The sequence below is a fragment of the Vigna angularis genome, chromosome 8, assembly GCF_016808095.1.
Source record: "Vigna angularis cultivar LongXiaoDou No.4 chromosome 8, ASM1680809v1, whole genome shotgun sequence".
NCBI classification, from domain to species: Eukaryota; Viridiplantae; Streptophyta; class Magnoliopsida; order Fabales; family Fabaceae; genus Vigna; species Vigna angularis.
In genome coordinates, this window is record NC_068977.1 from 29221014 (window position 1) to 29293102 (window position 72089).

The following is a 72089-nucleotide window of genomic DNA, read 5'->3' on the forward strand; positions in this document are numbered from 1 at the left end:
GGTCCAATTGACTCAAATTAACATTTTTAGGATAAAATTGGGGATTCTAATAAAACGAGGATCAAATTGGGAAAAACCTACAAAAATAGGGACAACTAAAGGGGTTGAGCCAATCATCTATATATAAGTTCAACCATGAAGTTGAACCCACACACAATAACCTCCTTCAACTCTCACTTTAAGTATTTTTCTCTATATGAGTCAAACACTTAGTTGAGTCAAGATGGTCTCTATTGAAAAATATAATGTGTGAGGTAACTTAGAGAGAAGTAGGAGAAGATTAAGATTAGATATTTTTAAAAATAAACATAATTTCTTTCTGAAATTTATTTAATGAAACATATTTATAATTTACCTATGATATATGATATTTTACATGTATTTGATATGCCGATTCGTTTATTTTGAAAATAATAAAATACAAATATATATATATATATATATATATATATATATATATATATATATATATATATATATATATGAATATGAATATGAATATGAGTTTGGTAATTTATATAATTTTGTATTTTTTTTATTTTAAATTAAAAATAAAAATTATTAAAATATTTTGTATTTGAAATATGTTTTTTCATGACTAGGAAATTTTTAAAAAAACTAAAATTTGGTATAAAGTTAGTATATATATATATATATATATATATATATATATATATATATATATATATATAATTTTATAAAAATAATATTAAAAAATTATTTAACCATTGTTTTTAAAATAAAAATTGTCTAATTACTTGAAAAGAAGAGAAGTTATTTTATTAAATATATAAATAATTACTTTTAAGTAATTTAAAAAAAATGTATATAGTCGTTATCTTTAAAAGAGTAACATTTAATTATTTTAAAATTAAAAAGTTATTCAATTATTTATTTTTATAAAATAAAGAATAAATAAATTGTTTTTATTTCTTAAAAGATAAAAAAATTCAATTAAAAAATACAATAAAATAGTGTTTATTTGTGTTTAATAGTATAAATAAAAATTATAATTATTTAAATTATATTTTCCCTTAAACTAATCTTTATTTTGAACAAGAAATTTAAAACGAATTAATATTTTTGTTGAAAATAAGAAATATTTATATTGCATGATTAAAAATATATTTAAGCATTTTAAAAGTTATTATGTAGGTATGACGTTTACTATAATTTCAATTTTTATTCTTATATATTTTGAAATATGCTTCTTACTTTATGCTTTAGCAAACGAGCTCTTATTCTTATTTTCTCAACTAATGTCTAAAATATATCATTTAAATATTAAAAATAATATACTACAATATTATTGATTCTACCTTCTCTGTTACATTCTAGAATTTTAAGATATAATATTAAATATATATTTTCATTTATCTCCAAAATATCTTCTTTCACTCTCATTAGGGTCAGAGATATTTTGTAACTTCTGCACCTTTCAAAACCTACCCACTCGAGTCGGTGTGTCCAATTGCTACTCGCGCTTCTATTGACTGTCACTTACCATTCATTAATGCAAATAAAGTTACAAAAATTTTAATTAACTAAAGTTGATGAATAATAATCTATATTTATTTATATTTGTATGGAGGATGAAATAAGATTTTTTTTTTGTAGTTAGGGAAATATCCATTCATCAAGAGAATGCTTTGATTACATTATTACACGTATACAAAAATTTACAATATTATTTCTTCTTGAAATTCTTTGGTTTAATTGCTTTAATAGACTTATAAATTAAAAAAAATAATAGATTTGTATAACTCTATCCTTCATCCCATGTTTATTTTTACGGTTTTTACAGACTAAGAAGCTTATTTTAATTAACTTTATTTAACCAATATGTTTTTTCTTTTCTCTTTGAGTGATACCGAACTCATCCAGTTTAAGTTTTCTTAATGAAAACAATTGATTGAAAATTATATTAATTCAAGATGGTTTAATCAGGTTTAAGATTAAAATTATTCAACAATAAAATTAGTGACATTCCAAAGCAATAATATAAATATTCAAAAAGACTATTTTAAATTAATTAGTAATTAAACTGATTCACTTTTACACGAAAATAATATGTTATTTGTATCTTTTTGAATGTTATATTCTGAAATTTTACTTAATAACAACATTGACACTTATATTATTACATACCTTCTATTGCAAAGGCGAAATATTAAAATCTATCAGATATAATGATTTTTTTCGTAAAACAAGGACAACTTAGAACTAGTTCGGTCGGTATATATATGTTTTTCTTTTTCTGTTTTTTATTATTAGAACTAAAGTTTTAACTCCATAATATGTGAATTTGCATCATCATTAGCAATGTCATCTTGTCTTTTTAACATTTTTATATTTTCTTTTAATTACATTTTTTACATACAAAAATTAATGAATTTCACTTCACTTGTATTCATTAAAAAATAAACAACAATACTTACTTACACTTGTGATGTATAATAAATTAACCAATACTAAAAAAGAATATTTAAAAAAATATATACACTAAGAATAATAGTTTTCTATAATAATATATTAATAATGCATCCTACCTACATTTGATTCTATGTATTTATCTCTCCATATTAGCTAAGTTCATTTTTGTCATATTAAAAAACTAATTTGATCTCAGCTATTTCTGTTTTCTCACTCTCATTAACCCACCAAACAACCTCTTCACAAGCTCTCTCAATAAAACCCCAACCCCTCCTCCTAGGAATCTCCGAACAAACTGCCACCACCGCCGCCGCAATGAACTCCACCTCGCACGTGCCGCCGGCGACCGAAACGCCGTCGTTCTGGACGGAGGAGAAGCACGTGCACTTCCTCAACACCATGGAAGCCGCCTTCGTTCGTGCAATGCTTGAAAACCAAGGCGCCGCAACTCTCACGCGCCACTCCCTGCGCCTCGATCGCGACCTCCCTGACACCTCCGATTCCACGTTGGATTTGAAACCGCATCTCCGACGCCGCACCAGAAAACTCCATGCACCCGCAGGTACGTGATCGCACCCCTCACAAGTTTAACTACCGGCGCCTTTTAGCTTCCACCGGTTTGTTATTACCGTTGCTTTGGATTCGGTGGATTGGGTTTGTTTGAGCTGAGGAGAGTTCTGATAATCATAAGACAGCGTTTGGCTGCATGTTATTATTTCTTTTATTACTTTGATGAAAACGGTGGTGGCGGTGGACCGGTGGTTGACGATGTAAAGCCCCAAACCAAACAGCACGTAACCGGTGTCAAAAACAACGAATATGCTTCTTAGATATTTGTAGACATTGAATGATTTTTTCTCTTTCCATCTGGCCCCACCATCGAATGCCATTTTTATTTTTATTTTTATTTTTATTTTTACATTAAAGATAAAAAGTTATACACAGTAAAAGAAAATAGGAAAAAATAACAAATAATTAGCACAATCATAACAGCTTATACATACCATATTTTATTAAACAACATTTTCTCTCTTCCTTCTATCATTTTTTATATAAATATAATTTTTGAGGATTTAACAAGTTTTTTTTATCTATATAAAGAAAAGATTTTCTAATTTATCGGTATAACTTATGCATTAAACATTAAATGTTTGCAGTTAACACTAAGAATAATACATTATAGCATATAATTTTGTTCATATATATATATATATATATATATTATAATGTTATTGAACACAAACTATACTTACTGAAATAGTTAATCTTAATTTTATGGCAGACTTATTTTGGATTAATTCTGGATTTTGTAGGCAGATTTAGTAAGAGTGGATATTTATTTTTTATGAATTTAATTAAAGCAAACAAAATGTTGGTAGTTTATTTGTGTCAATTAATTAAAAGCTTTTTTTTTTCTAGAAAAGTTCTTTTAAGCTTTACAGCGATGTTTTTCAATGTATTTATTTGATGAAAATGATCTGACGATCCACTTATTTTTGTGTCCCTGTTTTAATTTGTTAAGACGGTTCACTTTTTTGACCACCTTTTTTTTTCTATTCTTTATTATAATTTAAATCGGGTGTTGGTTCTTACAGTAGATTCAATGGGTCCAACAATGAGAAGACCGAGGAGAAGATCATCTCAGCCGTACAACTCATCACAGGATCAGGTGTAATAAATTTGCCTTTGTGAAGATGAAAACTGTTTCCAGCCACTGGATCATGATCCAACTGTTAAAATATGAAATAATATATATTTATTTATATATTAATCGGTTCACATGATTTTCTGAATGGTCTTGTGCATGCATAGTTTAAATTATTAAGATAAGGATATTTTGTCGAAGAGATATATATGGATGAGGAAAAAGACTAACGTGTGATTTTCACGTGGACACAGGTGGTCCCACATGCAGAAAACCAAAGAGAAGGTGCAGCAGCATGTAACGGTGACGACGATGATAAAAGAGCACAAAATTAAGAATATTGATGTTTAGTGTACCTTTTCTACCAACTCTACTTTTATTTACAATTTATTTACAATATATTCGTCTTTGATTTATTATTATTATAAATAGAAATAAAGAAAACAATGTTTTGAAAGAATAGAATATTATAAATTTAGTTATTTAAAGTAGTGAATCCATAATAGATCGGACGGTCTGTTTTGATAAATATTAATTGAAATATCATTTAACAATAAAATATCGGTTAACATATAAAAAAGATTAATATGATTTAATTAAAATAATTATATTTATTTGTTTTCAAAATTTAAAGAATAATATTATTATTATTTTCTTTTTCAAATTTGTCTTATTTTTCTCTAATTTATGACATGTAAGTTTTCTTGAAGAGTTTGTAACTAAATTTTTGTATCATGTGTGAGAAGATATTAAGAAAGTATGCATGTGTGCCGGTTATTATCAATGAAGGAAGGCAGCACATGCAATGAGCTAAGATGTTTCTTATTTTTTCCATTTCTTTGCAGCAGAGTTATTGCTTCCCTTTTTCATATGATGGGAAAAGAAAGCAAGGTTTGAGATGTGCATGTTATGGGTGAGAGATATTTTATGAAAGTTCTAGGAGTATCATATCATATCAACATTATTTGATAGTGCAGTGGGAAAAATAGTAAGAGTTTTATAATATATATAAATAAATAGATATATAATAATTTTTACTATTGGACGATAATGTAAGAAAATACGATGTTATTGAATTAGGGCACGTGAAGGTGTGGATTGTGATTAGATTGAAGGAAAGGGACATGAGAGGAGTTTGGTACCTTATCTGTATGATGTTGGAGGCAGTGGTGGTTTTTTGGTAAATGTCTTGAAATCGAAATTCTGTGTTATGCTTTTTTTCTTCTTTTAGAACACTCTCATCTTATTGCCAATTTTCCATCATTGCTTCTCATGTGAAGTCCTATTCCACCATTCAATCCACTTTTTAGTATCTCTCTTCTTCTATTGCTTTATACTTTCTATTTATGTTAAACTACAAGTACTACCTTAATTTCAGTTTTTGTTTGCTTTCTAAATTGTTTGATATGATTACGATATGTGTTTCAACTAATCTAAATTCCATTTTCTAAAAACAAAGTAATTAATTAGGGAGTGGGTTTTTAATTTTGAAAATTGCAAAACTGGGTGTCTATCTCAATTTTTGTTTTGTCCATGTAAATTAAAGATGGTTTGTGTTATAAATATTCTTTAGATTTCTCGACTTGACCAATAGTTATAGATAACTTTAACTCATTTTTGAAAAAATTTCTTCTTAAAGTGTGGTCTTTAAAATCTATCTTGAGTGGATTAGAATCAAGATTAAAGTGTGTTTGATTTTACCATACAAGACTTTATACAAAATTTTAATTAATTTTTAGAAACAATATCATTTATATACAAATATAAAATTATATATTTTATTAGATAGTTTAATATATTATAATTTTATTATATTTAAATTAATATTTTTATATTATATTTAATATAACTATTGATTATAATTTTTTTATTATTTTTTTAGAGAAGAAAACTTGTAACACTAATAAAACAAATAAAATTCCAAACACAATAAAAGAAATATAAAATCTAACAAAAATGTAATAATATTATAATATTAGATTAATTTAATAAAATTCACACAAAAGTTATTTTTATAATTAATATATATATATATATATATATATATATATATATATATATATATATATATATATATATATATATATATATATATATATATTAAACCTTTAAATTGAGATTTTTATTTAGTTTTATTCTATAAGGGTATATTCACTTTAAAATATTGATTTGGAGAGAGTGGGTGGATGAATTTGAGGAAATTATAGAGTGAATTAATTGTTATTTGTTTAAAGGGATTTGAAAGTGAGTGAAAATAAATTTAGAAGTAAAGTTTCTGAAAATTAGTGTAGAATTTGATTGATGTGCCAAATAAATAAAATTGTTTAATTGATAACATTTAAGATTATCAAAATACCTTTAGTAATAAAAATAAATATAAAATTATAATTATCAATATTATATATAATTGTAAAAATTATTATAAGAAAAAAAAATTAATTTTTAACATGAAAACAAAAATGTATTATTATAATTATTATTGTTATTTATTATTATTATTTATTATTATAATTTATTTATTATTATCATTATTTTTTATTATTTATTTATTTATTTATTATTATTATTAAGGATTATTTTGTAATTTTATTTCTCATCCCTCAAATCCTCTCAGAAATGATTGATTTTAACCCTCATCCCTCGTATCCTCACTCACAAATCCACACAAATTGCATTAAGTGAACATCCTCTGTCTCTTTTTTTTCTCACATAGTAAATCTACCACACAATATAAATGAATTTTTTACACAACAAAATTAAATTATTATTATATATTTCAAAAATATGTTTTACCAGTCAAAGATTTGAACGTCTTATGTTGTTGTATAATTTTCCAATATATTAAATAAACAACCAAGTTTATTAAAATCTCTTATTAAAATCTCTTACAAAGATCTGATTAAAATGTTTGTTTATAATTATTTGACAAATTAAAAATACTTATATTTACGATATATTATAAAACAATATATATATATATATATATATATATATATATATATATATATATATATATATATATATATATATATATATATATATATATATATATATATATATATATATATATATATATATATATATATATATATATGATTCACTTTTGTAACCGATATTTTTAGTACATAATTTTTGGATAATGTTATCTTTTATTAGTATATTTCATTTTACTATTTTTTTTAAGTTTTTTAAATATTTTTTGAACTTGATTAATTATTAAAATTATGTGATAATTTTTTATTTGATCACAAAAACAAATTAAATACACATGTGCGCATGTGTTTGATGCCCGAAGGTGTTTTATCTCTTATACATTATTTATGAGAACTCTATAGTGAAGAATCATCTATATGATTGATGTTTCAAGTAAGGTCTTTGCTTCATGTTCCTTGCATCATATTTGATTATTATTGTTGAGAGCTTCCATGTTCAACTATCTTCACCATGTTGTAGTTTGTTCTATATGAAGAATATTTTTTTTTCCACATTTCGCGTGCTCCTCTTATTTCTTGCATATGTAATTAAATTATAACCAAATCACTTTCAACCAAATATTTAATGACATCTCAATGAAAATGTGTAGTTTGTCACATTTGACAATTTCCTTAAAACTCCATTAAGCACATATATAATATCATAAATTAATACTTGTTCCATAAAAACATCATTAATAAAAAAATCAACATTGGTTTCTTGTGTTTGTATCGGTGTATTTGTATTGGTGTGGTTACTTGTAATTATTATAAAAAGTGGTGATAGAACAAACTTCTTTCAACTTCTTACCATTTAAATTCTTATACGTATATGTGTACGTATGATTAAACCATTTGTGAAATATAAGATATCTTATTTTCTTAATGAATTTCGTAATTAATATTACCATTTTTGAAGTCAAATACCATATTTAGTATTCTCAGAATTCTCAGATACGCCTACATGAATAACATACTCTTAAAGGTTATATAATATATATGTTATATCAATATCACAATATTATGTCACCACATATATATATATTATGGCCGGACGATAAAGAGCATGCATTGATAAGAGTTCAAATTTGTAATTACATCAGCAATGAACGGCCATCGGCCGGCAAGCAAAACAATATAACCCCTCCGGATAACCATTACCCCCACAAAAAGCAAAAAATACCCCCTGTAAGCTCAATCACTCATCATCGTCCGGACGTTCCTCTTCTTCAGCTGCCACATTCTCATCGACATCATCTTCCTATCGTAAACATCTTAACAAATGTCAAAATCGACAGCCAAAGGATCCGCCCCTAACAGAAAAGCGGTTTGACGGAGCGCCTTATTAAAGTCCTCTTCATGCTCAATTTGAACATTCGTGTTCAAAACGACAATAGTCTCGTTGGTCCTCTCCACATGACTCTGCAGCTCTTTCTCACTTTCGGTCAGCCCCTTTGCCTCCAGCTTTAGCCGCTCGGCCTCCTCGACAATCCAATCACTCCTAGCACGAGTTTCCTTCAGCTGTTGGACGGTCGTACTCAGCTCCTAGAGCACCTCATCCATTTTCTCTTCCAGTTCGGACCACTGATAAAAAGATTGTGCTGAGAGAGTTTTCCCCAGGGCAGCAAGTTCTATTGTATAATTCCAGACTTAAATTGTTTTCTGGAAAACTCAAGTCTAGGTGGTCAGGTCCTTTTGTGGTTAAAAAAGTTTTTCCTTTTGGAACAATTGAAATCTCTGACCTTAATGATGAAAGAAGTTTCAAAGTAAATGGTCAAAGATTAAAGTTGTATTTGGGAGGGGATGTTGAAAAAAATAGGACCAGTGTCTCATTCATGGCATCATAGTGTGCTGGTGAAACTGAATTTCCTTGATTTATTCATAAAAAAAAAATAAAAAAAAATAAAAAAAATGAAATGCTGGTAAAAAGGGAAGATCATTATTGCTTAGTCATGAGTGTTATCACGGGCTTGCAACCTCAACCTCTTCCAAATCAAGAGTTCACTACAGTGCGGGGTAAAGATAGGTGGACCTTCTCTGCTTCTTAATGTCAAAGTACCCCTCATCATGATCCTGATCCGTCCTCTCACATACCTCCCATTCCTCGACCTTCTGCGGTTGACACTCTTGCTCATCTCCAGCAGTCAGTTACAGAACTCCAAGCCCAACAACTCAAGCATTATCAAGAGTTCATCCAATTTAGGGACAATCAAATTCTTCATCAGGAGACGGTGGAACAACTCTTACAAGAAGTTCTCACCAAGATCAACTCTAGTCATCACTAATCTTGTGAGTTCTAACCCCCTGTACTTTTTTTTACTTTCCCTACATTGGGGACTTTGTAAATATGTAGGCTTAGGGTGTTTGTATGTATGACATCTTACATTTTGCATTTGCATGTGCATTTAACGTTTTATATGGAAATGTATCATTTTAGCTTTGAGTTCTATGTTTTGAACAATGATATTTTCTAAGCACATTGTGAATAGATTTCTGATTGCTTGTTGGGAAACTTCACACACTACACAGTGAGATTTGACACTAAGATACTAATGGAAGATAATATTTGGGGAAAAGATAGAAAATATTTTCTGTTAGGTTTCTATGGTGACACTCACTGCACTTGGTTACTGGAGAATTGTCTGTCAAAGTTTATATATATATATATATATATATATATATATATATATATATATAAAAAAAACAAAACAATAAATTGAGGGAATAAATTGACACCCCTTTGAGACTATATGTTACTGGGGAAGAGACACTCCTTTGAGACTGAGTGTTGCAAGTGGAAGACCCATGCTTAGTTGGCAGGTAAGTGTTTTCTAAGTGAGGAACCTAATAGACAATTTTTTTCAGGACACTTCAATGTCAAATATTATCTGCCTTAATGTCTTGTGTCATACCTCAATTCAGTAATTGCACTTAGGGTCTCAATAAGTTAGTCATTATGCTTGAAATTTTGTGAAGTATGGGCTTGAGGAATATCATTGTTTGAACTGAACTTGAAATGAGATGGTATGTTTCCATTTAGGTTTTATATCATTCTGTTTGCATAATCATTTTGTGTTAGTTGAATTCTCTTTGCTTGAGGACATGAAAACGTCTAAGCATGAGGTATTTTGATGTGTGAGTAAATGTAATTGCATTCATGTCTTAGTTTAGGTCATTTGCATGCATAATTGCATTCATTGAAGGATTTAGTCATGGATTATCTTTGTTTCGGATCATACATTGGCATTTTGTGTTTTTATTGTAGATTGATGATTCTAAGTGCCAAAATCACAATTTGGGAAGAATTGATATACAAGATACCAAGATGAAACTAGAGAGTTCAACAACCAAGCTGTGAACAGTCTCACAACCTGTGGAGTTACATGTGGATGTTGCTTCTAAATGGAGTTGCAAAACAGAAAGTTCAACAACTGTGCTGTGAAAGTTCCCACAACCTGTGGAGTAATCTGTGGATTCACGTAAGAAAACAGAATTAAAGCAGAGAAGAACACAGGCAGAGTGGGGAGTTTTCCATGGGCTGTGAAAGTTTCCAGGAGCAGTTATTGAGCAGTTATTGATCTCTTTTATGACTGATTTAAAGAGATTAAATTAAAGGAAAATTGGAGGAAGTTAGGAAAAAGGAAAACCACTCTCCTAAAAAGGAGGAATTTGTGGAAATGATGGGGGAGGAATGAAAACACGTGGAAGGGGGAGACAAAAAGGGTATTCACGCACAACAAACTTCTTCTTCTTCTTCGTCTTCTTCTTGGAGCTTTTGGCTGCAACTTTTTGCTTTTTGATTTTTCTTTTCCATTATGCAGAACTAAATTTCCTTTTGTTAGTGGATTGATGTAGTGCTTTGGATTATATTTTCTGAACCTTTTTCAATTGATGTTAAGTTCATTTTAATTATCCCAGTGTTCTATTTATGTTTTAATGTCTATTCTATGAGCAGTTTCACAGTTGGGAGATTGGGAATTGCTTGCGTTTATAAATAGAACAGATTAGATGCTGTCACAATTGGGAAATTGGGCAGGACTAGTTAGTTTGAATTGAGATATGATTGTTCTTCATGATCTTGTTGAATTTGTAATTGGCCTAAGGGATTGGGGATTCAAATTCAAGGGATACGTTTGCCTACTAAGGGATTAGGGGTAAACAAGCTCTAAATAAACTCAAGTGGATAATTATAATTTACAAATCGATTGAAAAGGGGAGGAAATTATATGAAAAGGTATGAAATCAATTCTCTAACATTGCTTATATCATTTGAATTTCCATCACTTGTTTATGTTCATCATTTCACTGGATAAATTTCATCACTCAAAATTAAGTAAGTTAGTAAACTAGTACTCAACTCATTCAATCCCAGAGGACGATATTTTGTTACTACAATTACGATTGGTACACTTGCCAAACGTACATCACCTGGCTATGAACGATCGCTCTGCCCATGACCGTAGTTCCTCCTGGGTAGAAAACTCGGACTCATAGGATCCCACTTCGTGAGAAGCCCAGTCATAACCCCCGATTACGGGCCACCCGCTGGCCGGTTCCGCTCGTTCAGCGTCTATGACGATACCCACTTGGAGAAGGAAGAGTGATATCCCATTTATGACCCGCTCGCCACCACCAACGGGGGATCTCGGCCCCGATCCCCCCTCTGGCTCGGGCCTTTCCAGATAGGACGAAGACACCAAGCTGGGAGACGATGACCTACTCCCGTCAGATGAATCCCCGCCTTCCCTACCCGTTGACCCGTTGGAAGAAGAAACGCGAACAGTAGCCATTTATTAATTACCTTGGAAAAAGAATTTTAAACCGAACGACAACAACAAAAGAGAAAGAAAGTGTGTGAAAATGACTGAGCCCCGCGCTCTTATTTGTAGCAAAATTTTTGAAACCGCTGATTCATATCCACCGTCCAAATCTGGCACGATCAACGGCTCAGATCAAGAGACGATCCCACTACTCGAGGCAGATGACCTATGATAACACGACACGTGTTTTCCCGCCCAAACTCAATTCAAATAAGCGCCCAACGATAATTAGTTGTCTAAGGCTTGGGGGGCTTGATGTACCAGATGACCCCGAAGGGCCTTAGACAAAACGAATAGGACGGACGGTAGGTCTCGATCACCCAGACCGGACGGTCATGACAAGTAGGTCTCCAGCTGTGATTAAGGTAAAACATCGATTAGAGGATTGAGCTCTGGATTGGGTCGTGATTAAGGCTTTGTTAATCCTAGGCCCATGACCAAAACTATAAATACAGGTCAAAGGTAAGAGGTAGGCAGACTCATTAATTACGCATTTATTATAGTACCTAAACAATCGATCGAATCTTTACTGACTTAAGCTTCGGAGCACCTTTAACAGGTACCCTCCCAGGCGTACAGGACGGACAGACTTTTACCATCGAAAGACTGGATCACGGGAAGACCGGACGGAAGCAGCGAAAAGCACACAGAGTTAGGTGACTCAACCCCATACAGGAACACTATGCTTCTTTGTATCAACTATTTAATCATTCATTTCATTAAAATAAATTAAATTTAAAGAACTTTTCTCTACATCCATATATCAAAACCTAACATTACTAACTTATTTTGTTTTAACTTCTAAAATTCATCAACAATATTATTTAAAAGGCTTTTTGGCGACTTCAGTTTTAAAGTTGAGTTTATTTGATAAATAATATAATGATAACAATTCCACAATGTTTCCAAAATTTTCTAGATTTTTATAATTGCACATCGCATAGACTAACCTAGATCATATTTCTCAAAATATAAAATCATAGTATCCAATCTTTTTGAATGTGTTTCGAAAGGAGATTTTGTGTGTTAAAATTACAAAACTTGATTTAAAAGAAAATGTGATTCCCAAATGTTAAACATCCATCCAACGATCCAAATACATGCGTTAGAATTGTCACAATTTTACAAAGATGCCTAATCATATCACTTTATTTCCATTAGAGAAATCTTATAATTCAATTATGGAAACTAAATCAGAATCACAATTCTTAATTATTGTGAATTCAAGTCAATGCATTGATTGATTTAGGTGATCACGATTTAGGCTTGTGGGCCAAATAGTTTCTTTGGACCCAAAGGCCCACAAAATAAAAGTTTTAATCTAATTACAAATGAAAGTACAAAAGTTGTGTTAAAGTCTGGAACTTAAATCAAAAGCTCTAGCACAAATAATATCTTAAAACTAAAATTAGGATTGAAAGAGGTAAAAATTGACATATAATTTTTTTATTGTGAATAATTCTAAACTTATACGAAAAGTCACAAAAGGTAAGAGTGAAAAAACATAACATAATTCATCAATTATTTTAAATTTAACATATATGTATAGAACAATAATTTCCTAAAAAGTGGTTCCAATTGTTAGAAAAATCTCAATTTGTGAAAAACAAAGGTATCTTATTAATATAATAGTCCAATGTAAAAGGTTATTAATAAGAAAAAATTATATGTAATAAGAAGATAGTTCACAAAATAAGCTTCATGATTAAAAATGAAAATCTTCCTATGTCTTTTTATGAGATATATTTAACTTACATATAAATTAATTTTATCCTTTAAATTATTTTATTATTTAAATTTAATTACTTATTTAATAAGTACAGTTGTACAAATTTATCTTTTGGTTCATATTATTTAAAAATGATTTATTTCAGTCTTTACAGATATCATTGTTATCTCTTTTAGTTTTGTATACATATAATCTTGATTTGTTTTGGTCTCTGTCATCTAAATATTTAAAGACTAAATTAAAAAATACTATATATTCTAATTTCTTATATTTTTTAGTTTTAAGTTTATGACGTCATCTTCAATGAGAAAGGCCCAGTTGCTGTTCAAGCCAAAAACGTGCTTTCACCAACCAAATTTGCGATAATACGTATTTTCATTCCCAAACATAGATAATATGCATGCCTGGATTTAAATTTAAAAATATATTTTTACGAATTTAAGATTATAATAGTAACAAATTTTAATGAATTATATAATAAAGATGAAAGATATTGTCTATATAATGAAAGTATTTTTATTCAATTTTGTGGACACGGACCAAATTCAATCATTCATATAAATATTTTTTAGTCAGACTTAGGTATACTTAACTTTCATTCATATATGTATTAAATCAAGCATAGTATCTGACATCAAAGTTTGAATAATAATTTCTTGGTTGACATTCAAGAAACCTTCAAGTAAGAGTGTTGAAAAGTATTTGTGCTTTGAATTGGCTAAGATAATTTTATGAACTCATTGAAATGTGCATGCTAAAATATTTGTTACATTTTATCTTTGTAGAATCAAACGTTATCTTCGTTAATGCTACAAGACTATATATTTTTATTTTTTTCAAACATATAGAAATTCCAGCTAATATCATTACTTATCAAACTTAATTCAAAATTTATTCAATTTAAAAGTTAAATAAAATATTATGTTGAATATAGCTCTAATTATAATGCTAGAAAATGGTCACTTAACGACAGATGAAATTTGTCACTATATTTCGTAAATCAGTCACTAATTCATGAAAATTTAAGAACAAAAATTTATGATTTGTAATTCATTTACATTTAAAATAATGGCAAAATTAATTTGATATATATCATAGAAATAAAATAATTATAAAAAAAGTAAATAAAAGTAAATATATGTATTTATAAAAAAAAATATAGAAATAGTATAAAATGAATGTAATTAATTTATATATGTTTTAAGTTGAATAAAATTTAATGTTACTAAGTTATGAACATATAAATATATAAAAAAAAAAACTAAATTATAGTTTCAAGAAATAAATAAGTTATGTCACTGTAGCCACTAAAAAGTTATTGTTAATTCAACAGTGATGGGAATTTTATGTTACTAAAATAAATTTAGTTCTCTAATTTTGTTTTCTGTAATTAAGACTTTGGCATTTTCAAGTAAACAAACAAAACATATAAAATTTGTTTATAAACTTGATTACATGTAAAGATAAAAAAACAGAATATATGACAAAAATGAATAGTAGTAAAGTACGAATAAAAATAGCAATGTGACAAATTAAAAGTTTCAACGCATATCCATAATTGATAAATAAGTATTCATATAAAAAAAACACAATACATCGACATAAACATGCAAGAAAATATGTGCTTAGGATCTCATGAATTTAATCAGTTCTAATATCATCATCATCATGAGATTATAACATCATCGTGATGATTAGTACAGTCTATAATTGGAATTCATAATACAAACTTTTATATTAAAATATAGGTTTAATATCCAATTTTGTCCTTTTATATTAAAATATAGGTTTAATATCCAATTTTGTCCTCAGTTTGGTTGACAAATATCAATTTAGTCCCTCGTTACAAAAGTGTTTGAAATGAGTTCTTACTTTTAAATTTTTGAGTCAAATTAGTCACTTCCGTTAAATATAACCAAACGGAGTTAATGGGATGATGATGTGGCAGAATGCAATGATAACGTGTTATTCTTATATTATATGCACATTGACGTGTTAGAAGTTAAACTGGATATTAAAGATTAAGTATTTGAAATGAGAGAAAAATCGATTTAGGACCTTTTCTTTTCTGCTAATAACATATGTCTCTCCCACCTCCACAAATTCCAGCACTCATTCATTATTCCACATACAAATACTTCATCACCTCCATTCACCCAAACCCCAAACTCATAGAGCACCTCCACAGCCACCAAGCAAAGCTGCAGACTGCCCAATTCCACACACAAAACTCTTCACCTCTCTTCTTGAACCATCCACGATCATCAATAGCACACACATTTCATGGAGAATCACTAGAGAGAGGAAGTAGAAGCATAGGAAGGGAGGAAGAGGAAACAATGCGCACCTTAGCATGGATTCCTCTCCATCGTTTTCTCTCTCCTCGCTCGCTTCGACCCCACGGCATCATCCACTCTCCAATTGAGAAAGACATTGATTCTCATTCCCATCCCCACTCTGCCTCACATAAACCCAACCCTAACTTCTATCTTTTCCCTTCACACCCAAGGAGATGTTGTGGCTCCTCCCACCTCGACGTCGTCCTCCGCCTCCCGCTCCAATCATCACCACTCTCCTTTTGTCGCGTCGCCCCATTCTACATTGCCGACAAATGTGCCTCTAATCGAACCTCCATTCCCGAGAATACCTTGATTCTCGAGAGCTACGAGGGGGTTATATATATAAATTCAGATCTAGTTGTTGTAGACCACATTGCGAAACACGAGTGTGATGGTGATAGATCTTGTGTGGTAACGGAAACTCGTTTACAGTAGAAGGATAGAGAACTGGATGAAGATCCAGAAGAGCGACCGATCAAAGAATTGAGTTCTCTACCGCCATTTCTGCTGGTGTTCGCGGGACACATGTGGCCCATTGAGTACAAGTGGAATCAACACCTGTCTAGGTTGAAAGTTGAAATGGAAAGTTGGAAGGGAAAGTTGAAAGAGAAGGTTCAGAATTTTTCTAGGTTTGGATTTGGAAGGGGAAGCTGAAAGAGAGGTTCCCAAATTGGGAAGTGAATCAAAGACAAAATTTAGCTGCCCCACCTTCCCGGGACAAATTTAGTGAACATCATGTAAGCGGGGGCGAACGGAGGCAGAGGCGAAACGGTAGTGGGTGGTGGCTGCAGTGTGATGAAAGCGGGGCGAACGATGTCGTATTTGGAAGGGTGAGTAACAGAAAATATAATTTTTGACAATTTAAAAATGACAATATCTAGCTCAACCTTTGACAACTTAACATGTCACCACATACAATATAAAAATAATATAAAAATGACACGTTATCACTGCATTCTGCCAGATAATCAATCTCTTAACTCCGTTTGGTTATATTTAACGAAATGGACTAATTTGACTCAAAAATTTAAAAGTAAGAACCCATTTCAAACACTTTTGTAACGATGGACTAAATTGAGATTTGTCAACCAAATTGGAGACAAAATTGGATATTAAACCTAAAATATAATAAAACAAGTCGTATAGGCTCATTTGCTGTTGAATTTGTTTATTTTTTTTATGATTAGATATTAATTATACATTTATTTGTTAATCATATGTTTGAAATTATTTATTAATTAAAAATAAATATCAAATTTCAATAAATAATTGGAAATAATTTTGACATTATATATTAAATTTATAAAAATGAATTAGACTTAAATTCACTTCTATTATAACTTATCATAATAAGATATATTAAATTTATTATATTATTCATTATTATGTTGTTAATGGACCACCACAAATATATAGTTCTATAATGAAGTATGAATGTATTTTGTATAGATGTGTGTTTGAGATATTATATCGACTAAAGATAAACGAGAACAATTTTAAATTTATCTTTAATATTCATTTACTAATAGTTCATAATTCAACTATTTGAATTTGTTTAATACATTTTTCTTATTCATTACTTGAGACTGAATACTTGTAAATTAACTCACTTTTCACCAACTAAACATTTTATTATTTGTGAATACACGTTCTCTTTCTCATTTATACTTCCAACCTAGGATGGCAATTTTACCCGTGGGTACGGATATCCGCGGGTAAAATCTGCGACGAGTAGTAACTATCCGCGGATATTTACTATCCGCGAGTAACGGGTATTTTAATACCCGCTTCTAAACGGATCGGGCACGGGTAGTATACTACCTGCCCCGCGGGTACCTGTTATCCGCAAAAAATTAAAAAGAAATAATTTATATATTTTTTAATTAAATTTAATTAAAAATAAAATAAAATTATATTTTATTAGTTTAAATTTAATTAAAATTAAATTTTAATTTACATTTAATTTAATTTATATTATATATATATATATATATTTGTATTTTTATTTAAATTTTATTTTAAAAAATATACTAAATTTTTTTTTTATTTTTTGCAGATATCCGCGGGTTTTAAAATATTCACAGATATTTTTTAAACGGGTACCCAACGGGTAGCGGGTCAGGTAACGGGTACGATTTTATCCGACGAGTTGGGTTGCGGGTAGACACTATCAGTACCCGATCCGATCCGTTGTCATCCCTACTCCAACCAATAAATAGATGTCATCATCAATCATACAGATATAATAAAACATTTTTTCTTTTGTTGATGCTATTTTCTTTATAAAATAAAGTCAAATAAATGAAATACTTTTTTTATCACCAAATAAATGAAATATTGATTTTAACTTCTAATTTTTATGCTTGACCTTATTGTGAAATAATTACACAAATAATTAAATATAGGTACTAGTTTTCTATCACCACGGAATTAGATTTGGAATTCTGATTCTAATGAATAGAATGTCAAATAAAATGTCTCCAAACAATTGTATGGCTAAACTAAAACTAATTTCTTACAAATGACACGATTTGGACGTAATTTGATAATATTTATATTTTAAATAATTCCACATTCAAGGAATAATATATAGCTAAAGAAAAAAAATAACTAAATCTAATTTAAAATATGTTAAAGAAGTCACAAGGCAAAAAAAAATTGTTATTTTCTACAATAAGAAAACAAGTCACTATATTTTAACACCAACCAAATCAAACTTGGTCGTTGAATGAAAAATACTATTCAATAGGAAATTCGGTCACTAAAATTTATGAAAAAGTGTATTAAAAAGTAATCTTATGTAATCGTGATTGATTTCGCTACCAAATATATATTTGATGAATATTGATATCCGTGACAAATTCAATCGCAATTTTTCCACCGACAAAAAAATTTCCGTTACTTTTGGTTGTTAATCTGCGTTTTTTCTAATAATGTCACAATCCATAGCACATTAAGTCATCAATCACTCAAAGATTTATTAAGACAAAAACTATTAATAAATCTTACCGACTAAATTAAATTATTATAATTTTTAGAAATAAGATATCGAGTGAAACAACAAAATCACATGAAACTCGTAAGTTTGATAATAAATTTTTTGTTTATATAAAATAGCATTTAATTAAAAGAAATTACGGCGAGTGAATTCAATCCATCTTAGTTGGGTTGGTGGATTAGTGAGTAATAACATGAAGAACTTTAGAAAAAATGCAACATATTTCTCATTCATCATTGGAAAATTTAAAAGTTAACTCAAAAAGTCTTGAAATTTATTTTTCTTAGTACATGTGAAGTTAGTTTTTTTATTATTATTTATAGTGATAACGAAAGCAGAATTTTTTTTCACTGACAAAAAATGAAGGTATTATGAAGCTTCTCATAACATTCAAACATTCATGTCCCCACAAAAAATCAGCATTCTATGTTTTACTTTTTCCACATTGGCATGTTAATTTGTTATTTCAAGAGGTGACGAACAAGAGAAGTCACTTTCTTTCGGTGGATAATTATCCATCATTTAATAAGAAGATAATAAAAGTTGTGGCTATATACAAAAATTGGTGGTGCAGCATCGTTGGAATTAATGCAGGGGACCAGACAAGGAAAAAAATAAGCAAGATTTCGCAGTTTGGTAAAAACAATAGGAAAATCATCACACGATACAATTTTTAAGGCTGCAAAAATTTGGTCTGATTGAGAGAAACTGTCTCTGCATGCATGCAACTTTTTATATCTTTTGTCTTCAATTGCTGCGGCATGCATGTGTTAGTGTTAACGATATTACAACATTGATTTGGGGAGTGTTAGTTTTTTTTTTTTTTAAATATCATTAATTAGTATTCCTTTCAAATATCATGCCTTGAAAATCTAATCGTATTTAGAAAAGTTAAAAATAAAGTTTTAAATTTGTTTTTAATTTCTTGAACTTGATTAAGTTAATTTGCTGTTTTTTTAACATAAATTTATATATAAAATAATGTTAGGTATCACAGTATATTATGATATCTAATATATTATATCTAACCTAGTTTGACATATCCAAATACGTCAATCACTTGTAATTATATTCCAAATATTATTAAAAGATAAAATAATAACAAAACATGAAGATGAAAACAAATTTATGTACAAAAAATACGCAACAAACTTTTCTTAAAATAAACTCAATAATTAGCGAAGATGGTTTCATTTATGAAAGTAATATACAAATATGAGTTGTCATGATTTTGTTTTATGTGTTAGTATTTTTAGAAGAAGTTGGATGAATATATGGATAGCTTTTAAGCTTTAGCTTACAAAATTCTATATGTTAAATTTATGAGGGCAATTTATGCATTGGAGCGTGCTTGGATGAAAAATTTTCAAAAGCTTTGATTGGAAAGTGATTCTTCTTTAGTGTGTCATGATTTTTAGATTAACGAATAGTTTCTTGAAGTCTTAAAGGGAGATGCCAGCAATGCTTGCATTTTTATAAGAATATGCAATTCTAAGTTTTTCATGTTTTTCGTGAAGAAAATAATTGTGTCGATAAGTTAGCTAATTTAGCTTTGATTCATATAAACAATATACACTAGTGCAATCAAGATAAACGACCTCGGTTATTTTCACGTGTAGACATCGGTTCCGCGACCGAGGCATATACGGACGAGGTAAAAAAGGTAGACTTTTTGCCTCGGTTCTGAACCGAATCAAAAGGGTTCAGATTCTGTCTCCGTTCACAGACAACCGAGGCAGTAGAGTTTTTTTAATTTTTTTATTTTCAACCGAGATTAGTGTTGGTTTCTCGTTCTGTTTTCTTATTCTCTTTGTACCTTAAACTTCTTTGTCTTTTTTAATCTCAAGCTTATCTGCAATTTTTTTCATCCATGTTTTTGGGGGCAAAATTACTTTGACAAACTCAGATGATTGCTCCAATCTAAGAAGCGTGAAATAGCAAGCGGGGGGAGAGAGCAGACGGAGGAGATGACAATGGAGGTGGAAGAGAGGAGGAGGAGACTTTATTCCCTGACGGAGCAAGCAATCAAAAGCTTTAGAGAAACACTATCCAAACCAAAACCTAAAAATAAGAGAAATAGTATCTAAACCAGAAACCAAAATCAGAGATCCAAACCAAAAACCAAAATCAGAGATTCATTTGCCATCCACCTGCAGAGAAACAGAACTAAAAAACAAAAACCAAAAACGCAGATCCAGCGCCTAACCGCCACCATGCCGCCGCCGCATCCTCGCTACCGCCATCGCGGGCTCTCATCGCACCGTCACGGGCTCTCACCGCACCATCACAGGCTCTCGCCGCACTATCGCGGACTCTCTCGCCGCACCGTCGCGAGCTGTCTCGCCTCGTCGCACCGTCGTGAGCTGTCTCGCCTCGCCGCACCGTCGTGAGCTGAGGGAGAAGAGGTTGGTGAGGGAATGGTGGAGTTGAGGGAGAGGGGAGTGGAGAATGGGAGGGGTTGTAGGAGAGGAGGGAGGGGATGAGGGAAGAGTGAAACGTACTGGAATAGGGGAAATGAAATGTGTAGGAAATTGTTTTTGTATACTACCTCGGTTCTACTCTCCACCGAGGCCTATAGTCCTCAGAAAAAAATTAAAAAAAAAAATAAAATGGCTATACGCCTCGGTTCCCTCCTAAACCGAGGTATAAACATGGTTTCGCACCGGTTCTGAATGAACCGAAGCCATAGGCTCTGTGCAGACTTCAAATTTCAGACCTGTCAGACGGAAAGGTAGACTTTTAGGCATCGGTTTTGCTATCAACCGAGGTAATATTACTTATATGTTTCGGGTCCTCTTGAACCGAGACATATAAGTTCGCCTAAACTACAAAAATGCCACCGCATTTTGATAGACTTCGATTTTTCCTAAACCGAAGCCTATAGGGCGAGTTAAAAATCAATTTTTTTACTAGTGATAAGTAGTTAATGCTTTACCACCATGTATTTATTTAGATTTTTTCATAATAGGTATAGTTTATCTATGTTTTCGTGAAGTTTAATTTTATCATGGGTTTGGTGTGGTCCCATGTGCTTTATATTCCTTTTCTTTTTAATAATTTTTTATGTAATGACAAATGATTGATGAGATTTTGAGTGACATCATAGTTGACATATCAAAGTTCATAATAATGCCTAATATGACCTTATTTGAAAAAAAATAATAAACTTATACTCATGAACATAAGCTTAAAGATCAAAGATACAAAGTTTATTGTCATGAGATAATTTCTTGCATATATCCTTCCAAAGACATATTGAAGAATAAAGTGTGTTATAAGTTGAATCAAGACATGATGGTTTGTTGCAAGGCTATCATGGATTGTGAAGAAGAGATTTGGGAGTCGAAGGAAAAAGAAGTAAATCATCGACTAACCATTCATTGTTTTTCTATTCTAAATGCGGTAAGAATATTCTGTATGACTAGATGTGAAAATTTTGTTATGTTAAAAGAAGAGTAATAAGATGAGAGTGTGATTCTCCTTAGAATGAAGAAACAAAGAATTTGATGGATTCACAAGATGATTAACCAGTGCAAGTCGAATTGAAATTTTAAGTGGCCATGGTGTAACACATTGAAAAACAGTAAGGGATTTATCTCTGAGAGAATTATTTTCTCCATACTCACTGCACCATGTAAGGAGATAAAAACCCCAAGCAAAAAAAAAAGGAGAGAGTCAACAAATGAAGAAAGAAGATTTGATCTTTAGTCCAAATATGTGAAAAAGATTGTAACTACCTAACTAAGACTAGAAAACAAACTAAGATTCTTATAAGTAATTGCATGCTCAATTTCACATCAAAGATATCAACTATCTCAATTTTTTTTAGGTCTTGAAATTGTTCAGTTTCAATATAGTCTTATCATTTAAATGGAGTTTCTCTCTGAACATGGATTAACATATTATAAACCTATCAGCATTTCTATTGATGTCTATGTTAAGTTTTATGCTTTTAAATTTCTTTATTTGGAATATCTTACTATTTTTCATATGCTTATATATTAAATTACCTTTGTCATCCAACAACTAAGTTTGTTTGTTGAGTTTCCATAGTCATTTATTTCAAAGTTGTTTTTTTAATCATGAAATATTTAAGTCTTCCCCGACATTTTTCTTTTTATCCTTCTCATACTTAACACCACATTCAACCATTCAAGTCTTTTCTTATTTTGACTATAATTTTGTCCTAATAGCAGACCATTTATTGGTTTTGTATCCTTTTTGGTTTAGCGTTTTTCTTTTGAGGTTAAGTACAGAGCCTTGACCCCTACTTGTGAGCTCCAATAACTACAATTTTTGTATTGTGACTTATCTCTCAACATTCTTACTCCTTTGTCTATTTTTTATGATAATGAATATAAGGAATTTGCATAGCAAGGATCTCCTTTTTCATAAACCAACAAAACATATTAACATGGACTATTATCTCACATGATTGAATATTTAGTAAGATTTGTTGTTTGTTTCAATGGTTATTCAATTCTCAATTAGTAATATATCTCATTCGTCTCATTATGTACAATCCAACTTGAAAAGGAAAATTAGTAAAAATTAAGTCTTTTGATACGTGTCTAACCTTAGTTAGGTACTTATAGTTGTTATCCATAATAGTTATCTATTCTTTGTAAAAATAAAATGTTATTTGTACCTTTTTTTTTTCTTTACTAATTTGAACAAAAGATTATTTTATTTATTTATGAGGTTTGTTTTCTTTCTTGTTTGGGTTTATCTCCTTTTTATTACTCAAAACCTCAAAATACACTTTAAAGTTATTGAAAAACACAACTTATCCTCTATTATGCAAATCCAAACCATATACATGTTCACTCATCATTCAAACTAGTGCCAAATGACACTACCAAAGATCTTAAACTCTCATTTCGTCCATTTTACCATTTCTTGTGAAAGTTAACTACTAACACTCCCACTTTGACCAAAATGATCTAAAATTCTACAACTTCAATTTTATTCAACAATCCAACCAATAATAACACCATCATTTCACTAAAATACCATTAACAAGGTTATTTCAATCAAACACATACTCATACAAGTCATCAAGCATCATACAACCAATTTCACTCAAATCAAAACAACATTTTCACCAAGTCATTCATCTTTAGCATCACTAAATCATATTTTCATTTCAAAATTTCATCAAGCATACTAGAAATTAAATACTCAAAACATAAAACTAGTTTTTGTTACCTTTTTAGAAGACCAACCTCTTTAGAGACCCTATTCCTCTCACATAGCTAAAAGAGCTCTACCTGTACCTATAAACCACAAAATCACGATCTGGATATAACGTTAGTACCATTGATCAACAGAGAGTCTTATAGAAGACTCAGACATTACATGCAAAATGAGCGAGACCCACATGCAACAAAAGAAAGAAAAGACCAGAGAAAAATGGTCGAAACTTAATTTACTCAAATGGAGAGACTGACCGGTCTGAATTGAAGAGCTCGTCGTCAGGATCACTCTTGCAGTCTCAGTTCTTCAATCAGATGAACAAAGAACTATAGAAAGAAGTTAGAGAACTCTAGAAAAGTGATTTTTAGAGAGATAGCTTGTTTTAAAATAATAAAACTCGTGTATAACAAAACAATTTATATTAAAACCATTTAATATTAAAATAATTGAGTCTCACTATTTTTACATCACCACTTCTAAAATGTCAGAATATTACATTTTTTCCTACCACTAAACAAAGAGTTAGGTTGAGATACGAATATAAATTCTACCACATAACTTAAATTTTTGTGGTGTTATTACATATATAAACAAATAATATGAGCATTAAATTATGATAACATATCTCATAAAAGTTATATATCACACTTATTCATAATAATATGTGAACTTAATTTCAATACATTGTCCTCACCATTAACAATAACTTTGAACATTGAACTTAATTTAATTATTAAAAATATTAATATTTTTGAATTATATAAATGAAGAGGATCACACTTATTCAAACTAAATTCATAATATTAAAAAATTATCCTATTGTAAATAATTAATTTCTTCATTTTCACTGATCAAGAACCGTAGTTCTTATTTCAATATAAGATAGGTACATTATGTATTTCAAACTTCGTTATTTTATAGCTGTGTCGGTTAGGGTTTTATCTCTCTTGCTGGACAATGTTACAACTTACGAAGTACCAAAATATCTGTTTCAGAAGTTTCACGAGACTAAGTAACAGATGATGCTTAGTTGCATCGCATGTCCAAACATGACGTACTTGGTCCCTTTGCTCCGTTTTCAGTGAGTTGTCCAAATCTATGTGTATCTTCTTGTGTTTGTTTCTTATATAAATGTGAGTTCTGAAATATGTCATTATTTAATAAAGTCCAATTTCAGAATATTATAGTTCACATTTTGTGAAATGATTGATTTTGAATAGGTCATTTGTGTCATAATTCATTAAGAGATTAACTTTTTTACTAATTTATTTAATAATTCCTAAACTATTTTTGTTATTATTGTCCGTATTTTTTCAATAAAGGTTCTTGAATTACCTATTATAACGTGCAATAACTTTAGCTCATTGTCTTAAAGGACAAAGCCTATGGCTTTTCACTTTTCTGTCCTATAGTTTAAAGTAAAATAAAAACAAAGTCATTTTTCTCCACTTGTTTGAAATGGTTAGAATGGCTAGAATCAAAGTTTGTTCTAAAAAAATGTACTTTAGGTTAAAAAATTGGAAGCTTTTTATTATATATATATATATATATATATATATATATATATATATATATATATATATATATATATATATATATATACACACACACACACCAATTTTCCTAATGTACATTGAACAGTTTTTATGTTAGAAAAAGACTGGCTTGATTTTTATTTTTTTTAATTCTTCATTTCTTCTTCACTAACCCAAAATAGTAGAAATATGGTATCTCTCTTTTATTTACTTTTCATTGGTGTCATTTTCCTTGTTTCATGTATGGAACATTTCCTCCTGTTTTTTCACCCATTAAAATGTAGGTGGAAGTCAAATTTATCCTTTGGTTAGATAGTGATAATTTAAATATTAAACAAAAAATAAATCATATTTTACAATAATTTCTACAAATACTTTAAGATAAATATAATTTTTGTACAAAATATTATGTTTTGTAATTTTTATTTTAGTGTAATAAAAAAAAGAATAATAGGCTTACAGTATCTATTTTAATTTGTGTTTTAACTATCATAGACGGTCGAAGTAAACATGATTTATTGACTTGCTTTCATTTTTCAGCAACTTTTGTTTTTAGTATAAAAAATTATTATTGTTATTATTATTATAATACATTACCTAAAATTTGTGGTCTTGATACATTATGTTTTCTTGGCCCTTTTACGATTAATGCATTATTTCAATTATCACCTTAGGTGATGATATATAATTTCATAATATTTTATTAGGTCTAGTGACAATTACTTTCTTTCAATTTTTTTATCTTCCAACATTATAAAAGTTTCTATTAAAATTAAGACCACTCTTAATAACTAAAATTTGACAGAAATTACCATACTTTATACTTAGAAATAAAAAAAGTAAATAATATATATAATAGATCAATAACAAAGACAATGAATTAAGGGCATTGCACACTAATAAAGGAGGTTAGCATTTCCAGTTTTTTTTATTAGCTATAACATATACTAATTTGTGGGATAAACTTTATACAATTATTTTTAATAATTTGATTTGATTTTTATCTATAATATCTTTAATTAGTAATTTGAAAGTGAAACAAAAGAAGAAGAATTTGAATTAATAATGAGAAGCTGTGTATGTCATAATTTGAATAAATCCAGACATTGCAAAAGTAGTGAAAAAGTTAGTATATCATGTCAAATTAGGTGGAGAGTACTAAAAGGTTAACAGAATTCTTAGACACATCAGGAGAACTTCAAGTGTTGGATCATGTTGTAAAGGATCAAAATGTGTTGTTATGATTGGTTACTACGTGTCTGCACTTGTAAGATAGCACTAAGTTTATTAAAAGGCTTAATACATTGGTTTCTAGTTCGGAGCGATGTGTTTAGAGTGATTTTATTTTTTTGAAAATTTATTATTATCTCATAACGGTGTAATGATGTGTTAACTGTAATCTGTTTAATTTTTTTATGTACGCTAAATTACATTAAATTTTTGTAAATTTTATGATGTTTCAAATTGTAAATAAAACAATGAGAGAGTTACGTGGTAGTTAGGAATTAGAGTTGATATGGAAGGAGAATCATATTAGTTTGAGAAACTACTTAAAAACAAAAATTTAACTAACTCAAGGTAACTCTTTAGTAGAGAAAGCAAGGACATGAATTTTGAAAAATCAAGACAAACGAGTATTTACGATTAAGTTTGCGTACAACACACTACAATATAATATACATAGGGAAAACACTATTATGTTTAAGTCCTTTTGTAGTTCGAAGACTCCTGATGGTCGAAGCGGACTACTAAATGAGGTATCAACAAAGGAAAACTTGGCCCATAGGATTAGATAACTTATGAACAAATTATGCAGGCTATGGAAAGAAAAATATAAGAATATTAGACACTTAGTTTTCTGTTACAAAATAACTCGAAAAAAAGTGAGAATTGTGTGATAGGTGGGTAAGAATAAATTGTATTTACCATAATCAACCTATAACCCACTCCCACGAGTTCCATGTAAATTTGTGGATAGTAATTATTTGAGAAACTTGGTGCATAGAAATAAGGTAATAAGGGTACCTAAAATCTTTCGGCTATAAGGGCTATACATTTTAATGGAATATTAACTTTTACCTATATAGTATCTCAAAGTCTCATAATCATTAAAAACGTACCCAAAAACCCTCTGAACGGACGTCAGGTGTCAAGCGGAGGGGATTCGGAAATCAGATAGTGGAATGCAGGTGTCAGCAGATGAGCGAACATTCGTTTTAAGCAAAACTGAGTTTTTGGAAAGTTTACGTCACACTCTCTGCATGCATCTTCTTCTCCAAAACTCTGAAATTCTCATTTCTCCTCCTTCTCTCTAAAAGCTCTCCCTTCTTTCTACCAAAACTCACCCTTTCTTTTCTCCGATCACCGTTCAGGCACCGTAGAAGCTTTTCCGGCGTCCAGAGCTTTAGTTTGAACCGAACGATTTCGAGTTATGAACTGGTAAGTTCTTCTTGTCCTTAGCCGTTCGTTATCTGGTACATGCAAACCAAGTTCTGGTTGCATGATTTCATCTTGTCTGAGCCATTGTTGGTATTCTGTTATTTGGTGTAGTTTGAAGAATTTTTGAACGTAAGAGTAGAAGGAATTGTAGTCAGGCGAGCCTTAATTCTGCCTCTAGGAACGTACGTTCACGCTCAGAGGTAAGGGAAACTTATTAATTTAATTTCTATGATTATGTGTGTTGCATGAACGTTCGTTGACTTGAATGAATTAATATATGATGGTTGATATGTTTGGATTGTATGAAGTATGAAATTGATTATGATATGAATGTATAAAGTTATGAGACTATATGTTAAGAAAATGAGTTGAATAAATGAATTCTGAATATGAAATTTCCCTATGATAGTGTACGTTCGTCACTGAACGGTCACTGACCGTTCGGTACTGCTAATAAACTTGGTTAGAATTGGATTCTTTCATTTGGGAAGAATCCTAGTTGAGGACGAGCGTCTTCCCTTGAAATATTGTACTCAGTTTCTTTCTCAACCCGATAATAATCCTCTCGGTCTTAATCTATTCTAGAACTGGAGATCTCTCGATCTCGTTCCAAGCATTCGTTCTTGTTTTGAGTTAAAGCTTAACGTTCGGTATTTGGTACCATTAATGATCCTTGAACGAATGGTTTAATTGAGATAATTTATAATGAAAGATGAAGAAAATGTGATATGGATTGAAATGTTGTGGATTATGGACGAGCGTTCCGGGGAGGAATGACTCATGAATGAATATTGGAATTGGTAAAGTATGGACGTGGGCATGCTAAGCTGGCAGTTCATCTTGATGTTCCGTGAGTACTCGTCCTCATGTAGAGGAGGGTATGTCATGTGTGGGAACGACAGGAGGTTCTAGTCCTTAGGGTTACTTTGGACAGATAGGACTAACCTCGGGTGACAGCTGTTGAGGGTATCCCAGTTACTACATCACCCGGGTGCACGAACGCCTGTAGTTACACAGATTTCATACAGTCAGTCTAGTATTAAGCTTTGTATGAAAGTATGATGAAATATATCTTTGTGTTTGATTGTGTGAAAATGTATGTTTATACATGAATTAAATTACATAAGCTTACCATGTGTTTTCCTGTCTTGTCTTGTTTTGTACGCTCGTCTTGTCATTGCAATGATCGTCCGTGTGGATGTGAGCAGAAGGAGACGAGCTGCTGGAAGAGATGTTGGAAGAAGAAAACCTGGTCGAGATAGAAGTGAAGACCGAACAGTAGGACGTTCGGTTAGTAGTTTAGTTTTTTTTGTAAGGTGGTCGTTCGATCACATTTCCTTTTGCTAAGTATGACCGTTCGGTAGTTTTCTTTTATAAACCGTTCGGTTAAAAGTGTACCTTTGTACAGTGTTACTTTCTTGTTTTGTTTTGTAAGACCGTTCGGTCATAAGAATACACTTTTCTTAGTGTAAGACAGATCTGAATTATTATTAAATGTTAATATTTTATTATATAGTTTTTACTGTATTTTGAGAGATGTTACATGATATTAAAACAAGAAAATATGCATGAGAAAGTATACTGTAGGGCATTTGTAAAAACATATACTTTTTTTAGAAATATCGAGATGCGTTCATCAATTTATGCCCAAGTTAGTAGCAGTAGAAGTTTGTAGGGGCTAAGTAGAAGTTGACCAATGAACTACACTGGAAAATAGAAATTACTTTGGATAGAATTGTTTTCTTTTTAGTTTTCTGCAGGTGTCAGGAATTGTACAATTAAACTATCAAACTCAAGCATTTCAAGAACCAAGCAATTTGCCACCACTGGAACAACGAGGAGAGGAAGATGGAGCTCTACAACATTCTTTGTTAATTAAAAAAAAAACTATTTTTTAGTCTTAAAAAGTTATCCTAGTCGTGCTTGGGATATTAAATTCTCTTAATGAATATTGAACTTGTTTTAGACTTTAACTTTGATGTTTAAAAACAAAATTATTGTCATTAGATGATAACTTTCTCTCACTAACAAAATGTGATCTATTAATTTATAAAATTATGTGGATGTCCTAACTCACATATAAAACAAGACAGAAGTAAGACATACAAAGTTGTTACACTTTGGATCTGTGTTTAGATGTCCCAAATACATGACAACCATAACTTTTTTATGAAAAAACAAAGACACAGTTCAAACCAGATGTAATAGTTAACCAACCAAATCAGATTATAAGATCCTCCATTTACAATATCAATATTCTTAGATCTGTTCTGTACTTTCGTGCACATAATTAAGAGAGAAAATAAAACATATACATGTTATTTTACAGGTGTGTTTAAGTGTCACAAATACTTGATAATCATAGCTTTACAACAGAAAGAGAATCTCAAACTTTGTCCCAAGATTCGCAGTCAACTTTAAGTCCGTAAACTAAAATAGATTTTACATTGCATTAGAAACTACTGCCTACAATACTATATATAAACAACACTCAAACTTAATTAGAAACCTTTTATTTTTCTTTTAAATGTCAATAATAACTACAAAACCTCAATACAACACCAAGTTTGGGAAACAATAATCTATCTTTATTGTTGTTCCCTTACAACCCATCAAACATTTTATGTTTAAAAAAAAACTCTGTACAGCTCCTACAATTTTTTTTTTCTAGAAACAGTTATTAAGCTTGGTTTCCAATAATCCACTATTTTTTTCATTATTCCACATGGAAACCAATTACTCCTTTATGATAATTGGCTGAGCTATTTTAATAAAAGAGAAAAAGATTTGAAAATAAAAAACTAATAAGTGGGTGATATGATTTATTTTGGAAAAAAAAAATTGTAAAAGACAATGAATGTATTTGTTTTAGAAAAGGTGTAGAAGTTTCTTGAATTAAGAAGAGGCGTGGAAGCTATGTTTAGTTGGATGCTGGGAGAATTCCACACCCATCAACATGCAACAAATGCGGTTATTAATAAACAAAAGAGAACAAATCCCTTATTCACACGGAACTTTCTCGACATAAGATGTAACGCAGTACCTTCTCGCCCTTTCCTTTCTATTCTCTCCTAACTTTCTTTCTTTCCTTTCTCTCTCCTTCATCCTTATATTTCCAACGGAACCTTCTAGAACCACCATAACCCCAATCTCTCCCCCCTCTCTCTCATCAACACCATTCATTTGCGCTCTTCCTCCATGGCTCCGCCGCCTCCGGTGGAACATAACAACGCCGACTCCTCCACAATCGCCTCTGTCGCCGCAGACTCTCAGAGATCCATTCCCACGCCGTTTCTCACCAAAACCTTTCAACTTGTCGACGACCAATCCATCGATGATGTTATCTCCTGGAACGACGACGGATCAACGTTCATCGTGTGGAACCCTACCGTCTTCGCCAGAGACTTGCTTCCTAAATATTTTAAACACAACAATTTCTCCAGCTTCGTTCGCCAGCTCAACACTTACGTAATTCATTTTAACTCAATCACTCAACACAGCGCTATATTTTCCAATTTCTTGTTCCTGCTTTTCCTAATTTTCTTATTCGTTTTTGCCTGATTTGCAGGGATTCAGGAAGGTTGTACCTGATCGGTGGGAATTCTCGAACGAGTGTTTCCGTCGAGGCGAGAAGCAGCTTCTGAGCGAAATTCAACGGCGGAAGATCTCGTTGCCGGTGACTTCGACGTCGCCGTCTACGACGGCTCCGGCGACGGTTTCTGTTCCGTCGTCGATGCCGTTGACTGCGATTCCGATCATATCGCCGTCGAACTCCGGCGAGGAGCAGGTGTTATCGTCGAACTCGTCACCGTCGCTCGCGCCGGCGGAGCTCGTCGACGAGAACGAGAGGCTTAGAAAAGAGAACGTTCAGTTGACGAAAGAGCTCGCGGAGATGAGATCCCTCTGCAATAACATCTATGCTCTCATGTCGAATTACGCGAACACCAACGGTAACACCAACGGTAACGGTAACGTAAGTTACCAAACGGACGGCGGTGCTGGTGGCGCGCAGGGAAGTAGGGAGTCAGGCATGACGGCGGTGAAGCCGCTGGATTTGATGCCGACGAACCGGATCTCCGGTGAGGAAGCGGCGGAGTTGAATCCGAAGCTGTTCGGTGTGGCGATTGGAGCGAAGCGCGCGAGGGAGGGAGGAGGAAGCGGTGGAGAAGAAGGAGGTGGAGCAAAGAAAGATACAGTGCTGCGTCTGCACCACCAGGGTCCTGGGGACGTGAAAGCTGAACCGTTGGATTGCCAAAACCACCGCGAGAATCAGGAAGCGCCGTGGTTGAGTCAGTGTCATATAGCAAATCAGAGGGTTTGTAATTGACACGCGGCGTCAGATAAGTGAAGGAACATTTTAGATTAGATACGCAATGGCGTAGGGAATGCGAGACCCGGCACGCGGAGACGCACGTGATAGTGTCACGTGCATCGTTTAACCGTTTGGGACTGATTCCCAGAAGGTTCTCAGAAGTCAGAGGAAAACGATACTTTGTAGTCTTCTTTCTTATCTCTCTTTCTTTCCTTTTTTTCATTAATTGGATTTGGCCTGTAGATTTGCCTTTTCAGGGTAGTGTTGAAATTTTATTTAGCCCTATTAATTATTTTACTTCCCACTCAAAACTCAAAATTCTTATGTGAATATATTAATTAATACCATGCTGGAAATTAGTGCTTGCTTTTGTATTTTTCTCCTCTCACCTTTCAATCTTTAACTTAATTTTTTATGGATATTATTATTACGACCTTAAAAAAGTTTTCGTAAAATAAATCTGAAATTATCTCTTAACATTTTGTGAAAGCTATTTCGCATGAACATTGAAAGGGTTTTTGTTCTTAAATTTTTTGTCTCAGAACTATTATTATTAGTTAATACAAATCTGATAATAAATAATATTTATTTATTTTATTGGTAGTTTTATAATTGAAAAATAATTAAATTTAAAAGACAATTACTTAAAAAATAAAATTAATAAAAAATTATTATAGAGAATAAATTTAAAAAATAAATATGAAAATAAGAATCTTTTACTATTGTATATATAAATTTAGATATATAAATATTATTGTGTTATGAAATTTTAAAAATTTATAAAATTATCACTATTTAATTAATATTTGTTGAACCGGTTTAATTAGTGGCCTTAACTAGTATTTTTTTGATGTTCGGTTTTCATAAAATAGATTTATTCACATTAATAAATATTAAACTGAAATTGAGTTTTGGGAGTGATATGCTGAAGAATGAGATTCTAGAATAGTTAAAAATAGGTTGGAAAAGGTGCCGAACCAATACGCCTTTGGAAAAAAAATCGAAACACGTTGAATGAGATAGCTTCCATTTTAGTCGAATTAGAAATGAATTAGAGAGAAGAAAAAACAGAAAAGATATTTAAGAGGAGAATTTTGAAGTGAATGTTTGTGTTCTGTAGCAGCATGAGAAAAAAGAAATCTAATAAACTGATTTGTTTTGCTTTGATTAGTAAAAGAGTGAAGGGCAAACAGGGAAAATCATTAGGAGAGATAATTTAATTTAAAATTAAAACATGATTTTAATTTAATCATCTAAGAGATATGCACCATAGTTACATATTTTGTGTGTGTATATATACACGTCAGTTATATTTAATTAGGTTTTAACTATTAGGCACACTTTTAACATTTTCTTGCTTCTTTATAAGATCTTGCTTTTAGTTGTCTACTGCCTTAATTATTTTTAATAATTTTAATTGATAAATAATGCATATTTATTTCATATTGGTAATTTTCCTTCCCAACATATATTTGCTTACGAAAAAGGTTAATTGTTTAAAATAAATTTTAACAACAAATTTTGCTAAGCGATCCTATTTATTTTGGAATTCAACTTTGTAAGTAATTGTACTAAAATTGCAAGTTGAATGTCCTTATGCTAATTTTACAATAAATTAGTATTAAATGTGTCTAAAATGTTTGTTTATGATGTAAAAATCTATAAATTTGTGTTCTAGAATTAATAATATATTTAAAATAGTTTGATTATTTTAATATTAAAAATTTAAAATATAAGTAGAGTTTTTATAAGTGAGTTTTATTAAATACATATTATTTTTAAAATTGTTTTTTAGAACTTTATTTTTCTATTTTTTTAATTTTTTTTTACTTTTTGTTTATTTGTTTGATCATTATAGTCATTTTTAGGTGAAATTTTCATTTTTAACTGATTAGTTTTTTTTAATAAAATAAATTGATTTTTTGCTCTTTTCTTATCTATATGTTTTCTCTATATATGTATGTTAATCATTTTTGTTTGCATTTAGTATTTGATTCTTCTATAATAAATTTTACTGACAAGTAGTTTTAGTAATGTATCTTGATTGTGTTTTTGTTGTTCTTAGGGATAGATAGGATTTTCTATACATATGAAAGTGTTTTAAGGATTCTTGGACAATTTAGTTTGTCTCTTAGGTTAGGGAAGTTAATTGTATAATTTTTATGTGATTGATATATTAAAATTATTAATTATATAATTTTAGTATGAAATGTTTGGTTTTTTGAGTTATATGATGAAATTGATCTATTGAATTTGGTTTGTTGGATATTTGTCATGTTGAATTGTCTTAATTGAGCTTAGATTAAATGTGAAACTTAGGATATGATCAATTAAACTAATTGGTATTGCCCTAACACTAAAAATTATTATTTACCAAAGTAATAAGAAGAGGATACAAATTTAACTATTTGAATAGGTTCCATTTTCCCTAAGTCATAGAATTTCATCTGTTGTTTTCTGATATAGTATTGAGCAGTGGTAGGCTGGCACTGAGTGTAAGTTCATTTGGGAGGTTTGTGCACATTTTAGCTCCAGGTCATTGAGCTCCAGTGTTGAACAGTTGAGCATCGTAAATTGTGAATGCATTGGCGCTAAGTAGTAGTAACACATTATTGAGCACCATCTTGCACTACAGGTTTGGAGAAATTTAATTCCAAGATGTTGAGCTGTAGAAGTGTGTCGTTGAGCGTGAATTTTTTTTAAAAGAACAACGTTACTACCATGGCTAGCGATGGGTACCATCTTTCGCAACAAGTTTAGTGCTAGGTGCTACCTCTGAGCACCAGTGTGTATGTTTGAAATTTTGTTCTTCTTTGGTTGTTTGAGATAGAAGGCAATGTACCTTATGCATAAGAGTATTATCGTGTTTATTCATGTATGATATTGTGATGAAGATGAGTATTGTATATGTTTTTGGCGTAATTCCATAGATCTCATGTGGAGATTCTATGGTGATGTTTCATTAGTTTATGTATTGATATATATGGGTTAAATATTGGAAGTTAACTTTTCGCTCTAATAACCATCCAATCTCAAGTAGAGAAGGGTGAGGTATGTGGTGAGAGGTACAAGAGATCCTAGTTTATGGACTTTACCTTGGCCAAAAATGGTTGATGGACTACCCTTGCGTGTGGTGGCTTGGATGGATGGATATTTAGGTGGCTGAAAGATGATTTCGTTTTTCCACGCCATTCATGCTAGGTGAACTCGACATGGGGTATTGTGGAACGATTCCAAATTTCTTTAGCTACTTGGCAAAAGGCCATAGACATTGTGTCAAATTTGCGCTTAATACCACAATGCTCCTGAATTCGTATTGTCGAATTTGCGCTTAATACCACACAATTCTGTATTAAATGATTCACTATAGGAAGCCATTGTATCAAGCATATATAGGTAGCCAAAAGTGAATCAGTACCAACAACATTTGAATTTAAACACAATTTGAATTCATTATTTCCAAATGAACACAAATATCCTAATTTGTCCAAATAGAAAATTCAGACCTAATTTTGTCTAAATAACGACACAGCTAAAGTGTCTTTCAAATAGAAACCAGTGCACAACAACCTAAAGTATCTTATAGCTTTCACCTCCATTGATTTGTCATCTTCAACATATACCACCAAGTGTTTATAAGTATGGAAGCTAAATTGATCTTCGAACAGACCAAACCAAGACCGCACTTAAGACTCATGTAATTTGAATACTCTTTTGTGTCCTTAAAATTTGTTCCATTGAGGATCGAAACTTAATTCATATTAACAGATATTAAAGCAATTGTAGTTGTATTTAAAATAAGAGAAATATAATTAAGCTCACATCATAAAAGTAAATAAATTCAAATAATGGTCTATCACATCTCAAGATACCTAATGCACCATCAATATCAAGTATTTGAACAGTAATACTAATTTCTAAGAGTATCTTGATGTAATAATCAAACATTGATAACAAAGCATGTCCATCAACAAACTTATATTTAGATTGCTTTATCATTAACAAGAAAAACCTTTAAATTATCACACATTTACCATTATAGTGTATGTAATTGACCAAATATTAACCTTCCTTTGGATTAATCAATACTCACATGGATATACATAAACATAAAAAAAAAAAAATCTTATGAATTACCAAGACATAGAAGATTTACTTTGACAATTTCTTAATTCATACAACAAAAATATAGGATTTTACCAGTTTTTTTTTCATTACCTACGGTTTTAACCCTTAGTAAACACATTTCTCGTGATTGGGAAAATTGTTAGAAAAAACCTCATCGACAAATAATTTCCAACACATTTGTGTGTAACTACCGCTACTATGAGGGTTCTTGAAAACCACCACTACTTGTAGTCGTTCTTCAAAATCGCCGCAACTTGCGGAAGTTCTTTATGAAAACTCCCAATTGCTAAGATTCGACAAAACTACTGGGACTTGCTAGGGTTCAGCAAAATCGTAAAATGCACGACCTCTCTTTTATTCTATTTTCAACTGCAAAAACACCAATATAGATAGATATTAATATTGATTGTTTTTGTTTGCCAGCAATCTAGTTGAAGATAAAAGAGAAATTATAAATTAAAGCTGAGTAAATGTACTTGGTCATTCTCCAATAGTGCTCTCTAGTTTTACATCTCAACAAGAGCCTTAACCTAACGGTAAGAGAGGACAATTTGATAGTTCAGGTCTCCAAGCCATATAATTCGACTAAGGAAATGAATCCAAAGTTAAAACATGATGAAAAATAGGCAAATTAAAGAAGGGCATCAAATTACTTAAGCATGATAATATTATCAGTCATACTAGTGAGTTGGATATGACCAAGTTCTTACTCATGCTCGAGGATTATCTCTGGAGACTTTTCATTGTCAAGATCATGGACACGAGAAAACCTTGTCTTCTTAAGAATCTCTATCACATTAGAATTTCTTCTCAGTTCATCGCACTTTTTCTAATCCTGAGGTTAAGTGGTTACAAATGAAGCAACATATTTCTTCAACAGTTAATATCAAAAGTGAAAATATATCATTTTTATATTTTGTAAGAACAACATATTTCTTCAGAAATAACAGGTAATATAACAAAGGAAAACAACACATGTTAATATGATATATATATAACCCTTGAAAGAAAAACATAAAAACTTGTTGTGGCAATGAGAAATTTGTAGGGTCACTAGGTCCTGACATAATATTCAAAGGCAAACCAGTAGCTATCTGAAAAGCAAGTAAAAGTTAAGCATATTTTTAAGAAAAACAAGGAGTACAATTTAAGAATGACTGTAATGAAACGAACTTGACTCAACAGGATGTTTAGTTCTCTTCTTCACGATTTCCATCACAATGCACCGCTCATCTATCTCACTATGTTCGTTTGATTCCAAATCACGTTTTGTAGGGATAATCCTATAAAACCCCAAATGAATTACCAAAAAGTTAAGAGTAAAACCGTAAATTCTTTCTTACTTTTTTGAACAATGAAATCCTAAATGTATTCTCGTTCCTCGTCGTTCTATTGTAAAATAAAAAAGGAATGATGAAAATTACCTGCAATGTAAGGACAAAAGATAGGAAGGCGCAATGTACGACCAAACTTTGCAGATGAACATATAAGCTGAATGAAAGTGTCAGATATAAACATGTTCGGATTCTCCCTTCGTTACATTCAGCTAAGTCTCCATCTCCCCTTTCGTGAACTTCTTAGGTCTGATACTCTTGTCTAGAGAAGCTTCATCGGGGCTAGAAATGAAACATTCCACACGAGCTTCTACGACGTGGTGGCAAGTGTTAAGATATGCCAAATATTCTATTAAAGGATATTAGGCAATCAAATATTGTGTTAGTTATAATTTAGATATTATTATAATTTGTGCACCTGTCATTCCTTTAATAGATGAAGAATTATAGGATCCTTGAATGTATATATATGGTACTCTACTCTTTGAAATATACATCAGAATTATTCTTTAAATATTTTATTATGGTATCAGAGTCATGGTTAGAGCCTATCCTAGCGAGTTCTATGTGGGGATTCTATTCTTTTATTTCACCCACTATCGAGCCGTTATCGGACCACCCAATTTCTACTATCACGCACGAGATGTCTATACCTCGGCGTGAAGGGGGTGTGTTGGAAGTCTCACAACGACTAGAGATAAGGCCAACATATAATATATAAGTGAGGTGCAAACCTCACCTTACAAGCCGGTTTTGTGGGGTTGAGTTAGGCTTAAACCCACCTTTTAATATGGTATCAGAGCCAACACTGATATCCTCTACGATATAGGAATCAGTGCTTTTCTTCATTGAATATTTCTGATGGCTTTTTCTGATGACAATCAATCGGAGAAACATGATTTTGGATCTTTCGCTGCTTCCAAGAGTTATATTTCTACTGCTGCCGGATTTGTGACCAAGTCAGGTATATCTAACTCTGCCCTTAATCTTTCTGTTTTTACCAAGGATAGGGATTGGATAATTGATTCGGGTGCTACTAATCATATGACTTGTGATCCTCATATATTTACTAATTTTTCCTCTAATTGTTCTAAAATTGTTATTATTAATGCCAATGGGGTCTCATCTCCTATTGAAGGTATAAGTACTATATCCCTCTCACCCTCCTTATCGATTCCTGATGTTTTATTTGTTCCTACATTAAACTGAAATCTTATCTCCGTCAGCAAGTTAACCAAATCACATTCTTGTGCTGCCTTGTTTTACCCAACCCATTGTCTTTTTAAGAACATCCATTCCAAGGAGAAGATTGCTAGTGGTAGAGAGAGTGAAGGACTGTATTATCTTGAAAATGTCTCACAATCAAACCATAAAAAAGGATTGGCTTGTCTTGCGAACGATCACATACAAGATAAAAACAAAAAAGAAATTTGGTTGTGGCATAGACTGTTGGGACATCCCTCTTTTGGTTATTTAAAAAAATTATTTCCATCACTATTTCATAAATGGAATATTTCTGATTTTTTTTGTGAAACATGTGTTTTGGCAAAAAATCATCGTGTTGTGTTTCCTTTAAGCAATAACAAAACTGATTTTCCTTTTTCATTAATTCACACAGATGTTTGGGGCCCTGCCCCACAATCTACACATAATGGAAAAAAATGGTTTATCAGTTTTGTTGATGATTGTATTCGGGTAACCTGGGTATATTTGCTTAAATATAAAAGTGATGTGTGTGATGTGGTTTGTTCCTTCTATCATTTGATTGTTACACAATTTAACACATCTATTAAGGTCATTCAATCAGACAATGGAGGGGAATATTTTAAGACTGAATTAATAGAGTTCATGAACTCTAAAGGCATCTTGCATCAAACTACATGTCCTTATTCACCACAACAAAATGGAGTGGCTGAGAGGAAAAATAGACATATATTAGAGGTGACAAGATCACTTTTGATAGATGGTAATGTTCCATCTCATTTATGGGGTGAGGCTGTGAGCTCTACCGATTATTTAATTAATCGAACCCCTTCTAGTGTACTTAACTTTCGAAGGCTTTTTCATGTGTTGTCTGATCATTGTATCCTTCCTCCCATAGTTTATTTACCACCTCATATTTTTGGATGTGTTATATATGTTCACTTACACCCACATCAACGTACAAAGCTTGAAGAACGAGCGATCAAATGTGTTTTTGTTGGGTATGGATCAACTCAAAAAGGTTATTGTGCTTACCATCCACCATCAAGGAAATTTTATATTTCTATGGATGTGACATTTAATGAGCATGAATTTTTTTATGTTGATTCTCCACTTCAGGGAGACAATGAAAGTGAAGTGCATAATCATGATGTTGGTATGTTTGATTGTGAAGATAAATTATTGTGTGAGGATCATTCTGCAGGAAGCGAGCCAATCCTAAATATGGACCCTTCTTTTCTGGATAATACAGTGTCTTCTGATCATAACCAATTGGCTCAATCTTCTCCACAGGTTCAACTTGACTCTTCAGAGGTACCTTCTGATCCTATCTTTGATAATACTAATTTAGATAAAATTGATCGTGGAATTGATTCTTGTCTGCGTGAGACCACCAGCACACCAAACACTGAGTCTACTACTGTTCAATATATTCTTCCACCTCGTTCTAACCGTGGTCAACCTCCAGTTAAATATGAACCAGACCTCCAAGCCAAAGTTAAATATCCCATTAGTAAATATGTGTCATCTTATAAGTTATCTCAGTCATATGCATCATTTGTATCTCAATTATCTTCAATTTCTATTCCTAGTAATGTACAGGAAGCTTTGGCAGATCCTAGATGGACCGAAGCAATGGTTGAGGAGATGGCAACTTTAGAAAAAAACAACACTTGGGATCTTGTGTCCTTACCAAGAGGGAAGAAAACTGTGGGCTGCAAATGGGTCTTTACAATTAAGCATAAAGTTGATGGAACTATTGAGAGGTATAAAGCACGACTTGTGGCTAAAGGTTAAACTCAGTCTTATGGTGTAGATTACCAAGAGACGTTCGCACCAGTAGCCAAGCTCAATACTGTGAAAATACTTTTGTCGCTAGCTGCAAACCAAGATTGGCCTCTTCTACAATTTGATGTGAAAAATGTTTTCCTACATGGAGATGATAGAAGATTTACCTCTGGATACTTTACTTTTGTAGGAGGGAATCTTGTAACTTGGAGGAGTGAAAAACAACCTGTAGTAGCAAGATCTAGTGCTGAAGCAGAATTCAGAGGCATGGCACTAGGTGTATGTGAACTTTTGTGGGTTAAAAATGTGCTATCAAATTTGGGCTTTAAACAAAATGAAGCTATGAGTTTGTACTGTGACAATACTTCGGCTATAGCAATTGCTCACAATCCTGTTCAACATGATAGAACAAAGCATGTGGAGATTGATAGACATTTCATCAAAGAGAAACTTGAAATTGGAATAATTTCATTTCCTTTTGTAAGATCAGAATTGCAGTTGGCTGATGTTCTCACCAAAGGAGTGTCAAGAAGATTGTTTAATGAGTCTCTATTCAAGTTGGGAATGTGTGATATCCATGCACCAACTTGAGTGGGGGTGTTAAGATATGTCAAAATAATATCTAAATTTTCGAACAAAACTGAGGATAACAAATTATAATAATATCTAAAATATAACTAACACAAATTATAATAATATCTAAATATCCATGCGTCAATTATTTAATATCACAGTGTCAGAAAAAAAACAACGCTGCCATTTAGTTATGATTTCAATATGAGATCAATTGCAGCGGAAGAAAAAGAAAAGTAAACCCTAAATTTAATAATTAGGGTTAATCATAAAATTTTCGGCAAAAATTTACGATGCGTTTCAATCGAGAAAAAAACTTAATCATAATTATGTATGAAGAAATTTTTATATAATTTATGCAGGTTATTATTTTTTTAAAAATCAATATTTCCAATTTGATCTCCATCAAATTAAAATATTAAATATAATATTTAATTACTAATATTTTATACAAACATAAATATAATTAGTTATATATCATCCCAAAATGTAAGAACCTGAAAATAATTAGAAATTTAATGGGTAATTAGTTTAATGAAACCAGAACCTTGCATTTAAAAAATTCATTTTCAGATATCCTGATTCATTAACCTAACTTCATTCTCTTTCTAAGAACTCGATTCTTCTTTTTTTCTGTCTTCTCTCTATCCCACCTCTGTCTTCTCTCTTCCATTTCTCCTCTCTGAGCCACTGGTTTTGCGTTTAGGTGACGCCAAAACGTTCGTGACGTAGAGAGCTTCAAAATCATCCGATCAGTTTCGGGTTTTAAGTTGGTAAGTCCCTCCATGCAACCCCTTCTCTGTCCTTGAACTAGCACATGCAATCTCTGTAGTTGCATGTGACTTGTGCTTTCATTTTCTTCAGTTTTTCCCACTCTATTTTGGCTCTAAGAGCTGTTTCTGTCACCAATATGGTGTCCTGTAGGGTTTGTTGAGTTCTCACAACTCAAGGTACGGTGGAAGTGTTCCAGTGAGCTTTACTGTTCAACTCCAAGGTAAGGGGAGCTAGGGTATTTTTATATTGATTTGCATGTGATGTATGTATACTGATTTTTGTATTGATGTGCTGATTTGGTATTGTGTTTTGATTTGGAAATATTTGGGTGCATTTGAGTTGGACTGTATGATAGTGGAACTGGAGTGTAATGTTTGTAAATTGTTATGGATGTGTCTAATTGCTGTAATTACTATGTAGAAATGCTTAGGGTAAGAGATCTATTGTGACATTGAATAGAAAGAAAATTTGGGTTCTGTTAGGGTTTTAGGCCACTTTGAGAGGAAGTGAGGTAGTGACTTTGAGTATTGGAGGTTTTGGGTGTGTTTGGGCTGTTTGGGTAGCTTAGATAGGTCAATTTGGACTTGTTAGGAATCTCAAAATGGTCTAAAACGAGTTACAACTATTACAATCGAATTTGGGCCCTAAGTTGTTGATTTTGGTGTTCTAGAAAATTGAGTCTAAATCACTTTAGAGTTGTAATAGGAACGTTTATAATCATCTAGAAAAGTTTAATTAGGTGTAATACAGGAATTAGGAGTGTTAGAAGTTGGAGGAAATGACTAGAAATGGAAAAGGGTGTGTGAGTTGCATAATTCTGCAGAATTTGCGTTCTGCAGATTATGCAGACTCGCTATGCAAGCTGTCTCGCATAGCGAGACCCTGTAGAGAGTGCTCACTGTTTGAGTCATTCATTGTGCGAGTTGGTGCGCTGTGCGAATGACCAGAGGGTGCTGCTCTCTGTTTGTGGATTCGCCAGGCGAATCCTGTCCCTATGCGACTGGTGGTGGTCTGGAACCATTGCCCTTTTAATTCGAAAGGCGAGTGGGGCGCATAGCGAGAGTTTTAGGAGGGTTGGTCTCTGTCTAGGCTCTCGCATAGCGACCTGGGTGCGTTATGTGAGAGGTTGAAAGTCTGATACATGTTGCGAGTTAATTCGCATGGCGAATTAGGGAGTGCGCTGTGCGAGACCGTCCTGTCTCGCCTTGCGAATAGGGTGCGCTGTGCGAACCCTTTGGGTCCAGTTTTATCTTTTGCTCTTGTTTTAGATGAATTAAGTGTGTGGAATGATTGAGATGCATATGATGATGATAGTAATATTATTGAACTGATGGTATGTGGATGTATGAGACATGTTTGGTGATTGAAAGTATGTGGTTTTAAAAGTAGGGTTAATGGACGTAATTCCATGGATCTCAAAGGGAGGTTACATGGTAGGGCCCTATAGTGTTGGACGTAATTCCATGATCTTCAAGGAGAAGATTCATGGTGGTGCCCTTAGTGTTTAGAATGATTTGCATTGTAGCTCAGTCTTGGGGGTTTTCCTAACGCTCCAATGGTCTTTCATTCTCAAGTAGAGATGATTGATCCATGTGGTGAGGAGTAGCAGGAGGTCCTAGTCTTGGGTGCTTCCAGTATGGCCCAGGGTGAGTGATAACGGACTAACCTCGTGAGTGTGGTAGGGTGAAACCCATTGGCAATGGCTTTGCAAAGCAGTAGAGGCTACCACCAGTGCATGACCCGCCACAGCTCGGCAATCATTCTAAGTCCGGACGAGTCAAGTTTAAGTGCAACAAGTCATGTGTGTGTAGTGTAATGTATCTGTCTTTACTTGCATGTTGCCTGTGACTACTATAACATGATTTTTATATCTAGCTCACCATTGCTTGTGTGTTTGTGTTTTGCTTGGGTATGCTTTTCTTTTGTAATGATCATCCACTTGGATGTGAGCAGAGGCGGATGAGGTGCCTCTGGAGCAAGCTTTGGAGGAAGACGATGTTGCTACTTAGTCTCCTTAGGATTCTTAGTATTTCTTGTATTTTGAATTACTATTTAGTACTTAAAGTTTTAAATTATGGCTATATTTGGGATGACTGTAAGCTTGACAACTTTATTTACAGTCTACTCTAACTGTTCTCTTTTATTAAAATGTGGAGTTACTATATTATATGCTTCTATATAATCTGGAATGTTACACAAAATATAATATAAATACTATATAGCTATCACAATTTTAATAAAATAAAATAGTCGACAAAACATAAATATAAAATTATTTACACAAGAAACTTTATATATAAACTTACTAAATAAATCTATATACATGACAACTAGTTTAAGATAAATTAAACATCTTTAGATCCTCCTTCCAAAGCATACTCTACCGTGATCTCATTATCATTTGTTCACATCCACAGGATGATTGTATCCAAGAGACACTATGTACAAGAATATACTACAAAACACAAAGAAAGGGTAAGCTAATATTACAAGAGAAATCATTTTATAGTTAAACATTTCATATATGAATCATATTTCACATAAATCAAACCAAACATCTTAAACATGCAAGGACCTAGACCAAACTATCCAGATTTAGTATTGATAGTGGCATATTTTACTATGAATTCAGTATTGAATTAGAGAAAATATCAACTCTTTCTCATCCTTTTTACCTTGTAAATCCTAGTTTTCATTTAGTTTAAGAAGTGGTTTCATCTTAAGCTTTAATTAGATAAATTGATCATTAACCCCTTTATTTATACAAGTTTATTAGTTGGAAGAAGTCTCTGCATCAAATGAAGAGTGCTGGAACCAGAGAAAACAAGAAAACAGCAAAAACAGCAAAAATATGAAGAACCAGAATCTGGAAAAAGTTAGCTGGAGCGCCCTTTTTCCATGGGCGCTGGAGCGGGCTCTGCACCAGGACTGGAGTTAGCTGGAGCGCCCCCTACAAAAGGGCGCTGGAGCGCCCTTTTTCCTGTTTTCGCGCGCTGGAGCGCGGTCTCAAGCGCACCTGCTGCTGATTTGGCAGATTGGGTTTATTTAACCCCAAATTAGAAGGGCTTTGATATCTTTGGCATCCCAGACACAAATTCTCTCAATTGGAGCGTCCAGAGGCGAGCTAGGAGCTGTGGGAACAGCCCTTCTTCATCCTTGGGTCCTCCTCCTTCTTCCATTTCCACCTTTGTTGTAAGATCAAGCTCTCCATTCATGGAGAGCTAGTTTCATTATTGTTGGGGATTGATGTAATCACGGATCTTTTGTGCTAATTACAGTTGAATTGATTGATTATATGTCTATTCCATTGATTTCTAGTGTTTAATTCCTTCTCTTAAAGCTTGTGATGTTGTGTTCCACCATTGCATGATTCTAGGGTTTGCTTGATATTGGGAAATGTTGTGTAAATCTGGAATTGGATTAAATACCTAAGGGAAATTGTATCTAGGGATAGAACTTGGACCTTTGGTTGTCTTAAATCTCAACTCTTAAAGCGGATGAACTTGTTAAAGTTTCTAAGGAATTAGAGTTTAAGAAGTAAGTCTAGGCTCTTTCTACCAAGGGATTGGGTTGGAGTAATTTAGTTGATTGACTTTGGTTAATTAATGGAAAGAAAGTGAATTGTTGCACAAAAGTGAAGTAGATGAGATCATATCCCCAATAATACCATTTCATACCATTTCTAATCACTCGCATTTCTAGCGTTTAAGTTATCAAAGATCAACTTTTATCATTCTTGCATTATCTTTACTTTAATCGTTTTAAAACCACAAAAACATGGAATCATTCTTTAGTCTAAATTAGTTAGATATTATACGATTGTCTAGGACACGAGTCTCTTGGGAAACGATATCCGGTCTTACCGGTTTTATTACTTGAACGATTTGGTACACTTGCCAAAGTCTCAACAAGTTTTTGGCGCCGCTGCCGGGGACCCGTGTTAAAACTAGACTTTTGTGTGATTTTTAACCGGTTTAGACTTTATCTTTTTGTGTATAATTTCCTATCTTTTTGTAATTATTATCTTTATTTTTGGGCTCACTTGTGGCACGAGTTTGGTTGTTTTCTAGTGTATGCAGGGAAACATCCGTACAAGGAGGACTGTGTCATCTGAACCACTCCTTGTGGATCCTGAGATCGAGAAAACAGCTCGTAGAAACAATAGTGACACCAGGAGACAGCGAGCTCTAAGTCAACAAGCTGCCCCGCAATCTTCATCTTCTTTCAACAATCAAGACATAGAGTCTTTTGATTCTTCTTCTGTGAACAGGATGGCTGGCGCAGGACCACCTCCAAGGAGAACCATAGGGGACTCAATAACCTACACAAGCCCGAGGAATTTCTCAAGCATTGTGAGGCCCACTATGAGTGACAAGCTGGCAGAAATGAAGCCTGCTTTACTCCAGCTCATCAGTTCAAACCAATTTTCTGGCCTGGACAATGAAGACCCCCATGCTCATTTGGTCACTTTCTATGAGCTATGTGGTACTATGGGTGTACAAGGGGAGGATGAAGAAGCATTGTACATGAGACTCTTCCCATTTTCTCTGAATGGCAAAGCAAAGGCTTGGCTCCAGTCACAGCCTAACCAAAGTCTTACGAGCTGGGAGGATGTGGAATACAAATTTCTAGCACGCTTCTTTCCACCATCAAAGAGCACAGAGGTGAAGGTTGCCATTGCTACCTTCGTACAAGGAGTAGAGGAACCACTATGTGAAGCCTGGGAAAGATTCAAGTCTTTATTGAGAAAGTGTCCCAGCCATGGATTCAGTCTAGAAATGCAAGTGCAAACTTTCTGTAATGGTTTGCAACCTCATACTAAGATGATACTAGACGCATCTTTTGGTGGTTCAGTACTTTTCAAGACTGCTGATGAAGCCATTGCTGTCATAGAAAATATGGCTTCTACCGACATGAGAAGCCAACATGGGAGGATTCCAGCACAGAGGAGAGGGGTGTATGAACTTAGTGCTCAAGATGCACTACTTGCTCAAAACAAGCTTCTTTCTCAACAAATGGAGCTGTTAACTCAAAGCATGGCTAAGTTACCTCAGCAGTTACAAGCACTGCAAGCTCAGTCACAACCACATCATCAGGTCATGAGATGTGATTTCTGTGGAGATGATCATCCTAATGGTCATTGTCAAGTTCCTGGTAGTTCCCAATCTGAAGAAGTCAACTATATGGGGAACCAAGGACGTCAAAATTTCTTCAACAATTCTTTTCCTAATCCTGCAAATCAAGGATGGAGACAAGCACAGGGAGCTTCAGGTAGTAGAAATTCTTATCAACCTGGGCAACAGTATGCATCTCAAAATGACCGAACAGCAAAATTAGAGGATGCTTTGCAGATGTTTATACAACAATCCATCCAAAATCAGAAAAACACTGACGCTTCAATCAAAAATTTAGAAGTGCAAGTAGGTCAGTTGGCCAAGCAATTGGCAAATCAACAAGGTGGTCAATTCTCTGCTAATACTCAAACAAATCCAAAGGAAGAATGCAAAGCTATAACCACCAGAAGCGGGAAGGAAATAAGAATAACTGAGAAAGAAAGTACAAGAAGAGAAGAAAGGAACCAGATAGAAGAAGAAAATCAAAAAGAAAGAGAAAGTGAAGAAGAGGATGTTAGAAAAGAAGAAGAGACTAATAAAAGACAAGAAAAAGAAATACCTCAAAAAGAAAAAGAAATAGTGAAACACCTGCCATATCCAAAGGTGTATACAAGAAAAGAGAAGGAGAAGCAATTTGAGCGATTCTTAGATATATTCAAGAAGCTGGAAATAAAGATCCCCTTCTCTGAAGCTCTTCAACAGATTCCAGCTTATTCTCGCTTCATGAAGGATTTACTCACGAAGAAGAAAAAGTATATTGAAGCAGAGACCATTGAAGTACAAGGCAACTGTAGTGCTATCATCCAAAAGCTTCTCCCACCAAAATTCAAAGATCCGGGCAGTTTTACTATCCCTTGCACTATAGGGAATCTAGCTATTGGGAAAGCTCTGATTGATTTGGGAGCAAGCATCAATCTAATGCCCCTCTCTATGTTCAGAAAGATTGGAGAGTTAGATCTGAAACCTACAAGGATGACTTTACAATTAGCAGACAGATCTATTAAATACCCTCATGGGGTGGTGGAAGATGTGCTTGTTAAAGTTGATAAATTTGTCTTTCCAGTGGACTTTGTAATAATGGAGATGGAGGAGGATACTGAGGTTCCTCTCATTCTGGGTAGACCATTCATGAAGACTGCACGAGTTCTAATTGATGTAGACAATGGCAAACTCAAGGTGAGAGTACAGGATGAAGAAGTGAATTTCAACGTTTTTGAAGCTATGTCTCACCCCAATGACGATGAAGCATGTTTTCAAGTTGATGTTCTGGATGAGGTATGTTCAAATAATGAGAAAATAGCATATGTTTCATCCCCTCTGGAGAAGACACTTATTGATGCTTGTGAAGCTCTTAATGAAGAAGAAGAAAAATTGATTGACGAATGCCTGACTAACTTGGATATTCTGAAGGAAATTCCCCCTCATGAAGCTAAGATGGAAGATATAAATTCCAAGGAAAAAGTCAAAGATGGCAAACTTGAGTTGAAAATGTTACCCCCTCATTTGAAGTATGTGTTTCTAGAAGAAGCGGGTAGCAAACCAGTCATCATCAGCAATTCTTTATCTCCTGCAGAAGAGGAGAAATTAATTGAAGTTCTCAAAGCCAATAAGGGAGCCATCGGGTGGTCAATATCTGATTTAAAAGGAATAAGTCCTTCTTACTGCATGCACAAGATATTCATGGAGGAGGATTTCAAACCAGTAGCTCAACCACAGAGGAGATTGAACCCTGTAATGAAAGAAGAAGTAAGAAAAGAGGTTCTGAAATTGCTAGAAGCTGGAATCATATATCCTATATCTGATAGCACATGGGTGAGTCCAGTACAGGTAGTGCCAAAGAAAGGTGGTATGACCGTAATGTGTAATGATAAAAATGAGCTCATACCCACGAGAACAGTAACTGGGTGGAGGATGTGCATTGACTATAGAAAGCTGAACAAGGCTACAAGGAAGGATCATTTTCCCCTTCCTTTCATGGATCAGATGTTAGAAAGGTTAGCTGGTCAAGCTTTCTATTGCTTCTTGGATGGTTATTCTGGTTATAACCAAATTGTGGTGGATCCTAAAGACCAAGAAAAGACTGCTTTTACTTGTCCTTTTGGTGTTTTCGCTTATAGGAAGATGCCTTTTGGATTATGCAATGCACCGGCAACGTTTCAGAGATGTATGCAAGCCATTTTTGCTGACCTAGTGGAAAAATGCATTGAAGTATTTATGGATGACTTTTCAGTGTTTGGTAGCTCATTTGACTTGTGCTTATCAAACCTGGAGATTGTGCTTGAAAGATGCATTCAAACAAACCTTATTCTCAATTGGGAAAAATGCCATTTCATGGTTACTGAAGGTATTGTTCTAGGTCATAAGATTTCTTCTAGAGGAATTGAAGTTGACAAAGCTAAAGTGGAAGTTATTGAAAAACTGCCACCACCAACAAATGTGAAAGGAATCAGAAGCTTTCTTGGTCATGCCGGTTTTTATAGAAGATTCATCAAAGATTTCTCCAAGATTGCCAAGCCACTCTGCAGCCTCTTAGTAAAAGACACTCCTTTTGTGTTGGATAAAGAGTGTCTAAATGCATTTAATGTTCTCAAGGACAAGTTAATTTCTGCACCGGTGATAATTGGTCCAAATTGGGAACAAGAATTTGAGTTGATGTGTGACGCCAGTGATTATGCCATAGGTGCTGTCCTAGGCCAAAGAAGAGGAAAGGTATTTCACAGTATTTACTATGCCAGCAAGGTATTGAATGGAGCTCAATTGAACTATGCCACAACTGAGAAAGAATTCTTGGCAATAGTGTATGCTTTAGAGAAGTTCAGACCCTATCTCATCGGATCAAAGGTAATTATTTACACTGATCATGCTGCTATCAAGTATTTGCTTACCAAGCCTGATTCCAAACCACGATTGATAAGATGGGTACTTATGTTGCAAGAATTTGATTTGGAGATCAGGGATAAGAAAGGAAGTGAAAATGTCATTGCTGATCATCTCTCAAGACTTGTCAATGATGAAGTTACAACTAAAGAAAGAGAAATCCGTGAAGAGTTTTATGATGAGAACTTGATGATGGTCCAACAAAGGCCCTGGTTTGCTGACATAGCTAATTTCAAAGATGCGGGAATCCTTCCAGATGATCTTTCATGGCAACAAAAGAAGAAATTCTTAAATGATGCTAAGCAGTTTGTTTGGGATGACCCCTATTTATTCAAACTAGGAGCTGACAATCTCTTGAGGCGGTGTGTTACTGAAGAAGAATCAGCAGGAATCTTGTGGCATTGCCATAACTCACCTTATGGAGGACACTTCAATGGTGAAAGAACAGCTGCCAAAGTCCTCCAATCTGGATTTTACTGGCCTACTATATTCAAGGATGCTTATGCCCACGCCAAGCGTTGTGATAAATGTCAAAGAGTGGGCACTATCTCAAGAAGGCATGAAATGCCACTACAAAGCATCCTGGAAGTTGAGGTTTTTGACTGCTGGGGTATTGATTTTGTCGGTCCCCTACCTTCATCTTATTCTAATGAGTATATTCTGGTTGCAGTAGACTATGTCAGCAAATGGGTGGAAGCAGTAGCATGTCAGAAGAATGATGCAACCACTGTGATTAAATTCTTGAGGAAAAATATATTCTCAAGATTTGGGGTGCCAAGAATTCTTATCAGCGATGGAGGATCACATTTCTGCAACTATCAGCTTGAAAAGATACTAAAACACTATGAGGTGAAACATAAAGTTGCTTCCCCATATCATCCTCAAACCAATGGGCAAGCGGAAGTATCAAATAGAGAAATCAAGAGGATTCTTGAGAAAACTGTTTCTTCTTCAAGGAAGGATTGGTCATTAAAGCTAGATGATGCTCTGTGGGCTTACAGGACTGCAATGAAAACACCTGTTGGGATGACTCCCTTTCAACTAGTCTATGGCAAATCTTGTCATTTACCGGTGGAGATGGAGCATAAAGCTTATTGGGCCCTGAAGTTCTTGAACTTTGATTCTACCTTGTCTGTAGAAAAGAGGAAGCTGCAATTACAGGAGTTGGAAGAAATGAGATTGACAGCTTATGATAACTCCATGAATTACAAAGAGAAGGTTAAGTTGTATCATGACAAAAAGCTCTTAAAGAGAGAATTTCAACCTGGCCAACAAGTTCTCCTTTTTAATTCTAGATTCAAGATCTTTCAAGGAAAGTTGAAGTCAAAATGGTCTGGACCCTTCACCATCAAGGAAGTAAAACCTCATGGAGCAATTGAACTGGTTGACCCTACTTCAGATGATCCAGCAAGAAGTTGGGTGGTTAATGGGCAGAGATTGAAACATTACCTAGGTGGTGAGATCCAACGTCTCACCACAATCATCCACCTCTCTGACCCTTGAGCTAAATGGTGTCAAGCTAATGACGTTAAACAAGCGCTTACTGGGAGGCAACCCAGCTTTCTAACCCTTTCTCTTGTGTGATTTTATTGTTTGAAGTGTGTTTTGATTGTTTGATTTTATTTTAGAATGTTTTGGCTTGATTTGATTATTTTGGATCATGTTATTTTGAATTTTAGTTTATGTGTGTTTGTGGTCCACTAGTGTCAAGTTGAGTTTTATTGAGAATTGAGAGGATTGAGATTTGGTCAATCTGTTTTATTGTGTTTTTAACTTTGATTGAGCTTGTGTTAAGCTTAATTGTTGAGTTTTGGTTTGTTCAAAGTGCAAAAAATTGAAATCTTGAGTTGTAAATTTGAAAAGCTTTGGAAGTGTGCACCTAATTTGGCATTCTTACCCTCAATTTCACTCCTTAGGGATTTGATCAAGTTTGTATAGTGTAATCACATTAATCTGGACTGAATTGGGTGCCAAGAAATATCAAATTTCAAAAATCATAGGTCCAGTGGTCAAATTCTGCAGAACTGTCTGCTGATATGGCGCTCCAGCGCCCATTCCTCAGGGGCGCCCCAGCGCCGTCTGCGCTGCATTGATTTTCCTGGCCAATTGCCCATCGCGCGCTCCAGCGCCCATAGCCAAAGGGCGCTCCAGCGCCGTTTCTGCAGAAAACGCTGCATTCAGTTTTGGGCCTGGATGTACAGTGTATGGTCCAACTCACCTTTCTTAACCCTAATAACACCTGTATCACTTATGCTCTCTCCCTTCCACACTCCTTATCGTACCCAAGCATCTTCCAAACCAATTCTAAACCCCCAATCCACTCACTCAACCTTCTCTTCCACTCAACCTCCACATTCACCCACGGTCACACCATACTTTGGCCTTCTTCCAACTCATCTTCTCCAACTCAAGTAGGGCTTTGAACTTCTCCCTTTTGATTTTGCACTTTGTTTTCTGAATTGCTCTTTGATTGTGATAATTGGTCATGTTTGAAGCTTATTTTTCTGTTTTTCCCCAATTGGTTGAATCTCCTTGCATCTTTTTTTTGGTTTCATCATTGCCCACATGCTTTTCACTTAGATTTTGTTGATTACACTTGTGCTTGTGATTTGCTGCTGTGATGTAGAGATAATAGGACTCATTGGGTTGTTATGAACCAAGTACATTGTTGTAATAAGCTAGAAATCATCTGACCGAGAAGTGGAATCCACAGCACCTGCAGACTCCTCTGCCGAAGCGCGCTCCAGCGCCCATTGACGAGGGGCGCTCCAGCGCGCGACGCCCCCACTGCAGCTTTGGCTGCACTCTGTAGCTGCTGTCCAATTCCATTTTAGAGTGTTCCAGCATGCTTTTTAATGTTTCTAATGTTTTATCCATTGTGTTTTATGCCCTGGAATCCATTATTTGAGCTTTTCCCTAAATGTTTTTGGTAAATGTGTGTTTTCAACATTGGTTAATCTCACTTGCAAACTTTCGCTTCAATCTTTTTATGCAGAAATGGCTTCATCTTCAGGTTCAAAAAGGATCAAAACCACTGCTGCTAACACTGAAAGGGGCCAAAGGAGGAAGGAAAAGGTTTACTCGGACCTTTTTCTAACTAAAGACCATCAGAAACACTACTCCTCAGTACAGAATCGTAAATTGTTGATGGAGAGGAAGGTGGTGGTTATGCCCAATGACATACCAAGGTTCACCAATACCATAAGAAGGAGAAATTGGAGCGCCTTGACTACTTATCCAGCTCCTGCCAATGTTGAAGTGGTCAAGGAGTTCTACACTAATGCCAAGATCTTCTCCAGGAATGCTGATCCTTTTGCCAGCTATGTTCGAGGTCGGTATGTTCCCTTTAATGCAGACACAATTAATGACTTCCTCAATACGAATTGGCACGAGACAGATGAGCCGACTGATTATGAGACATTACTGAGAGAGGAAATAGACTATGAAGCCATTGAGAGGACTTTGTGCATCCCTGGGGGTACTTTTCAGAGAAACAGACAGGAACAACCCCTATACATCAGGAGGTCACTTCTTACTCCTCTCAGTAAATTCTGGATGGCACTCATGCTGGCCAACATCGCTCCTTCATCACATGTGTCCGATATCACCACCAACCGCGCCATTATACTCTATTGCATCCTCACAAGGAAGTCAATCAATTTGGGCAAACTCATTGCCAATGAAATCACTACTTGTGCACATGCACCTCAGGCTAAAGCTCCTTTAGGCCACCCTTCATTAATCACTCACCTTTGTGAGCAGGCAGGAGTGGATATATCTACTCCACCATTTGAGATGCCTCGAAAACCCATTGACATGGCGTACTACACTCAATTCTGCCTTAATGAGGAAGATATCCCCATTCAACCACCACAATCTCCCAGGATCCATCATCGGCCACAGACTTCTACACCTTCATCCGACCCATATCAGATGACTGACATGCAGTTTGCTTTACTTGATGCAAAACTAGAGGCCGTTAACAGAATTGGGTTGGCTCAAGCAGAGATGATGAGACAACTATATCATGCCTCTTCCACCTCTAGTTTTATGACACATGAAGAATATGTTACACGAGTAGCATGGCCTGGGGACCAGTCCCAAACTACTGGGAGAGGTGGAACTGCCACTACAGATACTGATGATGAAGATGTTGACGATGATGCTGATGATGAAGATGTTGATGATGATGCTGATGATGAAGACGCTGATATGAGTGATTAAGCATCACAGTTTGAAGTTTTATTTTGCTTTCTTTCTTTTTGTTTTCTCTAGTTGTTTGAACTTTAGTTTAAGCTTTGGAAATGTCTTTGAATTATCGTTTTAGTTTGTTTGAAGTATGCTGAGTTATCTGGCTTGATAGACTTTTGCTGATTCATAATGCTTATGGTTTGATATGAAATGATGCTTGAGATGGGTCAATTTAGTTCAAATTGTATTGCTTCCTTCATGAAAAAGTCTGAGAATGCTGTATGCTTAACTAAGATCATTATTCATGGCAGTTGCTTGATGTTATTGTGGAACCTCGAGTTGACCTTGTGAGATGTTGTGCCTTAGAATTTTCTTGTGAATGCTATCATATTTGATCACTATTGACTTTGCCTGAGTTTCTCTGATTTGAACCATTTGCTTGTTAGTTGCACATGATCAAGGCCATCTTGCTCTCCTACTTCTTCCACATATTGCCAAAAGAAACCAATTCAAAACCTTTCGACCTTGATTGATAAATGACTCTTTTTGAACCTTAAAGCCCAAATGAAATTTCCCTATTTCCTTACCTTGAGCTAAATAGAGAAATCATATGTACTGCAGGAGAATGATTTAAGTTTGGGGGAGTTTTTATGAAAGGATGAATTGAGAAAAATTTGAAAGATACAAAAGTAAAAAAAAAAAAAAAAAAGGAAGAAAGAAGAAGATAAAGAAAAAGAACTGAATGAAAGAAAGTTGGGTGTAAGTTCGACATTGGTGGTAATCTAAGTGAAGCAAAAGAGAACTTTTATTCATGATTGTAATTGTTTGATCTCTTAGCTCAAGGTGCTTTGTTATCCAGAAAAACTATGTTCCTTCTTAGCCCAGCCACAATACAAGCCAATGAAAGTCCTTGTGATGTTGACTTACTTGTGAATGTGTTTAATTTGGTTGAAACAAATGGCAAAGTTGATTTGTGTGACAGTTTGATAGTAGAGTGATAGACACACATCCTTATACACCAGTGCATTAGAGTGAAACACCATCTTAAGTGAGAATTGGTTCTACATAATTCAGTAAAGCATCCTGCCATGACTGTTGATCTCTGATAAACTATGGCATTTGATTGATTGATTGTGTTGTGAGCATCATAATGGAAAACTAACATGATACACATTTCTAGTTGTTTCAAGTTAAGCAATGTATTATGAATCCAACTGTAATCTTTGAAATTTCTTTTGTTTGACAGTCAGATACCTTTTGCTTGAGGACAAGCAAGGTTCTAAGTTTGGGGGAGTTGATAGTGGCATATTTTACTATGAATTCAGTATTGAATTAGAGAAAATATCAACTCTTTCTCATCCTTTTTACCTTGTAAATCCTAGTTTTCATTTAGTTTAAGAAGTGGTTTCATCTTAAGCTTTAATTAGATAAATTGATCATTAACCCCTTTATTTATACAAGTTTATTAGTTGGAAGAAGTCTCTGCATCAAATGAAGAGTGCTGGAACCAGAGAAAACAAGAAAACAGCAAAAACAGCAAAAATATGAAGAACCAGAATCTGGAAAAAGTTAGCTGGAGCGCCCTTTTTCCATGGGCGCTGGAGCGGGCTCTGCACCAGGACTGGAGTTAGCTGGAGCGCCCCCTACAAAAGGGCGCTGGAGCGCCCTTTTTCCTGTTTTCGCGCGCTGGAGCGCGGTCTCAAGCGCACCTGCTGCTGATTTGGCAGATTGGGTTTATTTAACCCCAAATTAGAAGGGCTTTGATATCTTTGGCATCCCAGACACAAATTCTCTCAATTGGAGCGTCCAGAGGCGAGCTAGGAGCTGTGGGAACAACCCTTCTTCATCCTTGGGTCCTCCTCCTTCTTCCATTTCCACCTTTGTTGTAAGATCAAGCTCTCCATTCATGGAGAGCTAGTTTCATTATTGTTGGGGATTGATGTAATCACGGATCTTTTGTGCTAATTACAGTTGAATTGATTGATTATATGTCTATTCCATTGATTTCTAGTGTTTAATTCCTTCTCTTAAAGCTTGTGATGTTGTGTTCCACCATTGCATGATTCTAGGGTTTGCTTGATATTGGGAAATGTTGTGTAAATCTGGAATTGGATTAAATACCTAAGGGAAATTGTATCTAGGGATAGAACTTGGACCTTTGGTTGTCTTAAATCTCAACTCTTAAAGCGGATGAACTTGTTAAAGTTTCTAAGGAATTAGAGTTTAAGAAGTAAGTCTAGGCTCTTTCTACCAAGGGATTGGGTTGGAGTAATTTAGTTGATTGACTTTGGTTAATTAATGGAAAGAAAGTGAATTGTTGCACAAAAGTGAAGTAGATGAGATCATATCCCCAATAATACCATTTCATACCATTTCTAATCACTCACATTTCTAGCGTTTAAGTTATCAAAGATCAACTTTTATCATTCTTGCATTATCTTTACTTTAATCGTTTTAAAACCACAAAAACATGGAATCATTCTTTAGTCTAAATTAGTTAGATATTATACGATTGTCTAGGACACGAGTCTCTTGGGAAACGATATCCGGTCTTACCGGTTTTATTACTTGAACGATTTGGTACACTTGCCAAAGTCTCAACAAGTATGAATGTCGAACTATGATAGTTTATGCACTTGTAGTTATAATACAACTAACTCAATCCAAGCTACCACACAATGTTAGTCCTTTATACTATCTTTGGCCAAGATAAAGCCCCTAGACAAAAACCTCCTACTACTCTCACCACATGTCTCACCCCCTCTATTTGAGAATGGATGATCATTACAGTGTTAGGATAAACTCCAATACATAATCACATACATTCAACACTAGATAACAACATTAAGAAATTCCTCCTTGGAATTTTTTTCAACAACCATTCATTCACATAATTAATTTCATACAACCTTAGTAGTTAATCATTTACATTCAGTAAAGCATCATAAATAATGCATCAAAGATCACAAAACACCCTAAAAAGATGAAAACCCAAAAACTTAACCAAGAGTGTCCAGCACCTGAAAAAGAGGTGCCCAAGTGCCAAACTCAATAGAATGGGGCGTTTAGGGGGCGCTCAGCGTCATTCTTCTCGGCAAAGGGGCGCTCAGACGAATTCTTCTCGAAAAAAGGGCGCTAAGGGGGTGCATAGCACGACACCAAATTTTGATTTAGTTCTAATTTGACCTTGGACACTTTCTACACAAGTTCAACTAACTCCTAGAACCTTCTAGGCATAGAGAAACATCTGAAAAATAGACCTCTAACTCAAATTGATCATTCCAAACCAACTTAACCACTCTAGAGTTCCCAAACTCATTTCAACTCCTTCCAATACTAATTTTTGCAAACTAACAGCATGAACAAGTCCTAATGGAATCTATAAGAGGCTCTAAACCTTCACATTTAGTCCAAATACTCTAGCTTAGAATCTTCCTAGTTAAAACCCCTAAAACTAGCCCAAACCAAGCCAAATTAAACATATCAACTATCACATTATCTTATTTTGACCATCTAGAGACTTATACTAATTATAAAAGACCTTAAATCACTTAACAAACTTCAGGACCATTCTAGACTCTTTACTCTAAAATTTGACATACTAATACTCCTAATTTGGAATACCAAAACAGTACAATAATCCCTTCTTTCCCCTAACCTTAACCTATCACAATATTACACCCAATTTTACTTCAAATTCAACCCCAAAGAAAGTTATATAACAGACACATAATACCACCACATCAGTCTCACAACATAATTCATCAAAATTTACATTTGCTCAATTCAACTCATCTAAGTTATCATATAGTCACATTTCATCAACTAATTACTCAATAATAAAATTAACAAAATTTTCATACCATATAAACACATACAAAACATATTAACATTTTCTATTACATCTATAAGTAATAAATTAGTTTCCCTTACCTCTAAGAGAGTTATCACAAATTTCACATCAGTCTCAAACCTTACATAAAGCTCAAGGAATTCTAGAAACAACTACAAATCACATAAATGAGATCATAGAGAATCCTTAAGACCTCTTATCAACAAGAAACATAAAGAAGAGATCAAAATACACATGCGATGGAAGATCACCATGCATGATCTCAACCTAAAATGAATAGGAAAAAAAAAGTCGAAACTTACTTACTCAAAACTAAAAATTGATCAGGTAGAAACGTAGATCCTACTGCTATGGTTGTTTAGGCACCTCTTGATCGTCAAAGAGATGTTTCAAGAGCTAGAAATGTTAAAGAAATGATAGATAACTCAAAAGAAAGAGTTTTAGAGAAAAGACGAGTGTTTTAGATAATGAAACGAGTTTAAAATTTTTTTTATATTATCAAATTATTTTAATTTTATAATACTGACTATTTTAAAACATCTATATCTATTTTTTTAAGATTCTTACAAATTAATTCACTTTAATATTTTAATTAATAATATAATGATTCAAGCATATTTAATTATTATATATATATATATATATATATATATATATATATATATATATATATATATATATATATATATATATATATATATATATTAAGTAACGTTCTTCCCTCACTTAAACAAGATAATCCTACATCTCTCAAATCAAAGTGTTAATGTAAATCCATGGTTGACATAATTAAAATTTTTCAACCGTGTTTAATTGTTCTAAATAAATTTTGTAAACATAATTTTATCTGATCTTAAAACAAAGGAACTTTAAAACGGAGGACAACGAAAATTTGACTGAATTAATCTCCAACCAACCTGTTTATTTTCTTTTGTTTTAAAGTATTCCAAAAAAATTGAAAAAAAAAGTGTATATGGGACTCCACAAGTAACATTATATCAGTGAAACATTTCTTATATATTTTTGCATTTTTTTTCTTTGAAACATAAAGACGAAGAATATATATATATATATATATATATATATATATATATATATATATATATATATATATATATATATATATATATGGAATGTATTTGGCGTCAGTGTCTTAAGATCGAAGAGATATTTTTGGAAGGATAGCGAAAACATTTCATACCACCCAGCTGTTCTGTGGAGAATCTTCTAATAGCTCCCAACCCTATCTACAATTCTGACATTTAAAATTCATAAATAAATAATATATATTACTATTAATACACATAAAATATCATTGTTTCATGTAACATTGTCAACATGCTTGGGACAACTGAAATTTTTAAGGACCGTTTAGCGTTTAAAACACTTTTTTCAATTATTAAACATTAAAATTTGTTAATTATTTTTATTTTTATATTTTTTTTTTGGTTTGATCGATTGGATATGTGTTGATGTGATATTGATTGGGATATAAGTTTTAAAACATTTACGCATATTAATCAAGTTCTAAAATATCAATTAAATAATAATTACTGATACTCGAAAATATGATTTTTTTTTATAGTCAAATTTGTTCTGATACGTCTAATCATTTAAATTTGTTGCGATATGTATGTAATAGGTCCAAACCATTTAAATATTTAAATCTGTTTTTTAATCTGAGACATTATTTAAAAATAAAACCGTGAGTGAAGAAATAATTTTTTTATAAAACTAAGTTTATGCATGTCCCTATAATTTTAATGTATCATAAATTTGTATATCTTTTTAATAATTCTATTAAAAAGTATCGATGATAATTTAAATGTTTTTTTTATAGAATCGAAGTTATCTGTTTGAGTAAATGTCCAAAATTTTATAAAATAACTTATAAAGTAAGGTTTTGTTAAAAGTTTAATATCAATTAAAGATAAAATCAATTTATAATATATAAGTAGATGTAAATTTTTTACAAATAGATTTAAATTATTCTAATTATATTTTATTATAAATTAATTTAGATTTAATCATAATAATTCTCATAATAGTCTTCTTGATAATCCGACTTCTTAATAATAATTCACGTAATATAAATATAGTAAGTTCCAAAATTAAGCTTATTTTGATTGATGCATGCATTATTATTTACCGAAAGGAAAACAATGTATTAATAGATTTCCAAATATGGGCAACGAGGGTGAATGATTGAAGGAAAGAAAACAAAAGATCTTAAGGTCACATAGATATGATAAAAGTGAAAGTTTATGGGATTTTCTGAAAAAAGCTTTATTATTAAATTAAAAATAAGATTAAAAATTAAAAGAGCAGGAAACACTTTTTCTCTTTTGAATAAAAAAAAAATGATTGTAGAGAATGAGAAGAGGTTTATCTAGAAGGAAGGTACTCTTCCTTTTGGGAGCACTTACTCCATCCATCAATGTCTGTCACTTTCAGCTGAAATTTTTGAATTAACAATTCTTCCATCTTCATTGCATTGACCACCTTTATTTATTCCTATCATCTTCTTTAAAAATGTGCCTAATAATTAAAACTTCCTTACTTATTCTTCCATTCTCATCATTTCCTTATATACATTCTCTTCATTTATACTTCAATGTCAAACAAACTTTTCAATTTCAATCTATATATATTTCAATTACACTAACTATAATATATTTTTGGATTACTTGTTTTAAAAATGTACTTTGAACCATTTTATCCAAAAGCTTTCTATCATGGCATTTTGTTTTAATTATTAATTTGGAGGTTAATTTATTTTAAGGCTAAAACCTTTATTTTTTTTTTCTATTGTTTCAATTTTTTTGTTAAAATAGTTTAATTATTTTTTTTTTCATTAAATTGATATTAACGTTGTCTTTCAACAATGTCATGTATTATTTTTTCATGTTTTCTTTTTTTATTTTTCCGTTAAATTGGTTACTTATTTCTCCATCCTCATCATTTCTTTACGTACATTCCTTTTACATTCTCTTTGTTTCTTTTTATACTTATACTTTAACGTGAAAGAAACATTTGAATTCTCAATGTTATATATATTTGAATAATACTAACTATAATATGTTTATTAATTATATATTTTGAAATATATTTTTAGATTTAAAAATATAATTGAAAATAGATTTTTACTTTGTAAATAATATATGTCACAATAAAATATAATTTAAAGGGGTTGGTAACATGCGTAAGCTCTTTTTTAAATTGGTACATTTTAATAATATATATCGGGTTTAAATAGACAAAAATATCTTCAAATATTATGGATTCTTAGCTTTAAAGACAAGGGTACATTTTAGCATTGTGTAGTGAATTTTCTTGTTTTTTTTTAGTTTTGATAATGAAAATTATTTAAATATCCTTAATTTTAAAACTTAGAATTCATAATATACGAGGGTATTTTTGCCTACTAAATTCTGGTACACATTGTCAAAATATACTAATTAAAATCTGATTTAAAATACCTTTTTAGATTCATGGATATATTTCAGTTTATTAATTTTAAAAATCTACATTAATTGAACCAGTTTATCTAAAACTTTTCTATCATGGTATTTTTTTTTAATTATTCAAAACACATCATTATGTTATAATGTATGTTATTTTTTATTTTTATAATAACAGAAAATAATATAATTATAATTACAAAATTAAATAAGATTAATTTTTACAATTTTATTATAAATATTTTTATTTATTTTTCAGGTAAGTTTTTATTATGAATAGTTCTTTTAGTTTAAAAATAGTTAATTTTAAAAACAATATAGTTAAGTTTTAAGAAAAATTACTTAAAAAATAAAATTATTAAGGTCGTTATTTTAGTTTTAAAAAATGGTTTTTATAATTAATATGTAGATTTCAAATATAAATAATTTTTATAATTTTAGAATATAGTTTTTATTTATTTTGTAAGTAATTTTTGTATTATTATAAAAATTTATTTTATTTTAATAAAATGGTTAAATTTAAAAACATCAATTTTTTTTAATTTAACATATTAAATTTAGAAGTTAAAATAATATATTAAAAAATAAAGAAAAAAGAAATATATAAGTTTAAAAATATTTCAATGCTTCTTAACTTCCGTTTCTAGATTGTAATGAAATTTTTTTATACATTAATAAATATTACAATAACTAATCACATATAGAAAAAATACCAAATGAATAATAATTTAAATTTAAACAAAAATCTATCATTTTAATGAAATTAAATTATTATCAATTATGGTGATAAAATTACATTTACAAAAACAAATTATAAAATAAAAATAATTATATAAAAAATATTAAAATAACATTTTACAGAATAAAAAATAATAAATAAAATATTAAAAAAGTAAAAATATCACATGTATGTTTTATATTTGATACACCATGAAATTAAACACAAAAAATGTACAATTAAAAAATATAATATAAAAATAACTTTAAAATTTAAGAAAACTTTTTAAATATTAAACTAGTTAAAACTTTCTAAATATTAAACTAGTCAAACAAGAGATGAAGACAACAATCTTTATCGATCAGTTTCTTGTTCTTCAGCTGGTAAGTTGTCTTCCTTTTATTCCGCTCATTTTGGGGCTGTGAGCATGCAGCAAATTCTGTTTGCATGTAGTTTGTTGTATCTTCCTTCAATCCTTGACTTCAATTTGGTTTTTCCTCATCAATCGGTGAATCGTAGGTTTTCTTAGAAATACCTTGTGGTGCAAGCAACTGTTGGGGAAAAACTATTGAGTGGTGCCGCTGTGTAGAGGTAAGGGAAGCTACATCTATTTTAAACTAGGATTGAGTAGTATATGTATGATGAATTGTGATTATTGAGCTGAGAACAGTTTATTTAGCAAATTGACTTGGTTTTAGATGTATGTTATGTGTAATGTGATTGTGGTAATCTGAGTAATTGAATATGTTTAGTTGTTGTTTTGAACTGTAATTGGATGTGTGAAATAGTGAAAATCAGTTATGAGAATGTTTGGTATGAAATTGAAATGAATTATGCTTGTAGAAGGTCAATTTTGAGGAAGTGGAGTAGTGAATTTTTGGATTAGGAGTTGGAAGTGGTATTAGTCAGTTAGGATAACTTAGACAAGTTATTTGGGACATATTTGAGTCCCTAAGTGGTTCAAGAAATTGTGAAAAGTGGTAGAATTGGATTTGGGTCTCTAGGTTGAGAAATTTGTAGTTTTGGAATAGAATTTGGTTCATAATCAACTTAGATTGATGTTGTGAAAGGTTAGAATCACTTAGTCAAGTCTAATTAAGTTTGTACAACAATCTAGGAGTGTTAGAAGTTGGGAAAATTGAGTAGAATTCGTAGTTGTGGTTGAGTTGCATAATTCTGCAGATTATGCAGACTCGCTGTGCGAATGGATTCGCATAGCGAGTCACCTTGGCGAGATGCTCTCTGACAATGCATTCTCACAACGAATGGGTGCGTTGTGCGAATGGATTGAGAGGGTTGCTCTCTGTTTGATGATTCACATAGCGAATCAAGTCGCTATGCTACTGGTTGGGGTCTGGGGTTATTATTCTTTTTATTCGAACAACGAATGGGTTTCGCTCTGCGAGTGCTTAAGGAGCATGAGCCACTGGTTGAGGTTCTCGCATAGCGAGCTGGGACGCTATGCGAGTGGTCTGGGGTCTGATTCAAGTCACGGTTTATTCGCATAGCGAGTCTAACCGCTATGCAAATGGTTTAGAGGGTTGAGTCTTTGTTTGAGGATTCGCACAACGAGCTATGTCGCTGTGCGAGAAGCCTCTAGTTTTGCTATGCGAATGTATGTGCTGTGCGAGGGGTTCAGTTCCAGTTCACTTTTATTTTGATCTTAAGTTGTTTTAAATGAAACATTGAGTGTCTTATGAAGTATGTTGGAGTTGTATTATGTTATATCATCGGTTGTTGTTGTAAGTTGTGTTTCAAAGTGGAAGTTGGTGATTTCAAAGTGTAAAGTTCAAAGTATGGTTATGGACGTAATTCCATGGATCTCAAAGGGAGGTTACATGGTGGTGCCTTATGTTATGGATGTAATTCCATGGATTTCAAAGGGAGGTTACATGGTGGTGTCCTAAGTTATGGACGTAATTCCATGGACCTCATAGGGAGGTTACATGGTGGTGCCTTATGTTGTGATCCAAAGTGAATTCTCTTGTTGAGATTCAGCTATGTTTAGAATGAATGCAGGAGCTCAGTCTTGGGGGTTATCCTGAAACTCCAATGGTCTTTCATTCTCAAGTAGAGAGGATTGATCCATGTCGTGAGGAGTAGCAGGAGGTCCTAGTCTTGGGTGCTTCCAGTATGACCTAAGGTGAGTGATAACGGACTAACATCGTGAGTGTGGTAGGGTAAAACACATTGGCAATGGCTTTGCAAAGCAGTAGAAGCCACCACGAGTGCACAATCCGCCATAACTCGACAGTCATTTTAGTCTGGACTGTTATTTCATTGTGGTCTCATGCATAAAGTGTATTTGGTTGGAAAATTATTATGGGTAATTGTATGTATTGTAGATGATAAATATAATATCTTAAACTTTTATTTAAACTAGCTTACCCTTGCATTTTTGTGATCTGTCTTGTTTGTTGTTTCTCGATTGCGATGATCACCTTAATGATGTGAGCTTAGGGATACAATCTATTAGTTGACTCAGCAGGAGGTTGGGGTGAAGCTTGAAGTGTAGGTGGTATGTTTGTTCTTGAGGTGAAGAATTTTATTCTTCGTAAAACTGTTGTTCTCGTTATATCATTATCTATATAATGTTGTCTTTAATAATTCTATATTACTAAATTGAGATGTTAAAAAAAATACTACAAAAGAAGTAAAAATAATTGAATGTGATACCTAAAAAATACTTAATTCTCTTAAATTAATAATATAAGATTTTAACATAAAATGTACCATCAAAATTATGATAAAAGAAAAAAGTTTGTAAAAAGATATTAGAAAACTAAATACTAAGAGAATAATATATATATATATATATATATATATATATATATATATATATATAATATTTCTAGGTTACATAATAAATTATTAATTTTTAATAATTTAAATGAAACAGATGATATTGGAATGAATATGAAAACAAAAAAAAATGTAAATATGTATCTTCGTTCTTATATTCAATTAAAAATAAAATCTAATATTACTTGTACACATATTCATTTCAAGTTGATATAAAGATTTTTTTTATATTTAATTAAAAAATATAATATTATTTATACTTATATCCATATCTAGTTAATATCCGTTAAAACAAGATGATGTAAAAGAAACCTATAAAAGCATATCTATTTATCATTTCAAACCAAAAAGATGATTTTTTTTATATAATAGTATAAACTACAAATTATACTATTTAAAAGTTATCCATAATTGTATGATTATAAATCTTAAACTGTATGATATATAATTTTATTATATAAAATTATTATTTCAGATTGTACTATGAAAAAATAACTCGAAAATTAGTATGACATTTCTAAGTGATAAATCTTAAAAAGAAAGAAAAACTTATACCTAAAAAATTTCAATAGTCATAATAGGTCGTCATAAATTTTTTTTTTTTCAGAATACCTTACTACTAACAATACCATAGCTAGCTAGACAACAATGAAACTTGAATGAATAATAACATAAGAAAGGTGAAATGGGTATTTAAAAAATGGAGGGTGCACAAGAAAAATATAGGGTGCAAGATGAAATTGTTTTAAGACTTTTGAGTATCGGGTAGTGTGCGTAAAGGCCCATGCAAGATGATAACCTAACCCAAAATTTATTCCAACCTCCACAAGCATATCTAAAATGTTTCTTATATATTTTTTTATTGGAAAGAAAACGAGTTAAATCGAATTCATCACGGAAAATTTATGTTTGACTTCTGAAACAAATAAACGAGTTAAATTTAATTTATTTTTTCAATTGAGTTTAATTGAAAGTTTGATTTTTATTTATTTTAAGAAATTAAGTTTTTAAATTTGATTACTTACTTATTTTCGCTTTCCTATTTTTTTAACTTATATCACTTTACTGTTTAGGAAATATTTAAATTAAGTGAACGAAGTTAACTGACACATGAATTGTTTGACCTAGAAAATTAAAATAATAGTAAATTCATCAATTTAACATTTTTCATTTTTCATACAAGATGTTTATGATAAATTATGTTTTAGAACAAAACTTGTTATAATTTTCAGTATTGTAAATTGAGCTTTTAACAACAATTGAAATGGGTTTCAAACTATCAGCATAATTCTTTCTCAAACTATCATCATAATTCTTTTAAAAGTTAATATATAAATGTTGTCTTAAAAGAAAAATATAAATCATCAAAAGAAAATTTGGTCGTGAAGGTATGGGTGACTGGATCAGAGAAATAAGTTCTAGTGGTGGGAGAGAGAAACTGAAATCGTTGAGTGGAAAACGACGATGAACACTCAAAATTCATTATTTTGACAGATAAACAAAAAAAAATATTATGTGAAAAACTATTATTATTCAAAATTATTGATTTTTAACGACGACTTTATAAACAGTTGTTACTTTTATTTTTTAAAGATTTTAACTTTTTAATGACAATTTTATAAGTAATTATAACTGATTTTCAAACTTTTTATTTTTAGCGACAACTTTTGTCAATTGTAAAGACCTGAAAAATAGAGTGTTATAGAGCAGATTGATGTATTAGAATAATGAGATCGATTATTTTACTTTAAAATAATCTGATAATATAAAATGAAATTTTATAAACTATTCTCATTATTCTAAGAACACTTCATCTCTCTAGAACTTTATTCTTCAGAGTTCTCTCTAAAATTTCTTCTTGCTGAGTTATCTGTTCAACGATCAGGAAGTGTCTAGGCGATCCTGGTGTTGAGGGCTTGAGTTTGGACCGATCAATTTCTCGTTCTTCAGCTGGTAAGTTGTCTCCCTTTTTCTATTCGTTGTTCTCGGTGCTATGAGCATGCAACGATTCTGGTTGCATGTGATTAGTAGTTATTCCTTCCATTTCTAGCTCAATTTAGGTTCTAAGTGTGGTTCTCTATCACCAATTGGTGAGTTGTAGGTTTTTGTTGAAATTCCTTGCTGTGCAAGGTACGGCTGGAACGTTTCTGTGTTTGGGACTGTTATCTCTGAGGTAAGGGAAGCTAGATTGTGTTTCAATTATCAATTGGTGTTGTATGAAATGAATTATGTGATTAAGTGTTGTGCAGTTAAAATTCCAACTAGTGAATGTATGTTCTTAACTGTTAAAAGGGTAGAAACTGTGAATTGTGATTGATGAGCTGATTTGGATGAATCTATATGTTGTAATGTGTGTAAATTGGTGATTGATATTGGCTGTGATGTGTTGTAGTGTTGTTGAAGTAAAGAGTAAAGTGAATTGGACTGGTTTAGTGTACTTTAAGGAAGTGAGGTAGTGAATTTGAGGATTTATGGTTAAGGGCTATTGGTGACTACTGGATAGTGTAGATAGGTCATATGTGACTGGTTTGAGTCATCAAAATGGTCAAAAATAGGTTCCAAGTGGTAGAATTGGTTTTGGGTCTATAAGTTGATGATTTGGAGGTTTTAGAGTAGAGATTGGTGCATAAACACTTTAGATTGGTGTTAGGAATGTTTAGAATCCTTTAGTCAAGTCTAATTTAGTATATATATCGAATTAGGAGTGTTAGAAGTTGGCCAAGTTGAGTAGAATTGGAAAAGAGTGGTTGAGTTATGTAATTCTGCAGAATTTCGTTCTACAGATTATGCAGACTCGCTGTGCGAATGGATTCGCATAGCGAGTTCCCTTGGCGAGGTGCTCTCTACCAATGTACCCGCATAGCGAATAAGTGCGATGTGCGAGCGATTTGAGAGGGTTGCTCTCTGTTTGTCAATCCGCATAGCGAGTGTAATCGCTATGCGACTGGTTGGGGTCTGGAACCATTATTATTTTTATTCGATCAGCGAGTGGGTCTCGCTCTGCAAGTGCTTGGGGGGTCAAGTCTCTGGATGAGACTCTTACGTAGCGAATTGAGTCGCTATGCGAGGGGTTGGGGTCTGTAGCATTTTACAATTTTATTCGCATAGCCAGTTTAGTCGCTATGTGAGGGATCCAGAGTAGTTGGTCTCTGTCTTTGGCTTTCGCAAGGCGATTTAGGTCACTGTGCGAGAAGTTTATGGTCTCGCTATGCGAAGGTGTGCGCTATGCGAGGGGTACGTTCTAGTTCAAGTCTTGTGTGTTCTTATGTTGTTGGATATGTATCAATAAGTGTTGTATGAAGTAAGTTGTAGTTATATCATGTAATATCTGTGGTGATTGTGGTATGTTGTAATCAAAATGGTAAAGTTCAAGTGTTGTTTATGGACGTAATTCCATGATCCTCAAAGAAAGGAGACATGGTGGTGCCCTATGTTGTGATTTAAAGTGGAGTCTCTAGTTGAGATTCAAGTAAGTTTAGAATGAATGCAGGAGCTCAGTCTTGGGGGTTATCCTGAAACTCTAATGGTCTTTCATTCTCAAGTAGAGAGGATTGATCCATGTCGTGAGGAGTAGCAGGAGGTCCTAGTCTTGGGTGCTTCCAGTATGGCCAAAGGTGAGTGATAACGGACTAACCTCGTGAGTGTGGTAGGGTGAAACCCATTGACAATGGCTTTGCAAAGCAGTAGAAGCCACCATGAGTGCACGACCCGCCATAGCTCGGCAATCATTCTAAGTCCGGACAGTCAGAGTCAGTGTGTGTTATGGGTGAAGGGTTTAAGTGATGTGAATGTATAATATACTTGTATGAATTTTATTGATTGTGGTATGATTCGTCTTTGTTTAAACTAGCTTACCCTGTTGTGTGCTTATGTTTTGTATGTTCTGCTGTTCTTCTTCTACGACCATCCTTTGGATGTGAGCAGCGGAAGAAGAGGTTTCCTTGGAGCAAGCATTGGATGGAGGTGATGCTGCTGCTGAGTAGATGTGTTTGGTTCTTTAAAGCCTTGTAGATAGTTTTGGAATAGTCTTCGGTCTATATATAAAGTTTTAAATTTATAGTTGTTTTTGGATGACTGTAAAGATATCACTTTGTGTTCTAGATGGATAACTGTACTACTTTATCATGCATGTTGCTTCTCCTTATTATAGTCTATACTATATATATTGGGATGTTACATCAACCGTTGTTAAAATAATTATTTGTTTACAAATATTTTAATGATAATAAATTTAAAATTGTCGTAAAAGTGAGTTAAATATACTATGTTTAGTGAGTTATTTTTTAGATAATTTTTATCTTGTAAAAATTCTTTAACAAAAATATTAAAGTTTAGGAAACTTTATCAACTAAAAGCCTCAGAAATTACTAATTGAAATTTTTTAATGTGTTTATTTTTCTTAGTCTTTATTTACTTAGGTTTTAAAAATAATATAAATATAAGATGAAGACTAACATTTAAAGGGATCAAATTCAAATTAGTTTTTTTTCTTTTCTTTTACTAATTTTCAAATTGCTAATTGGAAATGTTAGTAGTAAAAAGTTTCATTAAATCATTAAGATAACTATTTAAATTTTATCCTAAAAATTAATGTGTTCTGATCAATTAATAAAAAGTAAATACTCAAGCCTCCTTTGTTAATACAATGCCCTTCACTCATTGTTCCCATTGTGGATCTATTATATCTTATGCATTTACTTTTTCTCATATATATATATATATATATATATATATATATATATATATTAATTAACAGACAAAAAGTAATTTCCTCCAAATTTTAGTTGCTAGAAATTGTTTTCATTTACAAAAAGGACTTTTATCGGAAAAAAGTAGAAGATAAATACTGTAAAAAAAATCAACTGTAGTCTGTAACTGACTTAGTAAAATATTATTAAATTAATGTTATATCATCAGTAACAGTGGTTAGTGTACTAAAAAAATAAAATAACGTCCAAATAAGTAATTTTTATGTCACTTAATTATCTCTTTAAAACAATCTACATAACAATCTACACAACAGTTAACGTAAAATAAACATGAAGAATGAAAATCAGTTCTAATTACAATAGGAATAAAAGATGGATGTAGTCACATTTTTGTAATAAATAAAAAAATATTTTATATCAGTTCTAGTTATAACTGATATATAAGTTGTCATGTTGACATAAGTGTAATAAACAAAAAACCTTTCTATAATGATTTTAAATATAACTATTATAGAAAGTGGTTTTTAATTCATCCTTATAGGATTTTCTACTTTTAGTCTAAAATGACCCTCCCTTCTCCTTTTTGTGATATGTTTTGCAATGGTTGTTTCATGGATGTCAGCGTGATGGCTGCTTCGTCAATGGGTGATGGCATTATGGAGATTTTTGGATGTGGTCGTGACGAGGTTCGATTTATGTGTGAACTGTTCACATTTTGCTGGGGCAAGAATCACTTATGGTGGTACAAGGGGCTTGTGTTTTTTGGTGAATATTCAGGCACGTTTTGAAGATCTAGTGGTGGCCAACGCTACATGATTCAAGTTTCTGGTTTTGGTGACGTCAAGGTGCACACATCAATTCTGATGGCTATAGTTCATGGCCGGAGATGAAGAACACTGCTAGCGGTGAGCTGTGATTCGTCATGGGTGGCTCCAATTTGTTTTAGGTGTATGCTTTGTGGGTCGTGCGCGACATCTCTTGATTTTAGTGGGAGAACTGTGGAGCTCTAGTGTGATGCGGTGGTTGACCTAGTTTTGTTGTAGGTGAGAATATTCTCTCTTGGAAGAAGATGACGTGTTGCCATTTTCAGTGTGGTTTCATGGCTTCAATGGTGGTTGATAGAGAATTGATTTTCATCTGGGGAAGATGGTGATGTGCCTAACCATAGCGTGTTTGCATCTCAAGCTTTCTTTGTCGGTTTAGTTATTTTGTTGTCGGCCCCATTGGAATACAAGTCCAATATTTTCTAATCTGGTTTTGCTTTTTTAGGTGACACACGCAGTGGTGTTCATGGTTGCTGGTGATTTCATATCAGCAATAAGGAGAGACATGATTTAAAGCTACATGTGGTTTTGCATCTTGGAAGTATGATCTACATTGCGATGAAGATGCGATTTGGGGTTGTGATGGTTTGTGGAATTTGTAAAGAAACTACAACAAGAGTCTTCAAGTTTTCATCTTGTAGCATCATCAAAACCATAATATCTTCAAGACACCAATGTTCCTCATTTGGTAACAAAAGCCCATCTAACATTATGGGATCAATTATTACAACCTAACAATGACAGTTGTAACAAACTACTCTAAGAGAACACAATACATAATAATGATTGTAACTAACTAACTAACTGATAAAAGAATAAGTTCAGATTGAGTGAGTGTAGTGAGGAGTCCAATGATGTAGAAAATATATGGAAAATTATATTTGAATTATGTACAAAAGATGTATCTCAATATATGTTTGATTGTCTGGATATGGATTGTTTATGGTTTTGTGCAGCTTTAATGATTATATGAATGTGGGATAGAAAAAATACAAATTGGACAGATATATCTTTCGGTAATTACCTGACACTTATCGACGACCTATATCCTTCAATAATGGTTACTGAAAGCAAAATTACTGACGAATTTGACCGTTAGTAAACCGTCAAAAATAGTCCATTACCAACGGATATTGGTCGTTTTCGACGGATTTATTCGTTAGTATTTTGCATATTTTTTGTTGTGGATGAAACAGTGTCGTTTCATGAGGCTCTAACCCTTTAAACTTCCCCTCACGGGCAACATGACCCGCCTGCTATTGCGACACGTCTTCCACTTCTAAAACATTGGCTTCTAGTTAGTGTCGATTTTGCAACTTCGT

At 32.6% G+C, this 72089-nt stretch overlaps 2 protein-coding genes across 3 annotated transcripts; both read left to right on the forward strand.

Annotated features, from left to right (window-relative positions):
- The first annotated feature begins 2503 nt into the window (after positions 1–2503).
- LOC108345361 (uncharacterized) lies at positions 2504–5295 on the forward strand. Of its 2 annotated transcripts, none has more exons than XM_017583961.2 (4): positions 2504–2995; positions 4029–4102; positions 4333–4430; positions 4924–5295. In XM_017583961.2, exons 1-3 carry the CDS (start codon positions 2749–2751, stop codon positions 4411–4413), a joined length of 402 nt encoding a protein of 133 aa, XP_017439450.1. In that variant the 5' UTR covers positions 2504–2748; the 3' UTR covers positions 4414–4430; positions 4924–5295. The 2 variants fall into 2 exon arrangements, with proteins under 2 accessions (XP_017439450.1, XP_052723197.1); XM_052867237.1 differs by having other exon boundaries at positions 4333–4423.
- A 25687-nt stretch (positions 5296–30982) lies between these two features.
- Positions 30983–32774, forward strand: LOC108344648 (heat stress transcription factor B-2a). The gene is made up of 2 exons (XM_017583087.2): positions 30983–31574; positions 31675–32774. Exons 1-2 carry the CDS (start codon positions 31305–31307, stop codon positions 32431–32433), a joined length of 1029 nt encoding a protein of 342 aa, XP_017438576.1. The 5' UTR covers positions 30983–31304; the 3' UTR covers positions 32434–32774.
- Positions 32775–72089: the final 39315 nt, after the last annotated feature.

Bases quoted from the DNA above. Each gene is read 5' to 3' on its own strand.
- LOC108345361 (XM_017583961.2), top strand. From the start codon at position 2,749: ATGAACTCCACCTCGCACGTGCCGCCGGCGACCGAAACGCCGTCGTTC. The intron at 2,996-4,028 runs GTACGTGATCGC...TGGTTCTTACAG, and splicing joins AAAACTCCATGCACCCGCAG to TAGATTCAATGGGTCCAACA. The intron at 4,103-4,332 runs GTGTAATAAATT...ACGTGGACACAG, and splicing joins ACAACTCATCACAGGATCAG to GTGGTCCCACATGCAGAAAA.
- LOC108344648 (XM_017583087.2), top strand. From the start codon at position 31,305: ATGGCTCCGCCGCCTCCGGTGGAACATAACAACGCCGACTCCTCCACA. The intron at 31,575-31,674 runs GTAATTCATTTT...CCTGATTTGCAG, and splicing joins TTCGCCAGCTCAACACTTAC to GGATTCAGGAAGGTTGTACC.